Source organism: Mixophyes fleayi, chromosome 8 (genome assembly GCF_038048845.1).
Source record: "Mixophyes fleayi isolate aMixFle1 chromosome 8, aMixFle1.hap1, whole genome shotgun sequence".
NCBI lineage: Eukaryota > Metazoa > Chordata > Amphibia > Anura > Limnodynastidae > Mixophyes > Mixophyes fleayi.
Window position 1 is genome coordinate 118,022,165 of NC_134409.1, and position 60,948 is coordinate 118,083,112.

The 60,948-nt window shown below is 40.6% G+C and overlaps 4 protein-coding genes and 1 non-coding gene across 7 annotated transcripts in view; 3 read left to right on the forward strand and 2 right to left on the reverse strand.

Moving 5' to 3' along the window:
• Positions 1 to 12,702, forward strand: part of ABHD6 (abhydrolase domain containing 6, acylglycerol lipase) — a 20,516-nt gene extending 7,814 nt beyond the window's left edge. For both annotated transcript variants that reach the window (XM_075183286.1, XM_075183284.1), the window contains exons 4-9: positions 3,363 to 3,476; positions 7,492 to 7,624; positions 8,090 to 8,247; positions 10,780 to 10,834; positions 11,443 to 11,543; positions 12,520 to 12,702. In XM_075183286.1, the coding sequence (XP_075039387.1) occupies positions 3,363 to 3,476; positions 7,492 to 7,624; positions 8,090 to 8,247; positions 10,780 to 10,834; positions 11,443 to 11,543; positions 12,520 to 12,696 (738 nt within the window). In that variant the 3' untranslated portion in view covers positions 12,697 to 12,702. The remainder of the gene's footprint in view (positions 1 to 3,362; positions 3,477 to 7,491; positions 7,625 to 8,089; positions 8,248 to 10,779; positions 10,835 to 11,442; positions 11,544 to 12,519) is intronic.
• A 21,499-nt stretch (positions 12,703 to 34,201) lies between these two features.
• RPL23 (ribosomal protein L23) lies at positions 34,202 to 39,083 on the reverse strand. Its single transcript, XM_075183287.1, has 5 exons — positions 38,977 to 39,083; positions 38,294 to 38,377; positions 37,051 to 37,179; positions 36,484 to 36,597; positions 34,202 to 34,327 (listed from the first exon to the last, which is right to left on the reverse strand). The coding sequence occupies exons 1-5, from the start codon at positions 38,987 to 38,989 to the stop codon at positions 34,245 to 34,247; spliced, it is 423 nt and encodes a 140-aa protein (XP_075039388.1). The 5' UTR covers positions 38,990 to 39,083; the 3' UTR covers positions 34,202 to 34,244.
• Positions 35,953 to 36,086, reverse strand: LOC142100554 (small nucleolar RNA SNORA21). The gene has a single exon (XR_012678852.1). It is a non-coding gene; the product is annotated as a small nucleolar RNA SNORA21 (small nucleolar RNA).
• Positions 39,084 to 48,929: 9,846 nt separating the features above from the next.
• On the forward strand, positions 48,930 to 57,464 carry RPP14 (ribonuclease P/MRP subunit p14). 2 transcript variants are annotated; one of them, XM_075183290.1, is made up of 6 exons: positions 48,930 to 49,032; positions 51,481 to 51,590; positions 51,671 to 51,755; positions 53,655 to 53,731; positions 55,173 to 55,251; positions 57,347 to 57,464. In XM_075183290.1, exons 2-6 carry the CDS (start codon positions 51,499 to 51,501, stop codon positions 57,401 to 57,403), a joined length of 390 nt encoding a protein of 129 aa, XP_075039391.1. In that variant the 5' UTR covers positions 48,930 to 49,032; positions 51,481 to 51,498; the 3' UTR covers positions 57,404 to 57,464. The 2 variants fall into 2 exon arrangements, with proteins under 2 accessions (XP_075039391.1, XP_075039392.1); XM_075183291.1 differs by having other exon boundaries at positions 48,955 to 49,032; positions 51,478 to 51,590.
• On the forward strand, positions 57,416 to 58,119 carry HTD2 (hydroxyacyl-thioester dehydratase type 2). Its single transcript, XM_075183288.1, has one exon. The coding sequence runs from the start codon at positions 57,416 to 57,418 to the stop codon at positions 57,902 to 57,904; it is 489 nt and encodes a 162-aa protein (XP_075039389.1). The 3' UTR covers positions 57,905 to 58,119.
• The last annotated feature ends 2,829 nt before the right edge of the window (positions 58,120 to 60,948 follow it).

The window sequence follows — 60,948 nt, forward strand, 5'->3', positions numbered from 1 at the left end:
CCACCAGGGGGCACTGCTTTGTTGCTGCCTATATAAATGTAATGTAACAGGGCAACCAATAGAACAGCTTGAATTTCTTGTGATAAACACGTGAATAATTCATGTTTTATGTGCAATGTTACCGGAGTCTTTGCAAGTCATGGGGGTTTGTAGGAAACCCCTAATTTTTGGTGCCCTAGGCTACTGCCTAGGTTCGCCTAATGTTAGAGCAGGCCCTAGTGTTACTGATTTCTGAGCATTTGCAACTGAATAAAAGTGAAAGCAAATGATATATATTATATACTGTATACGCAGATAATATAGCAATGGTATATTATGTGTTTAAATTAGAATATAAGCTTTCAATCAGCCTATCTCATTTACTTAAGCCAATTAATCAGTGCCTGCTGTCTACTATCTCTGAATATATTGCCACTTTAGCGGCCAGTCTTATCTGACAGCTTCTGGGCACCAACGTTGAGCGGCCTAATTGTTGGCCAGGTCATGTGACTCTCCCACAGTCGCACATGGAATGATGGAGAAGTTCATAAGTCTAAGTATTGGCCAAAGATACGGTGCGTGGACTGTTATGTGTAATGTATGCCATGATAATTAGTTAATGAAATCCTTAGCAGATAACCGTTTCATTTTATTTTACCTTTTAATATTCACTGTACATTAAGAAGCGGTATTAGTATTATTTCAGATGTGCCAACTTTCCATGTTGATTGTTTAGTGCACTGTGGCAAAAATGAGCATTGTTTAACTGGTTTGGGGGTGTCCTAAATAGAAGACGTGTGTCCAGTGTACAAAGCAGTATCTGTTCCTTATGGTCAGTGCACAATACAAAATCTATAGCCTGGTGGCCAGTGTACCTTAAAGAGTCTGTTCCCTGCATGCCATTGTACAATACAGAGCACATACCACATTGTCAACGTGCAGTACACAGCTCAGTACCAAGTGGGTAAGTGTACAGAATTTTCCCAGTTCCTGGAAGCCTGGTGAACAATATATTGCCCATTCCCTGGTGGCACAGTTTGCAGTACATTGCCCAGTCCCTGCTGGCCTAGTAAACAGTATATTGCCCATTCCCTGGTGGCACAGCTTGCAGTACATTGCCCGGTCCCTGGTGGCCTAGTGAACAATATATTGCCCATTCCCTGGTGGCACAGTTTTCAGTACATTGCCCAGTCCCTGGTGGCCTAGTGAACAATATATTGCCCATTCCCTGGTGGCACAGCTTGCAGTACATTGCCCGGTCCCTGGTGGCCTAGTGAACAATATATTGCCCATTCCCTGGTGGCACAGTTTTCAGTACATTGCCCAGTCCCTGGTGGATTAGTGAACAATATATTACCCATTCCCTGGTGGCATAGTTTGCAGTACATTGACGGTCCCTGGTGGATTAGTGAACAATATATTGCCCATTCCCTGGTGGCACAGTTTGCAGTACATTGCCCGGTCCCTGGTGGCCTAGTGAACAATATATTGCCCATTCCCTGGTGGAACAGTTTGCAGTACATTGCCCGGTCCCTGGTGGCCTAGTGAACAATATATTGCCCATTCCCTGGTGGCACAGTTTGCAGTACATTGCCCGGTCTCTGGTGGCCTAGTGAACAATATATTGCCCATTCCCTGGTGGCACAGTTTGCAGTACATTGCCCGGTCTCTGGTGGCCTAGTGAACAATATATTGCCTATTCCCTGGTGGCACAGTTTTCAGTACATTGCCCCGTCCCTGGTGGCCTAGTCAACAATATATTGCCCACTCCCTGGTGGCACAGTTTGCAGTACTTTGCTCCGTCCCTGGTGGCCTAGTGAACAATATATTGCCCATTCCCTGGTGGCACAGCTTGCAGTACATTGCCCCGTCCCTGGCAGCTCTGTGTACAGTACAGTTCCCATTCCCTGGTGGCACAGTTCGCAGTACATTGCCCAGTCCCTGGTGGCCTAATGAACAATATATTGCCCATTCCCTGGTGGCACAGTTCGCAGTACATTGCCCCGTCCCTGGCAGCTCTGTGTACAGTGCAGTTCCCATTTCCTGGTGGCTAATTGTATTATTTACCTCTCTTCTGTCGGGTTCAATTTCCAGTATGAACAAAGCCAGTAATAGAACAGGCTCAGAGCATCCAGCTTCCTGTCCAGTTATTTCTGCTTTCACAGTTCAGTATCGGGGATAAGAAGCTCCATGACTTGGCAGTATCTGGATTACTAAGCGCTTCTACCAGGTCAGCTATAGCCAAGAGGATGGGGGGAGCTAAAGGAGCCCCCATCACTTCTGCCCCAAATGGGAAATTGAAGATGCTGACATGAAATAGGGGGCAAAATGCGTGAGTCTCCTGCGCAGATCGGGAGGGTTGACATGTAATATTGTACTTGTTTGTGTAGACCCAGGTAATTTACCTGGTCCTTAATGCAACAGTCTGTGAATCAGGAGCTAGATACTAACAGGGCTGGATTCAGTATTCGACACAGTAGGCCAGTACCTAAAGTCTGCAGAGGCTGAAGTGAAAATGAATTATATACAGTCCCTACATGATATTTTGTTTTATAAAATAGCCATTAAAGCTTAATGACGTTATTCACATTGGAAAAACCTTCCATTATGACCTTCTTCTTGTGTTGCATACAGTGGTGGGTTACATGATCCTGGGCAGCACGGTGGCTCAGTGGTTAGCACTTCTGCCTCACAGCACTGGGGTCATGAGGTCAATTCCCAAAGAGGGCCTTATCTGTGTGGAGTTTGTATGTTTTCCCCATGTTTGCCTGGGTTCTCTTCCCACACTCCAAAAACATAATAGTCGGTTAATTGGCTGCTGACAAAATTATCTTTAGACTGTGTGTGTGTGTGTGTTAGGAAATTTAGACTGTAAGCCCCAATGGGGCAGGGACTGATGTGAGTGAGATCTCTGTACAGCGCTGCGGAATTAGTTGCGCTATATAAATAAATGGTGATGTTGATGATGGGAACCAAACAATATATTTTTCACTGGGTCATCAGGTACAGAGAGGTGTATTGTACCCTGACCATCTGTTTATGTGAAGGCAATCACTGTAGCTCACAGTACAGGAAGACATAACCCTCCAACTCCGAGAAGCAATGTTCTATTTTGCTACATGGAATGTAACCGGATGGACTAATCCTCGGTGCGCTGTAAGTCTTGGATGCTGCTGTCCTGTAAACAGCACGGTCCGACTCATGGCGTTAGGTAAAGTTATGGTTCTGAAGTTGCCACCAACTCCCCACCCATATTTTCTACATAGTGAGATCTAAAAAGTGATTCGTCCAAAAGTGCTCTCCACCTACCAGACTATCCTGTTTAGTGGCTATTGTACATCTACCTTGTATATGGACAATATATTGATGCTTTTTCCTTACAGTTCCTTCCTAAGAACTTACACCTGATTTGTGTGGACATGCCCGGCCACGAGGGAACCACACGCTCAGCATTAGATGACTACTCATTCAGCGGTCAGGTCAAAAGGATACACCAGGTATTTACTGTGTATAATGTTGTGTGTCAGGGAAAGGTTGGACATCCCCTATGACTGCTTTCAATTGAATTATAAAAAAAATATTTCTGTCTGCAAGTGGTGGATGATGGGAAATACAAGAATCAATAACTCCAAATAATGAAATAAGTGAAAAAAAGTAACCAGACAGATTAATGTACAGTACACAGTCAGTGGTGATAAAGAGCCTAATTCATACCCGAACGCAACTTGCTGTTAAAAATAGCGCGCAGAACTTCCGCCGGTATTCAAGTCCGCGCAGATCTCAAGATGTGTTTCGATTTGAATCTAGGTATAATTAGGCTCTGCTTAAATGTTACTTGTCGTATGTAGACAGACACAACGGAGTTCAGGATACGCACTTGTATATTTGGAATGTTAAGTCACATCAGTACACATAATGCTGTAATCATTAATATAAATATGTGCTTTAAAAATATATTTGTTTTTTTACATTACATACATAATTTAAGATGTTCTTTATGTGTTCTGTACATACACCCTCTTACTTGCATACACATGTGTGCTATCCATACGCGTAGTTTTTAATACAAACACTCTGCCACGTCAGTCATCACTATCAGTTGGCACTTACACTGCCCTGTAGCTGGTGCACATGATATGGCTAAAACAGCAGATACCCAGGGCTTGAATCAAGCCCCAAGTGTACAATATATTACACTTGGGCCCAATATAAAATATATTGCTCAGTCCCTGGTGGGCGAGTGTGTCCTGGAAGCCCCAGTATGCAGTATATTGCCTAGTGCCTGCTGGCCAACTGCGCCCTATAGCGCCCAATCCCAGGTAGCGGAATCTACAATGCAGATCTTATTTCCTGGTGGCTAATGCTGTTTCTTACACACTCCCCTATTGGGATACCTTGTAATTGAAAATTTATGATACAGAAAGTTACATTTGTTCCTTAGCCCACTTCTGTCTCACAGTTTTATAGAATAAAATCTGTGTCTCTTTCTGTAGAAAATGCCTGCGTTGGGGTTGGGTACGCTTGACCGATGAGGAGAAATCCGACATCGTCAAGCCCTCGGTTTTGCAGAAATTCGTATTTTAGTTGTAGAGCTTGTCGATGTCGGATTAGTGGTAATTGTGAAAACGATTACCACCGGTGTGTTTATGAACGCACCGGTGGTAATTGTTATATTATTACGTTATATTATATATTATTACTTTATATTATATAAAGTATACATTTTTCAAAATGAAATAAGTTTTCCATGTAAGCACTATTTCCATTTAAGATATTTTAGATCTTCATGCTGTTTTTACCACTACTAAGTAAACCAAGATCCATTCCCTTTAGTGATATATTTTCTGTCATGTAAGCTGTAAGTCACTATGTACATTGTGTCGTGCCGTATAAATAAGCTTGCTTACATTACCCTGTCTGTAGGCAGTGACTACAATATAACATGTACCGGTAAATGTGCAATAAAGTAAAGTTCCAGCCGGGCTGTATTCTCAGCAGTCATTTATTTAGATTGTTGTCTTCTAGGAATTTTACACCACGGTTCCTGGCCATAATATCACTGTTATATGGTCACAGGAGTCGTTGGTACCTTCTAATACCCATGAACAGTTACAGCCTTATTCCAGAATGGAATAAATTCCTTTTTCCCCTCAAAATTCTGCACACAATACCCCATAAAGACAACGTGAAAAAAGTTTTTGGGAGATTTCTGTAAATTTATTAAAAATAAAAATATAAATAAAAATATAAAATACTGCTCAGTAAGTATGGAGGGCCGTAGTGCGCTGATAGTATGGAGGGCCGTAGTGCGCGGGTAGCGTGGAGGGCCGTAGTGCGCTGATAGTATGGAGGGCCGTAGTGCGCGGGTAGCGTGGAGGGCCGTAGTGCGCGGGTAGCATGGAGGGCCGTAGTGCGCGGATAGCGTGGAGGGCCGTAGTGCGCGGGTAGCGTGGAGGGCCATAGTGCGCGGGTAGCGTGGAGGGCCGTAGTGCGTGGGTAGCGTGGCGGGCCATAGTGCGCGGGTAGCGTGGCGGGCCGTAGTGCGCGGGTAGCGTGGCGGGCCATAGTGCGCGGGTAGCGTGGAGGGCCATAGTGCGCGGGTAGCGTGGAGGGCCATAGTGCGCGGGGAGCGCGGGCCATAGTGCGCGGGTAGCGTGGAGGGCCATAGTGCCCGGGTAGCGTGGAGGGCCATAGTGCGTGGGTAGCGTGGCGGGCCATAGTGCGCGGGGAGGGCGGCGGGCCATAGTGCGTGGGTAGCGCGGAGGGCCGTAGTGCGTGGGTAGCGCGGAGGGCTGTAGTGCATGGATTTGATCAGATTGCAATGATCCAATACAATTGGGAGGCAATAAAAATTGGTGACACACACTATTCTACTAAGTGTGGGTTGGTACGTTGACAGAACACACATGCAGATGGGAGTCATTAGGCATCCCGATTGTCCATAATGCCTAATGGATTTTGATTGTTTATCATGAGGTCACATTGGTCAGCAATATAGTTAAATTATCCAAACCAACCAAGTAATATATTACTGTGTGAGGACAGCATTACATTGTATATTAGTCAATATAAAGTCACACATCAGCCAGTCCTATTGTTTCAGAGGAAGCGTTAAGCAGCAGGCTAGTTTCAGTTTGGCCAAGTGCTCGGATCACATGGGGTATAACAATTTCAATCAAATAGTTCTCCTCTATGTTGATCGTTTTCGGGACAGACGTGCCAATATTGGTCCAATTTGCCACAACAGCAATTACAGTGCATTTACCTCTAAATTTACCAAAACAACTTTTATTTTGGGTTTATCTTAAACAAATACAGTCTTGTTTTATTGTTTAAGTATCATTTCCAATCATATCTATTTATTGTCAGGCAAATAAAGGACATTTGAACCCCTAAAATTCAATCGACCTTGGCAGCCATTGTGATACTAGACAATTCTGCAACATGTTCTATATACGTATATTGGGGACGTAAATATGAAACGAGAAGCCTGAACACAATCACACTAATAGCACTTTAATAGATTGCTCTTGTGGATAAACACATGTCACACTCTCTGCCACTGCTCCCTAATTCTTTAGAGATTAAAATCTCCTCTGCCATGCTGTGCGTAACATGATTAAATTCCATCTGGTTCATCTTTTGACTTAATAGAAGGAATCAAAAAAGCTTAGACAAAATCGTGACGAGGTAAAGAAAAAAAATAATCCCTTTTCAATATCTATTTTAATTGTTGTTTTTAAAGTGGTCGAATTCACTTTTTTGGTATTTAATTTTGCAGAAATATATATACATCAGACCTAATTATCTATATGAAATAAAAACACAAAAATGACACCGTAGTCTTTTAACAGGTAAATGTTGCTTTCTTTAAGTTTAAAGGTAGCAGCATTAAAAATATATCTGACTGCTTTCTCTAAACAGGAGTAAGAAAAAAATGGTTTTTTTAATGTACAAATCAAAGTAAATAATTCTAGCCTCAAATTATAAAAAATATGGTTCAGTATTTGGATAATAAAACCATATTTCTGAAGTGAATTTACAATAAAGCATATCTTTTAAGAATTAACGTTTGTATGAGTATAATGGAATGTATGTGTATGTATGTTAGGGAATTTAGACTGTAAGCTCCAATGGGGCAGGGACTGATGTGAGTGAGTTCTCTGTACAGTGCTGCGGAATTTGTGGCGCTATATAACTAAATGATGATGATAGTGGAAACGAGTAATCAACTGAGATAGGATAGGGCACAGAGGATATTGGATGGGCCTGCTCGCCAGTTGTAAATTATCATTTTTTTTACACACAAATAGCAATATGTACTTTGGATTTAAGTCTACTTCTATGTTATTATGAACCAGTTTTACCTCTATTTCACTTTTGAGAATAAAGCCACCAATTAGCTGAGGAAAAGAAATTAACAACTTCCTCAGTGATTAGTCTGATACCTTAACAACACAATTTAATCGTCATAGTGTATGTAACACACAATGTTCTTGTTTTTCTTGACAGTTTGTTGAAAGTATACATTTGAACAAGAATCCCTTCCATCTTGTTGGTACGTCAATGGGGGGATGTGTAGCAGGGGTCTATGCTGCCCAGTACCCCTCGGACATCTGCAGCTTGTCTCTCATATGCCCTGCAGGTAAATCCATTTATTTTATATTGCTTTCTCCATCAAAGACCAGGGGGTAGATGTAATAAACCTTCGAAAAAGGGAAAGTGGAGGGGTTGCCCAGAGCAACCAATCAGATTCTAGTTATCATTTATTTAGTACATTCCAGAAAATGATAGCTAGAATCTGATTGGTTGGCCCTTTATAAATGGCCCATTGATAAGAAGGGGTTAAATTCACTTATACCTTATTAATCTTAGTATGCATCTTGACGTGACATAGGTAGATTTACTGCTGAAGGAGAAAATGTGCTCTATGAGGACAGATCCACTTTATTAAGTGAAAAGCATTTTACTGGGCAGTAACAGTTCATCTTATTAGTGCATATTACACTTCCTGCCATGTTGGTACACAATGTAAAATATACAAGACTTTTGTTATCTGTTTTGTTCAAGAATCTTTTTTTTTTTTTTTGGCTCCCCTCACGATTACCAGGCTTGCAGTATCCAGCCGAGAGTAAGTTCTTGAAAAAACTGAAAGACTTGGAGGAATCTGGCAATGACGAGAAAATTCCCCTCATCCCGTCCACCGCAGAAGAGATGGAGCAGATGCTGAAACTCTGCTCGTACGTCCGCTTCAAGATTCCACAGCAGGTAGGTGTTAAACATTCCAAGTGATACTCCCTCCTGATTGGATGAGACAGTGCATCCAGAAATATCCATTGTTTTCCACTGACAAAAGGAGCCAGCCACTGGCTGCTTCCTCATAATTATTAGTTCACCCTACAAGATGGCTGCCTCCATGTGTGCAGACTAGACATGGGGCTATTTACCAAGTCACAGCTTAAAAAATATGTTACACCAAGGCTGTGTTAGGGTTATGCACCCGACAGAGAATAAATGAATGGAAATTCAAAAGCCACATGATATAATATGCAGGTGTGGCTCTAAATGCAACTTGTTGCTTCATAATTATAGCATAGATATGTATTATTGCAGTTAAGTGAAATATTTTACCTGTGAGAAAATAATTGCATAGTCCCATGGTTTTCTCAAATTAAAATGTGGAATGACATAAATATTTGAAGTCCTACTTGCGTTACTTTTTGAGTGGTTTATAAACCTATAATAATGGATTCTGTATAGCAAAATGATACGTTTCTCAACTGCATTAATAATATTACAAATGGGAAAGAGAGATGAGTCGTTGTTATACAACCCTATGTCCAGCACACAGAGTACAACCTGCCTTAAGAACCCTGACAATTGCTGACACAGTATGAGTGTGTAGAAAATCCGACACCAGCAGCTGCGTAGTCAGAAATCTAAAGGATGGTGATGTCATTTCTGCAGAGTCTCTTCTAGTATAGTGAAACGCGTCAAGTCACAGTGATAGCAAGAAGGAACTCAGGTGATTAGTGTATCACAGCGCGGTTCTTTGTGCAATTAGTTAATGCAGGACTGCAAGAACTGGGGAGAAAGCAGGTTGTGGGCCAGGAGTGACAATCTCTGCCACAATACGGACTATGTCGTCTGAGACAAGGTTCACACTTCACCTGATGTCATTGGTTTATTCATTGTTAATGGTTTATTAATATATCTACGGTTGGAGCTACAGTTAGTCAAACCAAGGCAGTCGCCTAGAGCGCCAACATTTTGGGGGAGCCTAAAAATGCTAAGTAAGTGGCATCATGTCACCGGTCTTCGTTTAGTGTTTTTATTTTTCCTGGCACCCCCACTCTGAGTGTTAGCGCACCCTGCGGCTTCCTGCCGCTGCTGCTGCTCTATGCCAGTGATAGGCTGGGAGTTTGGCGCCCTGATGTCACAGCGCGGCCCCACACTCTCAGTTAGTCATCGATACTGAGGAGCAGCCGGCAGATTCACAGGCAGCACTGACTCTGATATCCCCCTCCAAGTGTGCAGCTCCTGAGGGAGGGTAACCTTAAGGTGAGGGGCACCAGATTGGTAAGAGGTGTTTAAGGTGCCCAGTACTCTTCCACCAACCATGAGTTTATCCCAAACGGGTTTAAATAATTTCTGCCAACTTGGGCAAGATGATTCCCGGGAGGTCTGGGGTGCAGGTGGGTGTGTGGAGGCGGGGCTCGAAGAATCTAGTCATTAGCCCCACCCCCAAAACGGACATCACTACTCTGGACCAATAAAAACAGGGGGCGGGACCACGATGACGCATCCATGACGTTACTAGGCCGCACCCTCTCCGTTTAGTTTACACAGTTGGCCAAGATCAGGGAGAATTGCCTGCTCTCCCGGGAGTCCGGGAAGACTCACATAAATTCGGGAGTCTCCCGGACATTCCGGGAGAGTAGGTAACTATGGTTTAAATTCCTTTAATTTTGTTGTTAGATTGTAAACTTGCGAGCAGGGGCTTCTCACCTCTTTGTCTGTTTAACCCAGTTTGTTTATTAGTTTACTATGTTTGTCCCCAATTGTAAAGCGCTACGGAATATGTTGGCGCTATATAAATAAATGATGATGTGTGTTACCAATTATTTTGCATTGACCTATGCTTATGTGTTGTCTTATCCATGTGTAGTAAAAATAAACATTTCTGCCTAAGAGGTGGAATTCTCTGAAGGTGGAGTTCCCCTTTAAAATTCTGTTTTCCACTAGACAGATCCATGATGTTTGGGGAAAAAAAAACTATCCCAGAATTAAGTTACAAAGTTCACCAAGAGATAGTGATGGATCTCTAATCATTGACCGGTCCCAGCTCAATGATCAGTGCCGATCATTGTGCTGCAATGAGTCTCTGCAATGAGTCCGTTAAACAAATCAAAACTTAATTTAAAGAGTTACCCAACATGTTTTCACCAAAGTTCCCCCCCCCCCAAATAATAAAGTCACCGGGTCCCTTCACTGAAGCCCTGCAATTATCAAGTTAATCACTGCAACATAGCTCTGCTCAGCCTGTTCTGGCCGGGTGTGAGACATTGCGGACTGCATGAGTCACCGGATTTGCCTCACCTGCACTCCTGGGGTTCTGCTTGTTGGGGAAGATTTGTTAAAAACGTGTTTGGTGACCGGTGCTCTTCTCTATCTCTAATTAGATTGTAATCACTGAGGGTCAGTGACTCTCTGTTCCTTTGTATAAAACTAGCTTTATACACTGTACAAATCATATTCTTTATATTTAATCGGTAATATACTGTATATCTTTGTTCCCAGGTCTTACAAGGACTTGTTGATGTTCGCATTCCTCACAATGAGTTTTACCGGAAATGTAAGTTGCAATAGGGATGTAATCACTACTCTTCTGGGTAATACCGCCCGGCACAGACCTTTCTATTACTAATGTATAATAAACATGGCTGTAAGTGGATGGATATATATAACAGTCGGACATATGGAGAATGGAAATGAAATCTGTGATATTTTGTGCTATAGTGTGTCTGTTAAGGTGGAAAACGTCAGAATGTGTTGAATTGATGGCACCTTTCTGGGAGTATTATACATTGTCACTATTTAACAAACAATGGTCCACATAGTGCAGATTAAATTTTCATCACCATTTATTTATATAGCGCCACTAATTCCGCAGCGCTGTACAGAGAACTCACATCAGTCCCTGCCCCATTGGGGCTTACAGTCTAAATTCCATAACACACACACAAACACACACTGGCAATATGGCTGACCAGTGACCACAACCGCATGCCAACGTGGACATTGGCCACTTACATTTATCAACAAGTAAAAAAAAATAATCTGAATGTAAAGATATTTTTTTTTCTAATGGGTTTCTGATAGGAGGGTGGTGATCATTGCTTGTTGTAGAGTATATGGCCCATGGGCGATGTTATGTCCTCTAATACACATTGTTCTATTCAGTATTTATAGATATGGTGGGCGAGAAATCACGTCATATGCTACATGAAAACATGGGCAGAATTACTGCTCCTACTCAAATAATCTGGGGCCGACAGGACCAAGTAAGTGTCTTTCTTATTTCATCTACAGTAAGAATCCTTAAGGGGCAATCACTATAAAACATGATTTTAAAATGGCATATAAAACCTCGATAATTCGACTTTCTTTTTTAATGAAAGAGACTGTACACCAATCATTCTCCTGAATAATGTACAGGGTGGTCCATATGTCTGGAAACACCCTTTTAAAACGGAAATGAGTGAGAAAATAGTAATCCATTGTCTACACATATGACCTGGGTGTGGTGGAAAACTTTTTAGGGTATGTGGCCAGTATGGCGGCCATCTTGAATTCGGCCATCTTGGATGCAACTCTAATTTTTTTATATTTTTAAAAGAATGTTTCCACACTTATGGACTACCTTGTATATTGAAAAAAAAAACCTTCCCATAAACAGTTTTAAGCATGTCGGCTATCTGCGGCAAAACAATGAAGTAAACATTACGCTGGAGAGATATATATCAGTTACGTAACTTAGGCCAGTAATTTACATGCTTTGGTTTATATTATTGTTCAATAGACAGCAATCTTTCTTGATCTATATTAAATGTATACTCAGGGGCAAATTCAGGATTTGCAGAGGGGGGTTTCCACACCACGCCGCCAGTGGGTGTGACCAGCATGCATGGGGACGTAGCTATAATTTTAGACAGTGCTTGACTGCTCTCCAACTCTTCCTATCCCCATAATATACATGCTGCGTGCACTACTGTTAGGTGCACGCAGCTCTCCCTTTTCAAGCAGAGCCGTGTGAAGCAGAAGCAGGGTCCAGCCACCTAAATTTTACAGTGCCCCAGGCTTAGAGGGGGGTTTCCAGGCACTAGGAAACCCCACCCCTTCCTCAGTTTGCCTACGATACTGTACAATTTTCCTCCCTCCAGCAATGGATGAATGCAAAACATCTTGTGTATAAGCCCTCTAGTACATATACATACATGTGACGCTCCCAGTAAGATGCCCTCTGTTCCTGTATCTCAGGTGCTCGATGTGTCTGGTGCGGACGTCTTGGCCGGTGCGATTCCCGGCAGCCAGGTGGAGATACTGGAAAACTGCGGCCACTCTGTAGTGATGGAGCGACCCAGAAAATCAGCTAAACTCATGGTGGACTTTTTATCCTCTCTGCAAAACACAGAGAACAATAAAAAGCATGATTAAAATTCAGGAACGCCCGGACACTCTCTATACTGTATGACTCTGAGCTGCTCAGGGGATCTCGTAGAACTCGTAGGAAAGTAGATTAGTTCCTTGTGAACACAAGACCAGAACTGATCATGTTTGTGTGTGAATAACGCATAGAGCGGAGCAGAGGCTCCAGAGCATTGCACGTCATGGACACTGATTAATGCTGCTGCCGTTCTTAGAGGGTCATTCAGAGGTGTACGGCTGCACCGGGTACCTGGTGGTATTGTAACTTTTAAAGCCTGCATTCCGGTTGCCAACCACAATAATCCTGATGCACCAAACTCAACACCTTAAACCACTCTATTGTAAATGCGATGATTCCGCCTGTTTGCTATACAATGTGAGGTGCTGTAGCAAAAATATGTGTTGTAAGTAGGGGAACCCCTCTGATCTTGATGCCTGGTAAGACATTTTCATTGTGCAGTATGAATCTTCTACATGGCTGGGTGATGATGCAGAGTGTTGTCGCACTGTCTGGTATGCGAGTAGTGTACGAGTATTTAGGTATTGTGCCTTGAAAGCAGTGTAAGCAGATATCATTATATACAAGTCAGCTTTGAAGGAGATGTAGCCTATAGCAACCAATCAGATTCTAGCTGTCACTTTGTAGAATGCACTAAATAAATGAGAGCTAGAATCTGATTGGTTGCTACAGGCTACATCTCCACTTTTTTAAACCCGTAGTTTAGTAAATATACCTCCAAGACTCTCATATTTATTGAAATCCCGATAATTAGGGTTAATAACGAAGTAAAAAATGTGCAGTATTGCATATACACTAATCAGAAATGTTCTTTCATGGTGTCATTTGCACTAGAGACCAGTGTTGGCTAACCTGTGACACTCCAGCTGTTGTGAAACTACAAGTCCCAGCATACCCTTCCAGCAATAAGCTGCTATATATTGGCAAAGTATGCTGGGACTTGTAGTTTCACAACACCTGGAGTGTCACAGGTTAGCCAACACTGCACTAGACCGAAGACCGATCAAAGCTGATTGGTTACTATGCTCTGCTGTACATTGGCTCTTTGTAAATAACCCTGAATATTGTTAATCACAATGTAAACATTATTTATTTAAAAAGCAATGCAAGAAGGTATTCTAACATTTTGCACAGTAATTTGCCCCCAGTGATCATTGTTTCATTGGAGTCTTTTACCTGATATTTCATTTACTTAATTTACCCTTGAACCAATGTGAAGCTCCCAATCATGTGTAAATCCATATCCATATTTTATACTTTATTTTTCGTTCTATCGATCTTTGAAGTGTCTACGGGAGCAGCTAATAGCAACATTGAAAAGTTATGATTTCTGCAATCCCCCCATGTAGCAAATTTGGAGGTTCTCTCTGCGGGAACCCCTTTAGCTGAAGCCACTGATTCCATGTTGCTCTGTGAACTCGCAGGGTTGGAGGAGGCAGTCCGTCCTTGCCTCTCCCATAAAGCTGGACAATAGTGTACTATAGAACTGTATGGCGTAGTCCTATAGCAAGCAGTGGGAGTTTTAGAGAATGGAACTTCCCCTTTAAATGAACACTACATGCAAACACTGGACATAAGTATATTAAAGAGCACACTTGGAAGTGCTTCCTAACCTTATCATATACACCTCATCTCCGACACACACACAGTACAGAAGATATATTTACCATAGTGATCAGTGATTTCCAAAATAAAAAGCGGTCAAGCTGCATCTACTGTTCTGTGCTGCCTGAACTTTGTCACATGACTGATTTTTTTCTATTATTAGCCAATCCCAGAGGTTTATTTTAACCGTAATCTACACAGAGCCGAACCTTACCACAGTACCTATATTTATGCAGCCACAAGAAAACAAAACAACGGTGTTTGTAAAAGATTTAATTTACTTTTCTGGACTGAAGTTCCCATGAACTATAAACATTAAAGTGCCACAAATTGATGTTCTTTAGTAATAATTAGTACATTGTGTGCATGTTCTGAGACACACTGGCCGGGAATCTCTTCTCACTAGAGGATATCACACCAGTACTGTTGACGATGGGACCTCACAGTGAAATTTCTACAATTATATGCAGTTTCGTAGGCTGTATTTTGGCTAAAATTTATTGAAGATAAAAGCTCACAAGAAAGCAATGTCAAATTGTTATTGATGCATATGGTGCTAAAATAGTGCTCATGTCATAGCCTATACGGTACGTGCCCTAATCTCTACAAAAGGATAATGATTACCAGCGCTTGTATGTTAAAGAGCATGTATAATAAATGCAACTAATGCTGACAAAGGTTAGAAAGGACTTCTAAGTTGTAATAATAAAGTACTGTAATTATTCATAGTAACTTATGATAAATAACTTCTATTCTTTTATATCCCTCCCTGTTTCTTTTTTTATCTTCAATAACAAAGATCCCAGAGAGTGGTGGAACTATAGGGGGCGCAGCTGCGACAGGGGCCCCTGAGGCTCCCGCTCTGCTCGCAAAAGAGCTGAGGCCTCTTCTGAGCAGGCGCCAACCCAGTGCAGGCGCTGGACAGCGCTTGCTCAGAAGAGGCACCCGCTCTAACTCAGGGGGTAGCTGAGGGGGAGGGAGGAATGAACAACATCGCCGGCTCTAGCCACACTTGACTATGTGGCCTGGCGATTCACTGTTCCGCCCCCCCCCCCCCCCTTATGCCAGTGATGAAGGATAGGACGCGCTCAGAAAACGGACAATAAGGGGTGAGATCTGGCACAACCAGGGGCTGGGTGCCAGTGTGAAATTTGTCCCCCAGGCCGCTCCCATAGTGGACTACCTTGGACTACATCATTGGGGCCATCTGCATTTTTGTTCTCCTGTAAGATGTTCTTGATAGGCTGCTGAGCTGAATCTTGCCCACCGGACTAAAATTTGCCAGCCAGCCCCTGGGCACAGTTGAGGGAATTGATTGAAAACTAGTGCACCAGTAAAAGGATTCTGTGACCCCCACCGGCCCGTCAGATAGTCACTTTCAATTTCTAAACTGAAGAAAGGATGCATTGTAGTATCTGACAGGGATTATAAATAAATAAATGATGATGATGATGATGGGTTACAGATCGTGTTGAGGACAAGAATTTTCAAAAATGTCCCCCAATAATTCTTCACTCCGGGATATTCAGGTATCAGTGTTGATTAACCTAATACAAGTTAGACAATGAAAGCAAATGTTTGCTTGGTTGTTTACGGCACATTTATACATTATTGAATGTACCCCTATATTTGTATACGTTTACCAAGAACTCAGTGGCCTGTGTCATTAAGGAGAGCAAAGCAAAAAAAAAAAAGGAGTAAATTTGCACCTTGGCAAAACCATGTTGAATTGGAGGGGGAGGTAAATTTGACAGATTTATAGTTGGGATAGGGCATGTCCTAGATCAAGTTTAAATTGTGTAAAAATAAAGCTATCAAGTATTTGTGTGCTACAGGAAAAACAGCCATTATTTTCCTTATGTGCAAAATAATAAACTCACTTGCACCCCTTGGTTTGTCCAGTAGCAAATTTACTCCTTTTTATTTTGCTTGCTTTGCTCTCCTGAATGACTTGGGCCCATTGATGATACTAATGTAGAAGATTATTTTTGAATGTGGCTTATGTTTCCGGTGGTACATTTGACGGAGAAACCCTGTACTATTTAGTTTCAATACAAGTGAAGTATAGAAGTTATACTCTCTACAAAATGTATCAGCCTGGATAGTTAGTGCACTTTGATGACATCATGTGACATTATTTTTTGGTTTACTCTGTTATTAAGTTATAAAACCAGTACCACTCTCTCCACATGAATTATAATAAACTCCCTCAAGTGTAGTACAGTATAGATTAAAGGTATAATTTGGCAAAAACAAGAATTACACTTTAGATTACCGTTGTACTACGATAAGTAAGAGCTGATAGGAATAAAACATACAAAAGAAAATAATATATTTCTTTATGTTTTTTTTTTATTCCTTAGAAATAATTATACTTTTTGTTCTTCTCCAACCATTTTGCTTGAGATTTTTTTTAATTAAAAGTTGAGAGATAACGGTGTTAGTGTGTGTTTTGTTAGTAGAGATTATTTATACTGGGTACTGGAAGCAGTTTACAGTGACAGTATTGATAATACAGTGAAGGTTATTTACCCATAATGACCAGAAGGAGCAATATCTTCTTTGCGCCTTTATTTGCACAGACGCAGCTAAAGCCCATGGTATTGCTGTTCCAGATGGCGGTGCTGGTGAGGGAGTAGCACGTTCACCTAGTTTTTCAAAGAAGTGCAAAAACTAGATTTCAATTATTGAAAATAAAGAGATTATTAAAATAATATACAGTAGCGCAGAGGAAGAGTTTTTGCAGGCTTCCACCACTAAAGGACTTGAATTTTTTTTTTTTAACAGCAGCCAGTTAGCGTAAAATGTGCATTTTCATTGTAGAAACCTCTGAGAAAGTGACATCCCCATCAGGGGTTTCCAATAGAGGACAATAAGCTTTAAGTGATAAATATTTCTACTGGGGAGAATAACGAGTGTCCAGTGAATCATGGGGATAATGCATGAACACAACCCTTTTACCAGCTGTAATGTTTTATGAATACTCCTAATCATCATCTATTTATATAGCGCCACTAATTCTGCAGCGCTGTACAGAGAACTCACTCACATCAGTCCCTGCCCCATTGGGGCTTACAGTCTAAATTCCCTAACACACACACACACACACACACACCAATTTAATAGCAGTCATTAACCTACTAGTGGCTGCAGTTTGTCTCTGCACTGTATAATATTTAATCTACCTGCAGTACACCAGTGCTTCTTTGTCAGACATCCACTATACAGCAACCACTGCTAATGGCTTTATACATATAAATTAAGGGAGCTGTAGAGACTCAAATACCCAACTAGAGTTTGCAGTCTACAGAAGCTGAGGAGGGACAAAATTATCAACAAAACATAACAATAATGAGATATGCTGCAATATACTACACTAGAGTAAAAGTGAAGGACACTCAGCTTGATTGTTATAATATTATGCAGGTCCTTGTTCCCTGTACTCTGTCCTGTTGTCTTATCTGTGTTCAAGGGCTGGCATGAGGCCACAGATTGTGGTACTGAGCACAGCTCAGCACCATAAATCTCATGTAATCCTAACCTCCCACACATTTCATACCTCAGAAGCCTCTTCACCAGCAGGAGGGGAGGGAAGCCTACATCACTCTATATCTAGAGCAATGTCAGGAGGTCTGACATGTAGGTGACCTGTGGCACAACGGTACCATTCCTTGGTGATAATTACTGGCTACAACAGGATAGGCGGCAACTTGACGAGCCGGCAGCCATGTTGTAATGTGAAGTAATAATGAAACTGGAATAAAAAAAATTGTGACAAAAATGTATCAAGTTTTTTTGCTGTTGTTGAAAACAGTAAAATCTCTGTATATCAAAGCTAATAAAATTCCTGGGAGATGCTTGAAACAACTGTGGTCAAAAAAATGGTTAAAAAGCTATTTTTTCTAACTCCTCTCTCACAAATGTCTTATGTATCAGTTTTGTATGCAGGAAACAAATCATCCTCCAACACACATATTTACTTAACATGCACTCCATGGGGTATATTTACCAAACTGCGAGTTTGAAAAAGTGGATATGTTGCCTATAGCAACCAATCAGATTGGTGGCTACAGGCAACATCTCCACTTTCCCAAACCCGCAGTTTAGTAAATCTAGCCCCAAGAGTGCAGTGCAAATGCCGTTATGTGATGTCACACATCTTCCTTCTTACAGGTAAGCTCATACAGTTGTGGGCAAAGATGCTGCTGTCTCCCAGAGTGAAAAAATGGTGCACTTTGTCATGGAAGGAGAAGAGTGTGGGGGTTGCTTTTGCACCCACGTGAAAAAATTAGATTTTGGTATGCAGTATGAGATTATGTGAATTAGATAATAGAGGGTAGAAGGTGCATTTAGAGCATACTTGCCAACTTCTCCTCGTTGGCTTCAGGGAGATCCCAGGTGAGGTGGATGTGCGGGGGTGGGGCTTGCTGAATCGCATCATTTTGGCCCCCGCTAAGATGACACGATATTTGCGTCAGTAAGTCCTGCCACTTATCTATTGCGGGAAAGAGAACCGGGAGGTTGCTCTGCTCTCCCGGGAGGTCTCCCAGAAGTGCGGGAGTCTCTTGGACATACCATGAGAGCAGGCAACTATGCGTTAAAGAAAAGCAGCTAATGAATCTCTAGAGACTGAAATGTCTTTTACATTTCTGTCTCCATTATTGAAGTCATGTTGTCTTACCTGTCAGTCTTTGATTAAATCTTGGTCTCCATGAAAATGGCCACCTCCATAGGCATCGATACATGGACATAGGACACAATTTCTGCAGCCAACCACATCTGGTACTGGCTCAGCATCAGGGAGAATGCCAGACTCTTCAGGGAGTGAGGGAGATGACCCCTATTTCAGGGAGTCTCCCTGACATTCAGAGAGAGTTGGCAAGTATGATTTAGAGGGGGTGCTCCCTGTTTTTCTCCCGGAAAAAGGACTTGATTCTTCCATGTCTTCTGAGGAGGCGGAGAACTGCTCCTTACCCTATACCTTCACTGGGTGCCTATAGCAGTGTCAGGTGCACTTTTACAGTTAAGATCCTTTCTAGATGCACTTTGACCAATGTAATATAAACATTCAGAAAATGGACACATGTTATAAAGACAGTCCTGATGACCTCTCACAATCCAGATTAATTTAAAACATAAATTAGGCTATATCGAGCAGTGTTTTAGAAGAAAAATGCAAAAGTTGTAATAAATGAGGATGGTGGTCCGCAAGTGGTTGTAGACTGGAAGTCACGATTGTACTGGGGCCACTATGTGCATTTTAAGGTGGAGCCACAAAAGTAGGAATGTCCCTCTTTTCAGTTTGAGATGCTCTTGGTGGACAAATAACCATATCTGCTCAAATAAAAAGAGGCAGAATGGGTCAGGATATAAAATAAAGCTATAAGGTAAATACATTCTTCCTATGAAATCACTTGATTAACCTGGATTAAACAGTAAAAATTGTCCAAAGCTCTATCCAGATTGACCACACCTGTAGTGCCACCCCCAAATCCATTCCCCCATACCTCCCCCTCATCAGTCACCGTGCTCACTGATTGCTGGTCAGAGTGCCCTGTTACACCCACCGTGGTTTTTAGAGAATTACATTATTTAAGAGAATATGAGAAGAGGACATGATATCCCCAAGTCTATCTCTCTCTAAAAACCGGAGCACATCCTTAATTGGAACAAGATTATTAACATTATCTATTATTTCTAAAGTGATGACATGTTATACCACGTTGTACATTGAGGGAATCATGATACAATCAAATGATATAAAAGATGGGTCTTCAATACTATCCATACTATAGTATATTTAGTATATATCCCATAGTTTATTCCCCACATCAACTCTATATCTAAATCATGTTACATACACCTAAAGAACATTTCCAGAATACGCACATATCTGACACAAGACACCTCAAAAACATTAATTCATGCACTCATCATCCCCCGCATCGACTATTGCAATTCCCTTCTTACTGGTCTTCCCAAAGTCAGACTTGAACCCCTACAATCTATTTTGCGCGCAGCGGCTAGACTGATTTTCCTTACAAACAGTTATTCCTCTGCTGAGCCACTCTGTCAGTCTCTACATTGGCTGCCTGTATTTCAACGAATCCAATATAAAATTGTTCTACTAACATACAAGGCCATCAACAAAATTGCACCAACATACATCTCCTCAGTTGTCTCAAAATATCTCCCAACTCGACACCTCCGTTCTGCACAAGATCTGCGTCTCTCTTCCCCTCTCATCACATCCTCCCACTCTTGGTTACAGGACTTTTTTCGGGCTGCACCCACTTTGTGGAATTCGCTCCCTCGCACAGTAAGACTTTCCTCTAGTCTTCAAACCTTCAAGCGTTCACTGAAAACCCACCTCTTCAGACACGCTTATAATATTCCTCAACCACCATCTTAATTTCCCTAGATTACTATATTACCATCCTCTACACAGCTAACGCAAGACAACAACCCTCTGACCAACATTGCCACACACACAGCCCACTCAATAATTTTACCTCTACGTTCTAGCTGGTCCATTGTGCAATATGATGTAGCACATGCCCTTGTGTTTCTAACTCCCATTGTCCTATAGATTGTAAGCTTGCGAGCAGGGTTCTCTTACCTCTCTGTCTGTATGTATTACCCAGTATTGTCTTATCAATGTTTGTTCCCAATTGTAAAGCGCTACGGAATTTGCTGGCGCTATATAAATAAATGATGATGATGATGATGATGATAGTTTGCACCAGTCTAGCACTCTATAGTAATAATATTGGTAAACCTCTGTCTCCTGCCAATCAGGCTTCTTGCCCTCCATCCCAAATTGTGAAATTTGTGATTGTAAACTGGTCTTCATCTTATCACTCTATTCAACAGGGATATCCTTTAGGGGTGGCAGTGTCTCTTTTTTTTTTTGTATAGTAATGACTGAAAGAGACTTAGGGCTAGATTTACTAAACTGTGGATTTGAAGAAGTGGAGATGTTGCCTATAGCAACCAATCAGATTCTAATTATCATTTTGTAGAATGCACTAAATAAATGATAGCTAGAATCTGATTGCTTGCTATAGGCAACATCTCCACTTTTTCAAACCCGCCGTTTAGTAAATATACCATTTAGTTCTAATAGTTCAAGTTGCTGAGCTGCTATATTGGTAGATAATGTCAAGGACTTGGTATGTTGCCAACATTGAAGTTTTAATGGATTTAGGATCTTATGTTAGTTTGGTTACAATTGTAGAACGTAGCAGTGGGCGGCTACAAACTAAATCTTTGTCCTATACGAATAGACCATTATCTCCACATTCTCCTCCTCAGTCATCTTACACCAGCCCTAAAACATAATCGCTGAAGATTAATTCATTCCGGTTAAGATTTGCTGTGAAAATAATCTGCAGAAATGAAATAGCGACAGGAATCGAGAAGTCTTCTTGGGAGCCATTGACACAGGCTGCAAACATGGGCTGTGGACCATCTGTTGACACAGGTAAAAGAGACACTTACACATTTGCATAAATAAATTAATTTCCCTGGTCAGTTAACTCTTGAGGTTCCAGAGAGTTGATTTACCTGTGTGCTCCTTGTGTCGTTTTATATAGCTCTTGTCAAATATGTGCTCAGTTATTGAAAGAGTAGTAGATGTTTGGGACAATCTTTTAGCAGATATACTAAGATCTTTACTTAACAATATAATTAGTGATTGTGTTGTGTTTCTTCATATGATGATAAATGTAATGATAATTATATGGTATTTTTTTTTCTCCTTTAGCTCCACGAGGATGCAGAGAGTGGTAAGATGGTTTTATATGATATTACATATATGATACTACCACCATGTGGATAGGTGTAGAAGAGAAGGCAGAGAATACTTTATAGTAAAATAAATACCCAGTATATATACCAATATCCCATTAAACAGGTTTGTGTACAGATTGTTAGCTCATCGGCCTAGCAGTTGAGCATTGAAAGCTATAAAATGCAAATTTTGCCATTTAAACCTTATTGGATCTACTAAAGCTAGCTACACACTACAGAATTTACCACCAACTTTTTATGCCAATCGATTTTACATGCGATCGATGTTCCGATCGCTCGGTCCATGGACTGCATACACACTAGCCTTGTTTAGGACGATAAAGGGAAGAGCAGATGTCCCTTTAGCGACTTTTTACAGCCATGTTGTCGTGAGCAATGACTGTAATTTCGTACTCACTGTTGTGGATCAGTCGGAAGTGTATACACACTGCACAACGGAAATGAGATTGGAACGAAAACATTAAACGGTACGACCAACCAAATGAGGCGACAATCGTCCATTTGGGCAGACTTTCGACCATCGTGTCACTGCACACACTGACCCGACTTTTGAACAAGCGGTCGTATGTCGGCTGATTGAGCCGATTATTGGACTAAAACCGTGTAGTGTGTACCCAGTTTAAGATAGCATTTCCGAGCATCAAAGTGCCACTGAATATGCTGGCCCTATATAAATAAATAGCAATAAATACAATTGTGCATTGCCTAAAAATCCTTCTTCCTGATCATCTGATCACTTTGTCTCACTATAGGCACAACCAGATTATTATAATATTTTACTCCCAATCATAGCCGGACATTGGGAAAATATCAGTATATACAGAAGATAAGAATACAATTATAAGATACAATTATATTTTCTGCATTCAACAGTTTTAGTGGATGTGCTTATTGAAGAGCGCAAGTATAAATACTTTTATGTACATTATTCACAGCAATAAAAAGCATGTATTTTAAGTAATTAAACATTGTTTCGGACCCTCCCCCATTCCATAAAACCGCCACAAATTATTGTGACATTTTTTTAATTGTGTTTTTACGTATTATTAGACTTTTTTATATTGTATTATTTTTCCCCATTATATTTAGGAATGAAAGTGAAGGCAGGTAAGATTATTTATTTGTGTGTCATTAACTCTGAAATGTACTATCATACAAGTCTTAACCCTTTATATCTGTAATATGGAGTGTATTATATATAATTTGAGGAAGATATTATATACACTATGACATTACATACTCACACCAAACGTCGGTGTTTGCTCTTGACAGCACTCAATCCTTGTCTATTTTCTTTCTAATTGTTTGATTAATTCCTTTGCAAAGTTTGGAGGAAATATTTAACAAACACCATACCAAATAAATACAAGCATGCAGTAGCGGCAATGACAAATCAAAATGACATTTTAATACACATAGCGCCACCTAGTGGCTATTTTGTATATAGCGATATATCATACTGTATTCCTTATTATTCATTAAGCTATATTATTTCATAGAAGCAAAAAGAGAGAACGTACAGTCTGCATTTGAGGGATTATGAAAAATTATTATATATGCAGATTCATGTCTAGATAAGAAACCTAGTGTACAAGCAAGAGACCTGCAATTTAAAATGATGATAACCACAAAATCTAATTGTCAATTTAAATTTCCCCAAATGACACAGACCCCCAACCCAGACCACTCACGTAGCCCATGAATCGGAAGCAGATGATATGCAGGAAGAAGTGAACAGGTGGGTTCCTTGCAATTAGTTTATCGGGTGCAGTACCATTTAACGATACTGACTACCCCGACAGCGACTACAACGACATGAGAATTCCAAAGACTACAACCCTGACACGAAAAATAAAAGGACTTACCATGAAACAGGTGAAGTGATGTGACGACACGATGTGTTTCCAACTGAGGAAAATGACGTTACTTCAAAACGCGACTCCTCTTAAAGCGCCGATGGACGGACCCGGTTGCCATTCATCCAATGTAAGTATTATTTTAGGGGTTACTGCTTGGAGTTAAGGTTAGGGTTAGGAGTTGGGGTTAGGAGTTAGGGGTTATGGTTAGGGTTAGGATTAGGAGCAGAGCCGCAACTTAGAATTCTAGCGCCTGGGGCGAGAAAGACAAATGCCGCCCCCCTAGCCCTCAATTTTAACCAAATGCACCTAAAATATTCCTAAATTGCGCCCCCATTCAGCATTGCGCCCTGGGCGGTCGCCCCTGACGCACAGCCCTAGTTACGGCCCTGTTTGGGAGTTAGGGGTTAGGGGTTAAGGTTAGGAGTTAGGGTTAACCTTACCTTTACAAGCCGGACACGGCGCTTTACGCGGTGTCGCGTTTTGGCGTGACTTCATTTTCCTCAGTCGGCAACACATCGGATCGTCACATCACTTCATCTGTTTCGTGGTAAGTCATTTTTATTTTTCAGGTCTGGGTAGTAGTCTTCAGAATTGCCATGTCGTTGTAGTCGCTGTCAGGGTAGTCAGTATCGTTAAACTGACTACCACCGAATTTATCAACCTATAAACCTATTTAGGTAATAATGGTGCACGCTGAATAGGGAAGACAGAAGGCTTCTAATAAAACAAATTAAGCTTTTAATGATTACATAGGTTGGAAAAGATAGACCTGAGCTTCCCTATGTTGATGTTAATGTCCTAGGCTGCCTTAACAGATTACCATATAGAGATAAATGGTTAAACAAATCCTATAGGTGATAATGTATAGGTAGAGCAGTTATCCAAGCTGCTCCGTAATCTATAAAGTGTACTTCAACGAATTCTCTGGTGCCACATTTGATGTCAGTATCTGGTTCTAAAAACCACTGTTAGTAGGTGATAAAAACAGAATATCTTGTATAATAATCAGTTTAGTAATATAATTTACTGAAAACAAAACCCCTTAAATGAGTGTATTCAATGTTTGTCTATAATATGTTCAAGACATTGCCTCATACAAAATGGTATTTTACTGTGGTACATTGCTGTTCTATGTACTAATTCTGATAATGTATTAATCGGACACTCGCTACACACCCTGATATCTGACTAAAACAGAATTACTCAGATAACCGTGTCTAAATGACATATCCTTTGTATTCATTAATAACTTGCTCTTATATTTATTACCCATGCTAACCAAAGGACCAGTGGTAAGAAAAATTGTTATACTGGCGCACTCTGGGAAAAAGGAAAAAATATTTTTAACAATTATTTTTTTTATTGATGTTTATAGTATCAAGAGTTGTTCATTTATTTTATCACTTTTTTTGTGTGCATGCGTTCTGATGTGCCTTTATGTTGTACCTATGCATGTGGATATTCTGCAGTGTGTTCTGTCTACATACAGCAAGTAACATTTAGCCAGAGTGCACTTATACCCAGATAAAAATGGAAACGTATATTGAGATCCGCTTGTATTTGAATACGGTCGGAATTATCCTCAAGTTCCGTGCTCGTTTTTTAAATGCAAGTTGCGTCCCTTGATGAATCAGGTCCTGTGTGTTTATGATCTCACATTGAGTGCTGCATGACGTAGTTAATGTATGTCTGTGTCTGCTTATATAACACCTAAATATTCTTATTAAAAGACTGGGGGGTATAATTACTATGTGGCGGTTCCGTAGAGCCGCCATTTCCTGGCGCTTTGAAGTCATTTTTTTAAAACAACACTTTTATTAAAGACAAAGCCTATCAGGTTTTGTCTTTAAGAAAATTGCCATTTGAAGAAAATGACGTCAAAGCGCCGGGAATCGTCGGTTCAACGGAACTGCCATATAGTAATTATACCCCTGGGCAGGGCCGCCATCAGGGGGGTACAGCCAGTACTGCTGTGAGGGGTCCAGACAGACCTCTTCGTCTGTCCGGGCTCCCTGGGCTGTCTGGACCCCTCATTCCTACAGACCGTGCTCTATTTCTTCTTCTTACCTTCATCTCCGCCATGCTGCAGCTCCGCCTCCCAGGCTCTGATAGGTTGGGAGTGTGGCGTGGTGACGTCATCACTGTGGAGGGGGGCAGGAGAGAGGGGAACTTTAACTGTGGAGGGGGGGTGGAGAGAGGGGGACATTTACTGTGATTGGGAGGGGGAGAGGGGAACATTTACTGTGATGAGGGAGTGGGGGGGGCGCAAGTATGGCGGAGAGGAAGGGGGGCACATGTATGGGAGGGGGGGCCCTGCCAGATTAATTAATACTAGGCCCCACAGTTTCTGATGGTAGCCCTGCCCCTGGGTGTCAGAAAACTTCTTTATAGAGATCAGAGCACTTGGGCTATTGATTCCTGTCTTGGAGCTTACACTATAATTTGGGTAAGTGAGGTAAAATTGATTGGATCATTATTAGACTAGTTGGTAAATGAGGGATTGCTATTGGTCTATGCATGAGGCCATCTTCTGACACCATTAACAAGCGCCAGTGTGAACACACTCATTGGGCCCAAGTACCCAAATATTGTCCAATTTGGCCACTTAATCCTGTGAAAAATGATGCTCTCGTTCAATATCAAATGAAGTTTTTTGAATTTTTTGTATTTTGCAGAGACAAATGACACTTAGAAGAAGATTCAAGACTATTTGAAGATTTGCAAATGGACGAAACCAATATTTTGAAAGTCACAAACAAAATGGGGAATTTTACTGTGTATTTCTAATGTCACATTTTTATGTATCATATATATCATCAATAATAAACTTTGATATTTCTTAAGTACCGGTATATTGCTGTATTAATTGGAGTTATCCTCATAAATTATAAGGTCCAGCTTTTATGAGTCCATCAGGTGGCAGTCACCTGCTAGTTATTAGGTAAACTGAAGTGATTCATGCGTATCAGTCTATAAAGCACCATCAATTGTGTTTTTCATGATTTGGCAGAAATCAGTTAAAAATTCAAATCATAGAAATAAGAGAAGTGACAGAGAAGCACATTTGCATGCACAGTCCCCACCTGTAATGAAACAGTCCCAGTGCACTGCGTTAAATAAATTTTAAAAAAATAGCAGCTTGTCCTCCACTTGCAAACAAACCCCCAAAATACTCAACAAGCCCTGAATTCCGCTGTAACAGGGACAGCAGTATAATTGACTGCATTGATCTTGTTAATGACACAGTAGGTCATGAACGATTCATGTACAATAGCAGGTTATCTAGTCAGGGCCGGATTAAGGGAATGGAGGCCCCAGGGCTAGGGATACTGTGAGACCCCCCATTGTGAGCTTGTATAATCTTATGACACTGCTAGCCTAGTACCCCTGCGTGGGTTCAGTTTTATTGTTGTAGCCCATTATTCTGGGCTTTTTTGTTAAGGGGAAAAAAAAAACCATTCTAAAAATTTCTCTGATGAAAAAAAATATTTTAATTTGAAAAAAAAAAAAGCAGTAATTAAACAGCAAAACAATAAGAGCCTGATTCATTAAGGATCAGAAATCCAGATACGTGCCGTATTTCGGGTAAAATTGCACTAAGCATGCTCAGACATGGACTATGCCCCAGTGAGCGCCAGCGCATGCAATTCATGTTTGAACGCAAATGACACTTCCAACTGCCTGCGATTTGATTTGAAAGGCGGAACGGGGAAGAGAAGGGACGTATGCACGTAGGCGATATACAGTAAGGACGTGGCAAGGTTGAGCCCACACACATCCGTCCGGGCATCTCTCAGGTACGTGATTTTTAGTTTTATCACTTGCTCCAGCTACAGGTCGGGTATAAGTGCTGATTACTAGTGATGACGGAGGCATATGTATGTATGTATGTATGTATGTATGTCTGTATGTATGTATGTATGTATGTATGTATGCCAAAACATGTGATTGCAATTAAGAGCAACTGTAAAAATACATTTTATGTACAGTAGGCATTAAAGCCAACCTGATATATGTATTTCATATAAAAAGAAAGCAAACTTTTTTCCAATATATTTTTATGAAGGATTATATTATTAACAGATGTTAATGTATTTAATATTTTTTTTTATCTGTGCTTTCTCATCGGACTTTATATATACATATGCACTATGCGTATCCTGTGTCTGTCTGCATACGGCATGTGCCGTATAGGCAGAATGTACTTATACCTGTATTCATCTAGAAACGTTTCTTCAGATCCGCTTGTACTTGAATACGGGAGTACTGTCCTGCAATCATCATCATCATCACTATTTATTTATATAGCGCTACTAATTCTGCAGCGCAGTACAGAGAACTCACTCACATCAGTCTCTGCCCCTTTGGAGCTTACAGTCTAAATTCCCTAACATACACACACACACAGACAGACAGACTAGGGTCAATTTTGAAAGCAGCCAATTAACCTACTAGTGTGTTTTTGGAGTGTGGGAGGAAACCGGAGCACCCGGAGGAAACCCAATTTCCGGCTGATTTAAAAAGCACAAATTACGTTCACTTTGCATTGCATAATGAATCAGACCCTAAATGTACAGCAACGTGGAACTATGCTTTGACAGTGCAATTTTATTTTGTTATCAATTTTGTTATCAATGATATCTGGGCACTAACACACCAAATATGGAATTAATGTTGACATTACAACAATAGGAGAATTTCAATATTCAAAGAGTGATAAACTTTAATTAACAATATTATTCCATCAAACAAGCAGCAATGTCACAATTAATAGACAATACAATAAACACATCTAAACTGGTTGGATTATTTAAGTGATTTAATCATCTCCTACCTTATACATATATACCGATTGATTTTTAGATCCATATTTTATTGGTCAATAAAATCTTGAGCTAAAAATCATTCTGCATATATGTATAGCTTTTATTTTATTATTTTTAAAGATCTGTTTATTGACAACATCAATGAAGTACAATAGATGTATAAACAAACATCCTGCCCAGTGAGTAATCGTAAATTTAAATACAATGTAATGTTTGCAGGCGAGTGTAAATGTGCAATAAAAGAAAGAAAACGGTGCCTGTTATTTTTATTGTGTTTGTAAATACAAGAAAGGGAAGGGATAATAGATGGGAAGGGGAAGAAAGTGAGGTGAAGGAGAAAAAAATAAACATAAGAGGAAAGTGGCTAAGTGGTTAGCACTTCTGCCTTACAGCACATGGGTCATGAGTTCAATTCCCAACGGGTTTCCTCCCACACTCCAAAAACATTCTGGTAAGTAAATTGGCTGATAACAAATTGACCCTAGTCTCTGTCTGTCTGTGTGTGTATGTTAGGGAATTTAGACTGTGAACTCCAACGGGGCAGGTACTGATGTGAGTGAGTTCTCTGTACAGCGCTCCGGAATTAGTGGCACTATATAAATAAATGGTAACAATAATAATAATAATAATGGCAATAGAGGATCCTCTATGTGTTCGTTAAACTGTAGAATAAAAGTTAGAATGTCCTTGAGTGGTAAATGAATAAGGCTGGGTACACACTACAGAAACTTTCTCCTGATGCGATATCATTAACGATTTTACCAATTACTAAAAGTCCTGATCATCATGCTGATTCATATGTACACACTATAAATGTTTTACAAGATTTACCTTCAGGTCTGTACCCTTCATCTGTCATAACCATTGGCTGAAAAGATTGTGACTCTGCACACTCCATAGAGCTCTATGGTCACTGCCAGTTCTGAATGCTTACACACTGCAGAATTGGAACGACATTGTTCCATCATTGAACGAGATTTTTACTCCGTTTATAAAATCAAATGAAACGATACGATAAGCTTTAGAATGATAATCGTTCATCGTTGCAGTGTACACACTAATACGATATTGAGTCGAGCGGTCATTCATCGTGTGATTGGCTCGATAATCGGGTGAAAAACCAGTAGTGTGTACCCAGCCTTAATAGAGTCCAAGTAGACCAGGTTTTTTTAGAAGGAAGCAGGGTATCAAATTGCTCCTTAGTCTATCTTACTCTCTGTCTGTGTGTGTATATTAGAGAATTTAGCCAATGGGGCAGGGACTGATGTGAGTGAGTTCTCTGTACAGCGCTGCGGAATCAGTGGCGCTATATAAATAAATGATGATAATGATGATGGAAGACGTGCGGTCGCACCTCTTAGGAAGGAGTCAGTAAATCAATACATAGCAAGTATGTGCTTGCAAGTAAAGTTAATATTGTAGTGTCCTCCCAAATATGATTATCCCAGCATGGGAAATTGCGCAATTCATTTCGAATTTCAAATGTACTCACTGTCGTAGCGTCAGCTCAGTACAGACGGGTAGCTGGCGTGGGATCGAAATTTTCTTGCAGAGGATTCATTCTAATTAGCGTCCCCATCACTGCTGTATGTGGAGACTGCTGACTGCAATAATGCAGCATAACCTCAATACATGCTAGCAGCCCAGAGACCCTAGCCCTCAATTTTAACAAAATGAACCTTAAATATTGATAAACCGAGTCCTCCATCAGCACTGCGCCCTGGGCGGTCACCCCTATCGCACAGCCCTCGTTACTGCCCTGTAGCAACCAGTATAAGATAAGGTGGGTTCTATAGCTGTCAACATCAGATGATCATAAATGCAATTCTAATAGCCACAAAAATGTATTTAATATTTGTTGGATGACTATTTATGATTTTTGACTTTTCTCCATCCCAGAATGATTTTTGAATAAATGGTTACGAAAACTCATCTGTCATCGTTGCAAAGGCAAAACCATTATAATTAATAAATGGGCTCCTAAGAGTTATACAGGAGTATTGCCCAGACAGGGCATTCTTTTATTGCATGCTAAGTCCTCCACTGAAATCACATCCAAACTAAACCTCTCCTCGATGGACTTGTCTTTCATGAGTGGAAAACTGGCTCCAATCTGTCATCTGCGACTTTAGGAGAGTAAAGGTCATTTGTTGTGGGCGCACTGCATGATAAAGCTACAGAAAGTATTGTGAGGTAGAAATAGTATAGAACTATGTGGGGTGGCTGGTCCCAGGGACAAAGTAATGCACAGATAGGCAGATTAATATATCAGTAAGAAAGTATGGAAGGAGCAGAATCCGCTACCAAAAAAACATTCAAACTTACTAGAGACTAAAACAGATTTTTCACGTATATATTTCTGTATATAGGGTCCATTACCAAATGCCAGGATGATGGACCCAGTATAGACCGATCAGCCACATTAATATCACTGACAAGTGAAGTGAATAACATTGATTATCTCGTTACATTGGCACCTGTCGAGGGGTGAGATATATTAGGCACCAATTAAACAGTCAGTTCTTGAAGTTGATGAGCTGAAAGCAGGAAAAATTGTTCAGGAATAGTTTGAGGAACAGAGTTGAAGGTGTTGATTTGGCCAATAAATTTCCCAGATCTCAATCTGATCGAGCATCTGAGATATGCTGGAAAAACAAGTCCGAGCCATGGAGGTCCCACCACCCAACTTACAGGACTTAAAGGATCTGGTGCTAACATCTTGTTGTCAGATACCACAGGACACCTCCAATTTTTTTTATTTTAACATTTTTTTTTATTAATGCCTTTATTATTAACTGATAACATGATTTCTAAGTTGGTTTTTTTCCTGTGCATTCTTGTGTAAATTTATGATCCACGTAGGTTTTGGACAACACAAGACGTTCGCAGTGTCTCTGTGTAGTAGGGCACAGCAGACCTACACCCGAATTCAATAGGGCACTTTTCTTGAGATCCGTTCCTTGATGAATCCTGGAGTGCATAGAGTTAATTTATGTGCATTTTTAAACAAATGCACTTAGTATGTGTGCCTTCATTATTCAGGCCCTTAATCTCTAACAAAGATGTGCTATTATAATAATCAATGTGACACCAACATAAACAAATGTTTTAGTTTTAAGAGTATAGGGCATTTTCTGCTAACAAATTTAACATGTTAACTTGAAAGTTTTATTCATTTTAAATCACTGTATGTACACAAGTCCACTGTGGCGTTGCCCACAAACTGACATACTGCACCAATCTGTGCCCAATTTAGCCATCCATGTGGTACCGATCCAGTTGTTTGTAATTGAGGTCTAATCCTGATAACCAAACTCTGGCAAGCTCACTTATAGTTATTGACTGAATTTCCCACCAGGATTATAAATTGTGCAGGGCACACGCATGCAGCAATTTGGGATCAATCAGGTAAACATTTACCAATTGCTGGATGTATGGACAGTCTAAAATTTAACAGCAATCTGGTCTAAACATTTCTTTGAGCCCAAGGAAGGTCACTGTAGGGAATTGAAATGGCCAATAACAGCATAAATTCATATCAGGTGTTACTAATATATTTCTTCCTTTCATAGTATATATTTTTACGTGGAAGTTTCATTTCAATGGACCAGAGTGCTTACCAAAATTGTAACTAATTTAGATAGTTGGAAAATGAAAGTGAGCCTCTCTCATTTAGATCCACTGTTGTGTGTTACTGAGCAGAGTAAGTCTCCGAGACACACGATTCCCTCTTCAATATTACTTTGAAAGAGGCCCTCATCGTCCTTCTAGTATCCACATCTCACTCTCGCATCCAAGACTTCTCACATGCTGTTCTCCGCTTATGGAACACCTTGCCCTGTCCAACCAGACTCTTCTCCAAGCACACTCTCAAAGTCCACCTCACTATAGACTATCCTACCCTCACCAGATACTACTCACTCTGCACACTACCAACTATAGGCCCATGGCCACTTAGTCCTGCTAGTTCCTATGGTCTTGGCATTGCCCGCTGTAGACTAAGCTCTGGCAAGCAGGGTACTCTACCCTTGATCTCAGATACACACCTACTTTATCAACCTAGGCCAGTGATTGGCAACAGGGCGGCTCTCTGAGCCTTCACCTGCAGCTGCTTCCTGCTTTATTGAAGGGTTTGTTAGAACATGCAAACCTCATTTAAAAAGTCTGCCGCTATGTTCTTACAGATACTTGTCTATTTCTTGAACTATATTATTTTAACGTATTACTGAGATTATGGATAATGTGTGGAGTCCTTGCCCATCACTGCCCTAGCCTGTACTTATTCTAGTTTATGTGCGTACTGGTCCTTTATGGGCTCAGACACATAGGCACCTCCCATGTATTACATAAGTAAATAAGCATTCACAGTGATGGTTGGACAAAACATGGACACAATAGAACAGGCTACTTTCCTGTCCATCTGCTGACATTACTATAGCAGCCCTCCTGCTTTATAGTCAGATTTGTTTATTACAGCTTGTAAAACTTGATTAAAATGCCTGCTGATGTTACTACAGATAGGTGTCTCTTTGATTACATGCATTGCTGTAACTTGTCAATTAGATTAACGTGTGGCCCTTTCTGACTATCTCACACAAAGATCAATTTCATCAGAAGTCAGTTACACAACCAGTGTTTTTTGGACAATGTCAGATTTCTCTGGTTGCTTTAGTTTCCTCCCAAAAGACAGAGGAACATACAAACCCCATACAGATCTGGGGGTAAATGTATCAATATGCGGGTTCTTCAACACCCACGTGTTCAGCCTCTTCAGCGATTAAATTTCAAGCAGCGCTGCATTGTAAAGGGTTAACTTCCCTTTACAATGCAGCGCCTCTTGAAGTTTAATCGCGGAAGAGGCTGAACACGCAGGTGTTGAAGAACCCGCATATTGATACATTTACCCCCTGGTCAGAAATTTTAACCACTGAGCCAGCACGTTCACTTTGTACACTTCATTAAAGGGTTTAATAAACCCTATTTGAAGTTCCACTTGAGTCCCATTCACCAAGTGATCACTATAGCACTAACTGAACACGCCTGGCTAATGAGATTAATATACTTCTCACCCAGCAGCAAAAACAAATTTAAACACAATGTTATCATGGTATGGGATACTGTTATTCATAGTAGTGACTCGTTAATATAAAACCAACTTTTACATACGAGCTGAACATTCAATATCAATTCAATAGGAACCAGTCCCCAGAATATTAGGTATCGTACTATTTCAGACATTTAAATTAACTGGTGGTGACAAGCTTACTTTAGGGTGAAGAATAATAAAACCCAAACATTTAATTTTGCCAATCTCTAACATTTCAGCAGCACAATTCCCCACACTTCTCAAATCAAAGTGCCCCCTCCTCAGTATAAAAAAAAACCCAAAACACTTTGGGTACAACCATATTTTATTTTACAAAGAGATAGGTATGTTTACGCAATGCTTCCTGCATTAGAGGCGATCCTAGGCCACAGGTCTGCACATTCCTTCGCCACAGGGCCTGTGATAGCTGAACCTGGAAGGGAAAGCAGAACAGTTTAAGGATCAAAACTGAAAAGGATATTGTCACAGCACAATAAGTCCAAGTTGAAACTTCCTAGCATTCCAAGAATTCTAACTGCACAAGACCTGAAATGAATGCTTAGGCTACACCAAGCACCAGCAGAGTCCTTTTTGTACAGTCTGACTGTTCACGAACTAACAGCAAGACAAACAGCATGCTCAGACATCTGACAGCGCAGGTTTAGTTTTGTGAGCTGCACTATTTTGAGTGCAACCATTTTATTATTGGCTCATAGGGATCAGCTGGCTGTTCTGGTCTGAACTCAGATTCAGTGATGGCGCCCAAATCAAGGTAAGTAATACCATTGGTGCATCAAAGCAGCACTATAAGCCTGAGTGTTTTTATGTGGTCCACCCCCAAATACCCTTATGATTGTCAGTAGGGGTACATCATCCAACACATTTATTAAAACGCTTGCACCTCCATAACCACACCAATTTATATATTTGTCGTGAATTATTTTCAGTTACTTGAAATTTGTTTATATGCCCACATTATTTCCATATAGTGTCATTAAAGAAGAGACTCTGCAACTATTTAAACAAAGTCACTATATGTGCACTATATTGAAAACATAAGGCTCTACTTATACTTCCATTTCTAGAAATACCAAATATGTACATATTCTAATTTGACACCATAAGGACACAAGTATACATTTTATAATTTCCCCTGATTACGTACTGTAATTACTGCTCAAATCTTTACATAAGGCCAACAGATGGAAATAGGGGTGGAATACTTCTTGGGACATCTGGGTCCACCACTAACACTGACATTCTAGATTACAGCAAAGCATGCAAAATTAATTAGTGCACACCATTTTTAAGTGCTGTACCTACATGTACATTTGTAATATTACATCTGCAAATAAGACATTTATAATACAATGGAGATGAGTATTTAGTGTTTTGCCATTACTGACAAAACTAAACACAGGTCAGAAGTCAAAACCTAATTGGACTTCTAGAACTGATTAGTTAAATAAACATTTTGTAGCCAGCTAATATACATGTTCCTTAAGCTGGCTACACTGGCCAATCCTGACACTTGGTCCAAGCAACAGAATCACTAATGTATTGAAATGTTTAGTGGCCAAACTGGATTAGGCTGAATTTACACTAGGGTCCACTAGGAGATAACCATACACACGCAGGTCGACAGCAGACAGACTACATTTTCCACCATGCCCAAGTACCTGGGATATTTTAAATCAGATTACTGGACTTCAAAGTAATATGGAGTCACAGTTCTATACCATGTGTGTGGCCAGCATTAGGGGGCATATTCAATTAGCTACAGAATGGTCACAAATCCACTCCGCGGCAATGTAACATTGCAGACTTCTATTTGCCCACACATAGTGGTGCGGGGAGAAGTCCATGATGTTGAGATACTCCAGTACCTGCAAATGTGATCAGCTGCAATGTTTGGAGGACTATGTCAGCTAATTGAATATCGCCCAATAAGTCTATAAATTATGGGTCCATAGTTAAAGCTCTGGTCAGCGCAATACAGTAACAAGTTCATTGTGACTCCATTGTTACACAAGTTCTTACAAGAAATATTTTGGGGAACATTGTCACACCACTGATTGAAGTAGTACAGCATATGTGGCTGCCTCTTCACCCAAAAGCAATGTCTTCATCTCCTCTTCCACGACAACTCACAGTGCCACGGTACAGACACAACAAGTGCTTTAAAGAAGAGGCATATCCTGCATACATTATCCCCCACATCCCTGAGAAACTATCTGGCAAATGTGTGTTAAACCTTGTTATTCTATCCTGTTTCCATGTAAAAAGCATTCGGTTAAGATACATATGGAGAACACAGCATGAAGCCACTGATGTAAGACAGCAGTACAGAGGTGTACATAACTCTCAGCACTGCTAGGCCACCATATACTCACCCTAGTAAGTTACGTGCAACTTTAGCTGCACCAGGTGACCAAGCAGTGAACCCATGGGAAATAAACCAAAGTAAGGTTACATCCAGACTTTTTTCTTCCTAAAGCTTTAGTCACAACTGAGCACTGTACAAACCATAATAAAACAACAGCCATGACACATTAACAGCATTTTCTTAAGGTGCACCTTTTTACTTACCTTTCATCTCCCCTTTATTGTTCACTATCACCCCCGCATTATCCTCAAAATACAAGAACACCCCGTCTTTTCTCCGGTACGATTTTCGTTGTCGTATTACCACTGCCGGATGCACTGTAAGGAGAAACAGGGTTATTTAACATAGAAATGTGAGGCATGGAAGCTGGTTAGAGTAGGAGGCCCAAATGCATGCTACAAACAGAGGCTGTGGCTTCTGATCGGGCCTATGGCTCACATATCAACCTCCGCAGCCATTTAACGGTGGAAAACTTAGAGATTTGCAGGGTTAAGTTGTAATGTTGCATACAAAAAAAAAACAAACAGAACATGTACTATAATAACCCATAGCAACCAAATTTATTCCATTGGTAGAATTACACTAGGCTGCTTAAAATAAATCATATATGACCGGTTACTATGGGTTATAGCACATATCTGTTCTTTGCACTATATTAAATAATACACATAAATTGAGCCATGTGGATTTAAAGATCCTCTAGATCTTTCAGGTATTACTGACGCGTTATACAAGACTTATGCAAAAACTACTAAGGAGACGTTACTTACCCTTTTTTCTTAATTCAGGCTTTCCTTTTTTAACTGTGGCCATCACCATGTCGCCCACACCAGCAGCTGGCAGTCTGTTCAGCCGACCCTTAATCCCCTTTACAGAGATGATGTACAGGTTCTTGGCACCTAGTATAAAAAAGGCATAGATTCTTAAACATTAAGTAGCACAGATTCAACCATACCATTGCCAGAGAACCAAATATTAGCATACTCATAAACAGTCGCACAACCAACATTTAAGACACTGTGACCAGTTTCTTTAAATTAGTGTTTTTCCCTTTGTACAAACAGTGGAGGAAGGCATTTTGTGGGCCTATGAATGCACTAGGAACGACCGACATCACTGCAGGACGAACACACTGATGTCAACAGTTTAGACCAGTGGATCCCAAACATTCTCAGTTCGAGGCACCCCTAAGCCAAAATAATTACCAAGTAGTCCCCGCCTTGCTTACCACCGGCCACGGCACCCCAGGGAGCCGTGGCACACAGTTTGGGAACCACTGGTTTAGACAATTCACCAGTTGCAGTCTCAAATACTGATTGAAGCCACAAGATGCTGTCCCCACTATGTGTAGATGATTAATCCAATTCAGAGGGCCACTAAATACAATACACATGCCCCCAATATGAAAATGCACCTTGAGGTTAACTACTATATTCAATACAATTCAGGTATTTAACTTCTCATTATCTGACACTAGATATAGGCAACATGTTATGCTATTGCTGTCCATTAGTAGTCATTTTAGGTAGGCTGACGAAGTGGCCGTCAATGGTCTTACTGACAAAGTCTGGGGTACACAGAAACCATTCCCACAACAAAGCATAAAGCATTATTAGAAATCTTACGATCTGACAAACCTATGTACTTGTTTCTGGATTGTAGGAGTTATTTTACACTTATAGAAAGAATCCTGAATTTTAGGTTTACTTGTCCTTCAAAGTTCAACTAAGTAACATTGTTACACCACTGATTGAAGTCGTACAGCACATGTGGCTGCCTCTTCACCCAAAGCAATGTCTTTATCTTCTCTTCCACGACAACTCATAGTGCCACGGTACAGACACAACAAGTGCTTTAAGGAGAGGTATTATACTACCAACAATAACAGTACAAACACTCACAGGTTCAACACTGAGCTGCATACACTTTTAAAACATGGAGGCTTGTATGTCAAGGCACCAGATCCTGTCTGTGATCCACAACACTACAAAACCTTACCAGTACTTTCCTTACCTGTATTATCTGCACAGTTGATGACAGCTCCCACGGGGAGACCCAGGGAGATGCGAAACTTCGCACCGGAAGAACCTCCGCGTCCTGGGGGAAAAATAATGTAAATAAAAAAATCTCTTTTTATATCTCTCCAACAACATTTTATTTCTGTCATTACACAATGTTTCTGTGCATTCTGTGCAACATTGATAATATACACTAAGTATTCATTAGACCAATTTTCTTTTACATACCATGCACAAAATTAACATATAAATTACAAGTCAGCAACAGGATGGAACCTACATAAGGTGAAGGTATGATAACTATCCATTCAGCATGTGATGCCATATAGGGACTAATACTACATACAATCTAGATGTTCTACATCACAGCATATGCATAGAACACAAACACACACATTGCACCTGAATATACCTCAGCGGGTCACATGACTTACACGCCAGGTCTATCATACCCCGGGACCACAGACATGGCTCAGTAGGCCATCCGTATTACTCTACACTCCAAGCGGACATTTCAATGCCTCTCGACACGTCCCCCCCTGACCTCCGACACAGGGAATATCCACGGAAGATCACACGGGGTAGTGCGAGGACATCACCAGGGCAGATCCCGGGGAGCGACATGAGTCCCTAATAGAGGATGGCTGCAGATTACGTTACACGATTCGCGGCCCTCACCTCTCTTAGACATCTTGGTTCCCGGAAAGAGAGAGCAGGCCGCGGAGGATGCCGGGATATAACTTCGGCTGCAAAACGAGAGGGGAGGGAGTGTCACGTGATCCCTGGTTGGCGACGCGCACTACGCATTGCCAATCTTCCTCTTACGTCATATCGTACGGCGTGTTGTTAGTTGGATTAAAGCAAAATGTTTTGTACACCGAGGGGCTAAGATGAATCAAGGGTGTAGTACAAATAAAAAGTTATAATTGTTATCACATATAAACGTTTCTTAATGAAATGTGACTATAGGAGAAATAGTTGTCCTATAACAAAGCAAAACACAAAATAAAATACCAGTGAATGATGTAGTCCAGTGGTCAGGGAACAGGGGTAAATTACCCCAAATGGGGTAAAAATGAAATTCCTGGGGGTAATGCTGCCGATTCACATGCTGTCAGTTGGATTGTAGACCCCTTTAAATGTGAAATTGTTGTTGTACCAGAAGAGCCTCAAGGATTGGCAGAGCCACTTTTTGAGCTTTGATGCAATAATGAAGCACGTATTGCATTTAAAAAGAAAGCAGATCTGTCATATTTTTGGATGTCAACAGCTGCAAAGGCATTCAAAATTGCACATGAGGAGGCAGTCAAAAAGCTGCTGCCTTTTGCAACAACCTACCTTTGCGAACAATGATTTTCCACTCTAAGAAACATAAAAACAAAGCAGAGAAATCGATTGGATGCCGAAGACATCAAAATGCCCCAATATTGATGCTCTGGTATCAAAAAATGAAGCAACATCATTTCTCCAAAACCTAAAGTTTTGAAGTTGAAGCTTTCAAAGAAATTTTGAATAGATTCAATGAAATTTTGAATTCCAATAATTAATAATATATGATTTCCTTCCTTTCAAATCAAGGGGGTAACGTCGGCATATCTAAATATATTTTGGGGTAAAAGGTAAAAAAGTTCCCCGACCCCTGATGTAGTCCAACAAAAGTATAGAAGACAAAAAAATGAGGATCTAGGAAAGGATCATCTTACATTCATAATATGAAGGTGTGGAAGGTATAGTTTGTGTAGTAAAAAATAACAACAATCTCTTGTCTATTGTACTTGATAATTATCCAAAACATGAAAAAATAATCAGCAAAGCTCAAGAACATGAGTATGATGGGATAGTCAATTAAAGTATTGTCCAAGGGTTATTTTCGTAGGGCATAGTGGAGTAAATAGGAAAACCAAAACTTAAGCACCACAATCTGAATGAAGAGTAGTCTTTCAACAGCAGGGTTTTGCTTACCTTTTACCCCCACATATATTTAGATACACCGACATTACCCCCTTGATTTGAAAGTAAGGAAATCATATATTATTAATTATTGTAATTAAAAATTTTGTTGAATCTATTAAAAATTTCTTTAAAAGCTTCAACTTCAAAACTTCAGGTTGTGGAGAAAAGATGTTGCTTCATTTTTGATACATGAGCATCGATATTGATGCATTTTGATGTCAGAGCAATTTGGATACAGTCTTCAGCGTCCAATCGATTTCTCTGCTTTGTTTTTATGTTCGTTAGAGTGGAAAATCCTTGTGCGCAAAGGTAGGTTGTTGCAAAAGGCAGCAACTTTTTGACTGCCTCTTCATGTGCAATTTTGAATGCCTTTGCAGCTGTTGACATCCAAAAATATGACAGATCTGCTTTGTCTTCAAATGCAATATTTGCTTCATTATTGCATTGAAGCTCAAGAAGTGCCTCTGCCAACCCTTGAGGCTCTTCTGGTACAACAGCAATTTCACATTTAAAGAGGTCTACAATCCAACAGACAGCATGTGAATCAGCAGCATTACCCCCAGGAATTTCATTTTTACCCCATTTGGGGTAATTTACCCATGTTCCCTGACCACTGTTCTACAGGAACTTATGTTAAATCTTTAAGACGAGAGGCGATGTCTCTTTGGTCCCCAAAGTACTTCTCATTCCAATGTGTGTAGCTGGAGGTAAAATACAGTGCTAGCTGCTGTTCAGACAGGTGTCCTATTGCCGTTTGATTGAGGTGCTCCTGTATGTCACAGCGGCCGCTGCTGCAGTTTTTTTGCAGTAGTAGTGCTTATAAAAAGCACATATGGAGTCAAAGAACACAAAGAATCTGTCTCCTATGATGAAAACTTGGGAGCCGCAGCGGTGATTAATGCCGCTCTTTAGGTATAATGATCCAGATGTCAGCGTGAGAATTATTGTCTGCAGACCAGGCGATCAGTCGTCTGAGTCTTGCGGCTTAGCAGCGCTGGTAGTTGCTGCTGAATGTCTCTATGTCTGGATTAAATTAAAATATAGATGGAGGGAATATTTGTAATACTACCAACTCTTTTCAGCCGTTGATAAAGTCTACCAAGGCACACTCATGGATAGAGATCCTTTACTGATCCCTAACAAGAAAAACAAAACTAAGCTACATAATGTAGCCATCCTCACACAGTACAGCGATAACCCAAAACAGTTTGCAAAAATCAAGACACACTGATCCATCCTTCTTAAAGACACCTATTTTACCTGACAAAACGAAATGTATAGACAAGAAAGCACCTAACCTCAAAAACAAGCTTGTTTCCAGTTTTTGTGCCACACAAAATAAAAGGAAAACCAGAGACGTGGGAAGGCGAAAAAAAAGAGGGTTTCTTCTGTAACGACTGCAATGCATGTAATACCACAGAGCAGAGCACTAACAAACCCATTAAGACCTTCAAATCCAATTTCACTGATAGAGAATTCAAGATGAATTAAAAGATCACGTGATACTGTGGGCGTAATTTATCTTCTGGTACGTCCCCATGGACTCCTATATGTAGGACGCATAATACGTAGCCTACATATAAGAATCCCTGAACACGTGAGAAATGTTAGAAAACACCTAGAAACTCACTGTGTCTCCAACCATTATTCTAAATTTCATGGGCATGATCCAATTACCCTGAATTTTATAGGCATTATGAAAGCCTTTAAACACTGGAGAGGGGGGGTTACATTAAAAATACATCCAGAGAGGAGGCCCATTATGATCTACACCCCCTCACAGGGGCAAACGCAAGATTTAGAAGGGGGGGCTCCTGAACCCCCCGAAAAAAAAAAAAAGAGCGAGATAGAGCATGCGCAGCAGCTCCATTTCAGCAAGTCTGAATTCTACAGCAGCCGCGGCGCTGTCAAGAAGCATCCGCGGCAGTGCTGTATTATACTACAATACAGCACTGCCGCGGACGCTTCTTTGACAGCGCCGCGGCTGCTGTACAGTACTGTTGGTTCCCGGAGGAGAGGGGTTTCTGGAGAACCAGAAACCCCCCTTGCGTGCGCCACTGCCCTCACTCCCAAGGGCCTTAATCTGGATTTTGATTTGGGCACTTTTCTGGAAAATAACTAACTTAATGGTATCAATATTTATTTATCTTGCAGTAGTATCTATATTAGTTAATTTCACCTGATATTCATCTTATATTATATACAGGTGCTCCTATATATATTGACCTATTGCAATTATGTTGATTACTATTTAGGATATGTTTTCCTGCTGCATCAGATATATTACATTTATGTGGATTACAATGTATTCTTTTCTTGCTGCACCTGACTTATAATAATTGTGCGGATAACAATTTAGTCAATTTTATACCACATTTGTATTTCTGCTTCTCTATGATTGGATCTGTTCCTACCCACAATCTTCACAAGCTTAGCAATAGGATGGCACATTAACACTTATGATCGCAACTGCCCTACTTTCCTAGCTATCTAAGTTTTGTGTTATTTACCACTGCTACTGTAGGCATATCCGCACGGAATATACGATTTTATGCTGTAATTTATTATGCCTTGCTTGTAATTAACTTTTCATAGCAACCCTTTGATCAAGTTTATTGCCTTGTATTGCTATCACATCAGACTAATGAAAATGCGTTGTATGCATTACAGACCTTCTCTCCTTCATTCATGGTTTATTCCTAACACAGAGACAATCACCTATAACCACTTGCGCTGTTAAGCCACAAGACTCAGACCGCTGATCACCTGGTCTGCAGACAATTATTCTCCCACTGACATCTGGTTCATTCTACCTAAAGAGGGGCATTAATCACCGCTGCTGCTCCCACGTTTTGATCATAGGACACAGATTCTTTGTCATCTGCAACGGACTCCACATAACGCAGCAGCCACCGCTGTAGCATACAGGAGCACTTCTAACGAATGGGCAATATAAGAGCAGTACCAACCAGACGGCAATGGGACAACTGCCTGAACAGCAGCCAGCACTGTATTTTACCTCCAGCTACACACACTGGACTGAGGAGTACTTTGGGGACCTATCGTCTTAAGGGGTAACATAAGTTCCTGTAGAAAGACTACCGTTCATTCACAGATTGTGCTACTTATGTAAATTTTGGTTTTCCTATTATTACCACCATGCCCTGCACAAAATAGCCTTTTGGTTGCTGTCTGCTGTTACCGTAGATATCTGTATTTATACATGGAAGTATTACCGAGGACCATTAGAGTCAACCCAGATATCTCAGGACTGCAGATAGGTGATAAAGAATTTAAATTGGCCCCTTTTGCAGACGACCTCCTGACCTTGCTGATGAATCCCATTGTCTCGATTCCCAACTTGGGGCTAGATTTACTAAGCTGGGGGTTTGAAAAAGTGGGGATGTTGCCTATAGCAACCAATCAGATTCTAGCTGTCATTTTGTAGAAAGTACTAAATAAATGAAAGCTAGAATCTGATTGGTTGCTATAGGCAACATCCCCACTTTTTCAAACCCGCAGCTTAGTAAATCTAGCCCTTGATGTCTGAATTTTGGAGATTAGGAGATCTAAAAATGAATTATACAAATTCTGTTGTTCTCAACATCTCTGACTTTTCGGGTGTAGTTGAAGATCTGTAGCATTCCTTTCGTTTTTGCCTGGCATCCAACCGGGTTAAAGTACCTGGGGGTCATTATTAATAGGGATGTGTCCGAAACATTTGCACACAATTTCCTGCCCATTTCTACAACAATCTGCAAAGACTTGAGAAACTGACATCCTAAGGGTTTTTTCCTGGATAGGAAAAGTTAATGTAGTTAAAATTAATCTACTCCCAAGAATCTTGTGTCTTCTACACACTCTTCCTGTACATATCCCCAACCTCTGGTTCAATGACTTACATCTGGAGATGCAATTGCCACACTTAACCACATATCACGACGCCGTAATGTTAAACAGAATTTTAGATTGGACGAGAGGTGGTAATGTTAAACAGTGGGTGTGGATGAGGGATTCATGCTGAAGGCTTCGATCCAAAACATTCCTAGGCTCTCCATGCTTCCCTCTATACACCATCCGACGATAACCTCTACCTTAAAATGTTGGTCTAGGCTTCGAACCCTAGACAGCGTATCCTCCCTGACCTCCCTCCTGACACCATTAATTAATAACTCGGACTTTACCCCAGGCAAACCGGTGACAGCTTTTATCCACTGGTCACGGGCGGGGGTCTCGCCGTAATACTATTTGCAGATATCCAAACAAAATGGGATTTGCCCAACTCTGACGTGTCCAGATACCTGCAGCTAAAACATTTTATGTACACCCCGGATGTTCGTAAGATAGCAGGGAGAGAGCTCACCCCATTCGAGACCCTGTGTACAACCTCACAATAACCAAGGCACACTCTCTCATCCAAATATAAAATTTTGATTGAGCACTTCTTTGACTCTTTGCCAAAATTTACTGGAAATGAGACCTGGGAGCTGTCATCCCAGGCCATAATTGTCTTAACATTTCTCAAACAACACATATTAGTTCGGTCAATGTTAGAGTTATAGAAACTCAGAACAAAGTCCTATTCAGGTGGTACTGGTGTCCCAGCCTGTTAGCTAAGATGTACCCAGGCCTCACAGTTTTATGTTGGAGGTGCAATTTAGCACCTGGCTCACCACTGCACATGTGGTAGGAATGCCTCACACTCCGTCCTTTCTGGGAGAATGTGATACTCATTTCCAAGGCAATGACAGGGGTTGAGGTCTCAAATTGTTCAAGGTTTTGGCTCTGCTTAATGTTACAGAAATGCCCATTTCTTAGTACAAGAAATCCATTCTGAAATATCTTAATTGTACCGAGAATGCTGTGATACTGGTCCGCTGGAGATCTCCAACGCCACCACAGTCCATAAAGGAATGATTGCGAGACTGGACTTTTACATGTCCATGGACGACTTGATTTTATCCTCTGCAGACAAGTTCCGCAAATATCGTGCCTTGTGGTATGAGTGGATAGAACTCAAAGACACCTCACTGTTTGCTCTTTGGAATAACTGAGTTATGGACCCTGCCCACATCGCTTATCCATCATTTGGCTACAGGTATCTGTTCTATGACCCTTTGAAAAATATGTTCCCAGTTTAATTTTCCTGCTTTCCTAATTCCCCTCCTCCCCCACTACTATCCCGCTATTCTGCCTAAGTGTTTTATTGACTACGGTTTACTATCTGAACACATGCATTCCATTAATGTTTCCTACAGTTGAACCAATGTGAGATATCTTCATGGTAATACTGTTTTGTTAGGGGATGTATATACCGTGCACTTGTATCACCTGGTTTCTGTAAATTATCAAAACTGTATCACTTGCAATAAAAACAGACTGTACAAAAAAATAGCCCTTGGACATTATTTTAATTGTCTATCCCATCATACTTGTTCTTGAGCTTTGTGTATTATGTTTTTAGACAGTTATCAAGTACATTGCATAAGAAATTGTTATTTTTTATTGCACACCTTCATATTATGAATTTAGGATGATTCTTTGCTAGATCCTCATTTTTTTTGTCCTCTATATTTTTGTCGTACTACATTATTCACTGGTATTTTATTTTTATTTTACTTTATTTTTGTCTTGCTTTGGTTTGTGTCTTGCATTAACTTTGAAACTTACCTTCACTTGATTTTCTACAAATGTTTATACACTGTATCTAGACCATTTTGCTGTATTTTTTTATATGGTTCTAACCAGAACAATTGTCTTTACTTAATAATAACAAAGATATTTTGTTAATAAATGTTATTTAGATACCTTCTTCTGTGAACTCAAATAAGTCACTCTGTACACGTTCCTAACCCTACACCCTTGATTCATGTTAGTGCCTTGGAGTTCAGAATATTTTGCTTGTACCCTTTAGGAATAAGGGGTCTCCTCTGTGAATCTCCAATTGGCAGCTTACTTCATCCATTCCTACTCATAGGGAGCGCAGATAAAGTTACCCATTTTCTCTGTTAGGTGAACAATCTGCATGTGGGATCCTAAATAATACATTTACTGTTTTTCATGTTTTAATATATATTGTTGGGGTTGGATATTTTATGATAACAATTTCTCCTATAGTCATCATCAACATTTATTTATATAGCGCCAGCAGATTCTGTAGCTCTTTACAATTGGTGATGTGTCTAAGCCCCTATCAGTGTAGGTACCTGGTACATTCACTGCATGGGAAATATGATTTAGTCAGCTTTTAGCCACACATATACTGTATTATATTACTGAGGTTGTTTTTGGTGATGGTAGTATCAGTACAAAACATGAAAATGGATAATAAAATATGTGCATTTTGTCTTCCAAGTCACCCAAAAAATAAGAACATTTTTTAGCCATTTATCTTTTTTATTGATAAAATGTATATATTGGGACAATCTTTTAAGAGTTAATTTCTCTTGTGGTTGCTCATTAATGATTCATATGGATGTGTAGAGATCTAAAAAACAAGATAATCTTACAGTGAGAAATTGAAGATACATGGTCATAAATTGAAAGTAACAGCAAAAAATGCAAAGTGAAAGGTCAACTTAAAGTAAAGGATAATGTGTAGATATTAGCCCATGAGAAGTTATTTACAATTAATATTCTATGCTAGAACCTTAATGCACATTAGCATGCATTAGACATATATAAAGAGCCCCCTCTCCCTCTCTATTCACAGAACTTGTTTTCACTAGCAGACAATTATAGTTGCCAGCTCATTTGTTTGGTGTTACTTAGTTTTCTCTATGTCTGGTGCATGTAGATTTTCTTGCAGGAGCGGACTATAATACTTGTATGCTTTAGGTTATGTTTTAATCATACTTGCCTACTCTCCCGGATTGTCCGGGAGACTTCCTAATTCTGCATAGATCCCCCGGACCCCCGGGAGAGCAGTTGGTTTTCCCGCATCCTGCCATTTCCTAGTAAAGTGGGCAGGATGGGGACCTCCATGACGTGAGTCATGGCAAACCGCGTAATGTAGGCTTTGCCACCTGGGTCATATTGACGCGGCTGGGAAAATGCATCATTGGGGGCGGTACCAAAATGACACGATTCCCTGCCCTCCCCTCCGTCCTCACATTTAACAACCCCTCCAGGATATGTTCAGATTCTAGTGTTAATTAACATTTTAAGTTAAAAAGTATTTGGATATACCCATGCTGTATATTTTGCTCAATGGGTACTTTTGTGGCATTATTAACCACAATGGGTCTGGTGACTCCCCAGTCATTGTCTCCTGTCCATATACTAGGATACCTCATCCCTATCCTATTCACTAAAGTCGCAGATTTTGGAGACCACCCCAGTAATAAAAAACAATGCCCTGCCACGCTGGGCAATTAATATAAAATGAAGCCCTAATAGGAGAGGGTTATAGCGCAGGAGGATTGTCAGTGAATTTCTAGGATGTCTTAAATTGCCCTTTTGCCTGGTCCTAACACTATCCTCCAATCAATGATTTCTGGTGTCCCACAATGAATGCCTGAAAAACATCAAAATTTAAATGTTATGGATAAGTGAACAGGCTGAAGTATGCCACCTAAAAAAAGTGCGTAGAAAACTGGATGTATTGTTATTTTTGTGAGATAAGTCTTTTATGTACGGTATTGTGACAAAAGCAATTATATTCATGGCCTGTAATGGTAATATCATCTGAGTAAAGTGTGACTAGATACAGCATTTTTAAAAAACAAAACCACAACATCTATGGCAATAACAGTCTCAGTATTATTATCTCACTTGCTGGTAAGGCTTTACTCCTCTTTTCATATTAAAGTAAGAGAGGTGTCGTGATTGAGGCAGCGGGGCATGTGAGGGAAAAGTTAATGAGCACGTGTCATTGGGAATATCAGAGAAGGGGTGGCGAGTGTTGTCGGGGTATTGTTGGTTGAGGAGGGGTCGTGTGGGGGAAGAGGCTTCTCCCTCACATGCCCTTTGCCCACATTCTTTACTCACACATGCCTCCCCTCTGCCCACCTTCACACATGCACCTCCTCTGCCCAGCACCTTTAGCCACACATGCACCCTCTCTGCCCAGCACTTTCACATATGCCCCCTCTCTGCCCAGTACCTCCACACATGCCCCCTATACTCTGCAGCTTCAATCACACATGCCCCCCTTTGCCCTGTAGCTTCAATCACACATGCCCCCTATACCCTGCAGCTTCAATCACACATGCCCCCCTATGTCCTGCAGCTTTAAACACACATGCCCCCCTATGCCCTGCACCAACATATGCCCCCTCTCTGCCCTGCACCTTCAGCAACACATGCCCCCTCTCTGCCCTGCACCTTCAGCAACACATGCCCCCTCTCTGCCCACCACCTTCAGCAACACATGCTCCCTCTCTGCCCAGCACCTTTAACAACACATGCCCCCTCTCTGCCCAGCATCTTCAGGAACACATGCCCCCTCACTGCCCAGCACCTTCAGCAACACATGCCCCCTCTCTGCCCAGTACCTTCAGCCACACATGCCCCCTCTCTGCCCAGCACCTTCAGCCACACATGCTCCCCCTCTGCCCAGCATTACCCCTCCTCTTACCTTTTTCTACACCAGTGACTCCAGGAACAGACAGAAATGCTGCAGCTCCTGCACTGACACCCAGAGAACTCCAGCAGCTGCCTACACTGTGTACCATGTGACCACTGCGGTCACATGACCCTGTGATGTCAGAGTCACGTGGGGAGGTACCTAAGCTGGAGGATTTAGCCACTACCATGAGGGCTACAGACAGAGATCAGGTGGTGAGTTCTGTGGTCACTGATGTACATATATATGTGAATAACTAACTGCAGCATCTGCTTGTTGTAACTGATTATGTCCCAGCATGTTCTGCTGGACATATAATTATGTTTGGCAGGACATGCTTTGACTTGTAGTTCCACAACTGCTAGAGAGCCAGGATGTGCATGAATTAGATGTGTTAGACTGGGATCAACATAAATAATAGAAATACATTATTTTAACAGTTCTACTGCATGTTAGACCCAAAAGAAAGGCGTATGATTGTCCTTGTTTTCTTCAGTCTACTCTCAGTGCAGTCAGGCAACATGTCTGGTGTTAAACAGGTAATCTGGTGTTTACAGTAAACGTATTTAAATGGTATGTTACAAATAAATATTCTCAGTTTAAAGATATAGGTGGAGCAGACAAGACACAGGTAGGAATAGCCCCTATTCAGTGTTACCTTTTCCATATCACCACTTCTGTGTCTTTACTTTGACTTGTATAATATATATGTTTGCAGCATAATAGGGTACTTGGCAACACAATAAACTTGTGCATCACAACATACTAAATGAATAGGCTTCATATGTAAAAAAGTGAAAAGTGGGCTCTCTTGGGTGTTCTCTGTACTTAAACTCAGTAGCCCATGATACTGCTACACCTGTAAATGCCCACTTTTGTAGTATTTGATCATGTTAGGACTGGCCAGAAGGAGAAGACTTTGGTGTAGGTTGGTATGCTTAACATTCCATGTTTTTAATATAGAAGTAGTTAGAACAGCATTAATTATGTGTTTGGAAAGTGCAGAGTATTCATGTGTTTTGTCTATATAATGTTCGGCAACCCCTGTTTGTACATGAAGAGTGTAGAGGATCAATGCATTTTTTTGTGTGTTGGTGTGTATATATCTCTGTCTATCTCCAAGGCAAGGATGCACACTATATAAACAAATAATGACTGTATAGTTCAGCAGTGTTAAAAGGAACAGATCAGCACTAGTAACAAGAAAAAGAAAACCTTTATTTTAAAAAATAAGACATAAAATTACAAAGTAGGGCAGTACATTGTAAAAATGTATTTTCACTTCTTTTTTTAAATTAAATGGTTTCCTTTTTTTTTTTTAAATCACTGCTGAACATATACATATATCAGGGGTGCACCTGGGAGGGGTCCTAGTGCCTGGAAACCCCCCTCCCAGTCTGGAGCACTGTATGCTTGAGGTGACTGGACCCTGCCCCCAGGACCAGCCACTTTGCAACTTGTGTGCAGATCATTTCTGTCTGCACTGTCTCTCTCCCCTGCTGTGTTTCCCTGCCCCTTTCTCTCCCCTGCTGTGTGTCCCCGCCCCTTTCTCTCCCCTGCGGTGTGTCCCCGCCCCTTTCTTTCCCCTTCGGTGTGTCCCCGCCCCTTTCTCTCCCCTGCGGTGTGTCCCCGCCCCTTTCTCTCCCCTGCTGTGTGTCCCCGCCCCTTTCTCTCCCCTGCTGTGTGTCCCTGCCCCTTTCTCTCCCCTGTGTCCCCGCCCCTTTCTCTCCCCTGCTGTGTCCCGCCCCTTTCTTTCCACTTGTGTGTGTCCCCACCCACCTTCACACGGCTCTGCTCAAAAAGGGAGAGCTGCATGCACCTAACAGTAGTGCACGCAGCATTGCCGTGTATATGATGGGGATTGGAAGAGTTGGAGAGTAGCGAAGCACTGTCTAAATTTATAGCTACGCTCCCATTCATGCTGATCATGCCCACTGGCAGTGTGGTGTGGAAACCCCCCTCTACAAATCCTGCATTTGCCCATGTGTGTGTGTGTGTGTATATATATATATATATATATATATATATATATATATATATATATATATATATATATATATATACACATACACACACACACACACACACACACTGGTCAAAGTGGCGGTATGAAAAATGTAATGGAAATGTAAGTGAATGGAATTTGATAGATTTACAATGCAGGCAGTAGGAGAAGTGGCAGTATAGCGTACCACCGTATACCAGCTCACTTCATCACTGTATATTTAGACATATCTGGATTGAAGTTACTCCCTCCCCACATCAAAAGTGCTTGTGGCAAGAGTTTTTAGCTTGTAGTTGAAAACCCAAAATGTGCGTCATCATGCCATCTAGAATGGATTATTTTTATTCTTTTTGTAGACCTACTGTGTACTACAAACTAATTAACGCATATTTAACTGTATTTTAATACAACTCACAGATGTCCCCAATTTTCTAATATGATAATTCAAGTTTAGATGGTAGAAACCTCACCCTGTAGATACTGGTGCAGTTCCTGTTTTTTATTCTATGTGAAATGCTAGTTGCTGTAAGCTGGTTTGCATTTAACATTAACATACAGATGATTCCTCTTCCTAGTTTAGTAACTGGATTTCTACCTTGTGAATAGTTTTACATGTTCTTATCTTTTTCTTAACCCATTACCTGTCTATACACAGCAGTAAGGTTATCGTGTAAACATGAGAGTGCCATGCAAGGTGTTAGAGCCGATCTCCTATGAACGGATTGTACTGAAGAACACCTCTGACTATCATTACCTGAGGATTCAGTTGTGAGTAGCGATGCTTAATTACACTGATTATAATAGTGCTGAATAGATGCTGATATAATTGTGTTGTGTTTGGTCTGCAGAGTATTCCAGGACCAGGGTGTCAAGCTGACTGCGACTCAGTTCAAGTTATTGGTTGTTTCAGCTTTAAAGGAATTGCATGGAGAGGTATTTACTGATTTTTACTATATCATCATCAGCTATTTCCGCACCTCAGCGCTGTACAGAGAACTCACTCACATCAGTCCCTGCCCCATTGAAGCTTACAGTCTAAATTTTCTAACACACAGACTAGGGTCAATTTTGATAGCAGCCAATTACCCTACTAGTATGTTTTTGGAGTGTGGGAGGAAACCAGAGCACCCGGAGGAAACCCATGCAAACATGAGGAGAACATACAAACTCCACACAGATAAGGCCATGGTCAGGAATCGAACTCAGGAACTCAGAGCTGTGATGCAGAAGTGTTAACCACTAGGCCATATCCCTGCCCCGTTCTGATTTTCAGCACCCGTTTAACATGCCACACGGGCCAAGCTCAAAGCTACAGGATCACTGTCCAATTTGAACATAAAAAAAATTCTCAAAATATCCGCACAAGGTGGCTCCAAAATGGCCACAAGACACCTCACACGTATTTTATTTTTTTACAGAAGTAGCGCTTATTTTTGCTTGTGCCCCATTGAGGGAGACAGAGAGGGTGCAATACAGTTATACAGCCACACAACACAGTAACACAAATGTAAAGGTCTTATATAATTGAGTTAGAACAGCAATGTTAGCAGTTATCTCAGACATGTCAGTAGCAGTTGGAAGAGAGTGCCCAAGAACCCAAACACTTTCTGAAATTTATCAGGGCAGTTCCAAGTCCACGAGAAGGTAGTCCAGCATATATAGAGGTCGGAATGCCAATGGGATTTCTGTTTATGTAGTAGGAGATTTGTTGCGTGAAGAGAAGGATGGTCAACAGATTCTGGGTGGTCACCTTGGAAGCCATGTTTTCCATCATGACCAATAGGCAGTCACGTGGAGTATATATCTTTGGGATATTTTTGTTTTCAGTTTAGTGGCTCTGTAAATAAATAGCCTGCATTTTAGGCAACTCTTATTAAAAAAAAGTTTAACTTCATTTTTTCTCCCTCTCAACCTTCTTAAATTCCATTCTTCTCCATTATGGTATAATATTTCTACCGTCATACTCAGTGGCAGGCTGCCAGTCTGGTCCACACACTAACATTTGAAAATAGATGATGACTTCTGCAGTTGTTCTGACACAATTTATATTACCACTAAACTGTAAACACAAGTTGATCCTAAGTGAAAAGGCAACTTGTGGCATTCTGAAGCGCTTATGTAAAAGTTTGCGTTGTTGCATCTTGTTTTAATTGGGTGCAAATAGCAGCATGTGCAAGGACAAGAAGCCACCAATCTTGTTCAAAATGTGATTTCCAATATTCAGACATTGATGGGAATTTGTGTCAAATTGTGGTCTGATTATAACCACAATTGCTCCACGTATATATGGTCATCTTCTCACCACATGAGTTGTTATTTGTGGGACCTGGCCCTTTGGCGTGGCCACGATTGGCTGGATCTGTCCAAATTTGGGACGCAGTGCTCTGGTGGAGTGACAAGAACTCATCATCATCGTCCTTTATTTTGTAAAGAGCCACAAAAGTCAGAAGCGCCGGACAGTCAGAGTTACACATCCTATAAAATAAAATCACACACAAGGTTGACAAGGGGGCAAAGAGTTGCGGGTCCTGCTTGTTAGAGCATACAGTCTAGTGGGATCTGCCGATGTATGGGCACCATTAGACTCTGAAAGCCTTTCTGCAATGACCGTCTTGTTGAATATGCATATGAAAAATGCCTCCCTCATTATCAAGGCTTTACCTCAATACCACCTTATTGCAGTACAACTTGCCGTAACATTGTAGTCACTACAGAGGCCCCTGTGTAGCCTTGACCTTAAGTCAGTCTGACTCTGGACATAGAAAGCTGTGAGTGTTGAATCCACAGATAACTGTCTGAAATTATATCTGCGTTCTCAATGTTCTTTTCCAGGTGGCAGCCTCTTTCCCGTTGGACCTGCTGAAATTTGATGAAAAGACATTGTGTGCCACATTGAGAATCTGTAGCAGGTATGCAGCTATTATTAAGTCTATAGAAATAACATCATCACTAAGCTAAACAGTGTATCATTGACCTGACATCACTGCTGCCCTGGAGCACGTGTAACACAAGTACACAAGCTGTTGACCTTGAGTTAATCACGTGGTTGGGTTTGGAGTTTGGGGAGCGTTAGGTGGATCTTGTATGTATCTACCATGTGGAAGAGGAGCAGGTCTCCAGCCGTTACAGCTACACAAATCAGCAAGTTTTTCTAAATAAACTGCTTTATATTTAATGTAATGCAACATTTGAAAATGTATTTTGATAGTTTTCTTTATCTAGGATATTGGGACAGTCCTGGGGCATGCTGATCATAAACGCCGCTCTTTGTTAGCTCTTAGGTGCTAAAAGCAATAAAAATGATAAAGCACAGTATTATTGCAATTTCTATTAATCAAGATGCATCATTATTTTAGAGAAATTAATATTCAAAGTTCCAGCTTTCCAATGATTAAAAAAACAAGGCTCTCATTTTTAGCCTAGAGAAAAACCCAATGTGTCAGTCTCATTCTGATTTGTAATGAAAGCCACTGATAAACATGACCTATTAAGCTAGCATCAAGTTCCTATACATTGGCACTGAATCAACATTGATTTAAGGTCCATCCGGACGAGAGTTTCCTTTTATTGTATACCAAAATAATAATGTACATGTAATTTTCTCATGGTAACCTCTGTTCAGCACTTATATACATTGCTTGGCAGAGAGATCTGTCCTGCACTTTGCCCATAGAGGTTTTGACGTGTTGCGTTCTGTTTGCCATTAAGGTTAGTGGCAGAATTCTGTTTCTGATGCAAACCTGTGGCCACGTGGAGAGCTGTGAAACACGTGCAACAATAAATAATACTTTCATAGCGCTTTTATTTCATGCTTTCCAACATGCTTTCTAATACAAAGAGTAACTGAAAATGGATCTGGGCTACAAAAAAATAAAAAATATTGCTGACATTTTTACAAGGAGTTTATTTTAGTAGCTGTTGCCATGGTAACATCACTCACAACTAGAACAGGCCGCATATATTTTAAAGAGTATTTAATGTCGATCTGATTGGTTCAACCAAATCATTCTGAACAGTGATCAGTTCTGTTAGAAAATGTTGGGCGGCTAATGATTGTTCTTTGCACAATGTAAACAATGACAGTCTTAAAAATAAGCCCTTCTTTGCATGCAGTGAAGGCTCCTGGAACAGACATGTCCTGCCGCAGGAACAGAGCTGTAAATTAATTGGAATCGGGACGTTTATGGACTTGTCCCATTGTAGTAGCAGGAAAAGAGCTATAAATGAATTGGGTGCTTAGTGACTCAGTAATAAACGCTGTATATTCCAAGACACCAAGCTTGAATTATTCCTCTTTGGACCATGGTTTATTCCTGTTCATACATAACGTGAAATAACCTTTCTTTGCAGCGGTCTTGTGTCGTTGTGGACCTCTCTGACCCTGCTGGGACACTACCAAAGCCAGGAGTGCAGTATTCGTGTGATCCAGGTAAATCCACTTAGCTAGTTACACCAGAGGTGTTATCTCATTCCTACCAATGGGAGGGAGGGCGGATCCCCATTTTTCTTTTCTGCCACTGCTGTGTGCAAATGTGTCCTAGATGTGCTAGGAACTGCTGTGTGTTTGTGTCATTGCTCTGTCGCTTACCATCCAGCCAGGTCGCTGCAGTATTTGTCCCAAAGTGTATGAAAATAATATTGTGACCTGTGAGGTGGTCTAAATTGACTGCAAATGACTTGAAATTAGTGTTATTGGGGTAAATAATAATGTAGGAACGAAAAAAGAGCAAAATTATGTGATTTTACCATATTTTGGGTTTTTTTCTAAAAAAAACAAAACCAAAACACACGAGGGCGGTTTTGCAAAAACCAAAACACGAAGCTATTCCAGATCCAAAACCAAAACCAGTTCACGGGGTTAGTGAGCATCTCTAGTCTAAATGTTGGTTCAAATTGACATCATAAAGTATATTCTATTAAGAGATCGAATGCACACAGCGAGACGCCGACGCGCGTTTCACTGCAGTTGCTTTTTCCAGGTGAACAAGTTTCTATTTAGGTAGTTATCAAATCATCACCTACACCATAGTGAATACAGGGAGCCGTACAAAAAAACGGCCGTGATCCCTGCTAATGATTTAGGGAGGTAATATAAACCCAATACCTACTGTAAGTGAATATAATAAGGGATGGTTACAACATCCTAAAAGAAATTAGGTTTATTATAAGGGTAATTTGTTATGAAATATTATAATGTACCCTATATAAATCATAAGGGGCACAACTATAGTAAGTGATCAGTATAGAAAATAAATTATTTGGGGATCCAAAACGATGAGCGACTTAATTTTAGAAAGAGATCATGGGACACACACAGCAATTTTAAATCACAATTCACTTTCCCACATATTTCCCTGTTTTTTAAAATAAAGATAATTTTATCAAAAGTAAATAAAAGTTAATTTTTTATTTTTTTTTAAAGAATTGGGTCACATATAAAACAAAGACTGTTGTTCACCAGGTCCAAAGCCAGTTTTTTTCTTTTCTTCTCTCCATGATATTAATTTTAACTAGTTGGTAGCACCTTTATGTAATTTATTAGTAGAAATTACCAAGCATGCCTAGAAAAGAAAGAAAATGAATAACACAGGTAACCGATTATGTCTACAAGGTACAGTCTTGATGGACACTAGTGTGACAACAATATTTAAAAAGTACAGCTGCAGTTTTAGGCAACTAAAATTTCTGCAGCAATCTTACTAGTGTTAAATGAACCTGGCCCCACCCTCTCATTTGCATAAATTGCCACTGACATTGAGATGGTGTCGCTAACAAATTCCACAATCAAATGCGTGCCATGAGCTGTACATACTTTTAGACGTCATATTGAAAATGCAAATTCCTAGTTCCTGATCTACTTGAACCACAGCTAAGTAGGAGTGTTAAAGGACATTAATAGGGCAGCACGGTGGCCTAGTGGTTAGCACTTCTGCCTCACAGCACTGGGGTCATGAGTTCAATTCCCGGCCATGGCCTTATCTGTGAGGAGTTTGTATGTTCTCCCTGTGTTTGTTTGGGTTTCCTCCGGGTGCTCCGGTTTCCTCCCACACTCCAAAAACATACTAGTAGGTTAATTGGCTGCTATTAAAAATTTACCCTGGTCTCTCTCTTTCTCGGTCTGTCTGTGTGTATGTTAGGGAATTTAGATTGTAAGCTCCAGTGGGGCAGGGACTGATGTGAGTTCTCTGTACAGCGCTGCGGAATTAGTGGCGCTATATAAATAAATGGTGATGATGATTAATAGATTACATACAAGCAGTACTTTAAGTTTACATACATATATGTACTGTAAAGCACCACATTTTTTTTGGGGGGAAATTGTTGAATAATTGGGACATTTTTACCGCTTCCGGTATGGCAACACTCATAATACACTTATATTTGTATAAATAAAGGTATGTACAATATCCGTACTCCCCTATACATGCTTGGTTTATACAGACTTTATTTGTCTTAATGCTTTCTACAAGGTAAGGTTGTATTTTTACACAAAGGACTAAAGTTATCTATTTGTCTTTATTCAGGCATCCCCTTTCTTGCTGGCGCTGGCTGGTAACAGCAGAGAATTAGTTTTGGATTAGATATTGGTAAGGATGTTTCATCGTTTGCTCGCCCACAGGACAGTGTTTGGTATTTCCACCAATTTTCCATATTGGTTGAACAGACTTACATTGTTCCGGCTGCTACACCTCCAGGTTGGAGATAGTGCTGAGATTACTAGGACCTTCACTCAGAAGGATGTTAAGCTCTTCTCTGAACTGACCGGCGATACAAATCCATTGCACCTGGATGAGGCCTTTGCCAAGAACACAAGATTTGGGAAGACCGTTGTCCATGGTGTACTCCTCAATGGTTTGATATCTGCCGTACTGGGCACCAAACTACCAGGGGAGGGCTGTGTTCTCATCTCCCAGGACATTTGCTTTCCAGCTCCTCTCCATGCCGGGGAAGAAGTTGTGGCGAGAGCACAAGTGAAGACTTTAAAGAGATCGGTGGCCTTTATTAGTGTATCATGTATCGCAACAGAAAGTGGCCGGACTGTCATGGAAGGGATAGTTAAACTGCTAATTCCTAAGGACTGACTGACATATTGTAAGCAATGACATGCATTCAGTCTCTAAATAAATACACCAATTACTTGCTTCATGATTTCAGGAGGCTTTGGTATCTCACAAAACATGGCTGCTTCTATTATAGAATATTGTAATCGGAGATAAAACCATTGTCATTTCTTTTGTGGTTATGACTACCCGTTGTTCAGTTGTAAAAAGAATAAATGTTTATTTTATGTGCTCAATGGAAAGCATTTGATGGCAATTTCTTTTGTCCTTGAGTTTTACAGAACCAATCGAACTGCATTCCGTAGAAACCTTTGTACTGAGCTGTCATGACAAGACCCACTTGGGCACGCGCAATGTGAGTCTGAAAGGGTTACTTTAACACAAACCCACCTGATCTGGTAAAAATTACTAAAATAACCACAAATTACACCTCACATACACTCTTAAACACCAAGGACTACTAGCACGAAGATTTAGGTCAAGAGCTTGACACTCTTGGGTAGTCTTGAGTGGCTCCGTGAGTTGTCCGAAAAAAATGCAAATCTCTGTTAATTCCGAGATACTGTAACCAAATGTACCAAATGTAATGTTATATAAACCAAGGCAATCTGACGCATGATTTATTTAAGAGCACAAAGACAGAACTTCATTAAATGGATTTAATAAATGGCAATAAATTAACACACAGAAATATCAGTGCAGAACAGTTTTTTAAAATAAAACAGAAACAGAATAATTTTCATGCAACATGCCTGGGGAAGGCTAAAATGTAAGGACAATTCATCAGTAGAAGACTGATCCCAAAAACTGACTAAAATTAGTTCACTACTTTTTAAACTTTCTGCCATGCCCAACTGCCCCTCCTTTGCTTATCTTTTTTACCACTGATTTATTGCCCTTTGGTCCTAGAATAGTTTTAATAGATATATGTTAACCCTCTTCAGGATCATAGCAAAGATATTTCAGTACACAATTACTTTATACTGCTATGCGGAAAAGTATATGAAATTGACAGATATTCTCTGGCTTGTTCAAGTGGTTACAAATTTAAATAATCCATGCTTGAGTAGTTCTATAAAAGTATGTCTTTGATCTATTTTGTTTCCCATAAGGATTATACACTGAGCTTGTAGTGACCCAAATATGGTATTTTCTAGTTAAAGGAATTTAGCAAAATTTTATGCTACTAGGACTCTTAACTGGGCAATAAAAAGGGTTAATTGCTCTTTTTTGACAACAGGGCATCTCTCTGAGTAAACAATCAATACAAGATAAGTCTGTCTCCTTCATCAAAAAAACTATAGCCCCTTGTTTGCTTTCACATTGATTTGCTGGAGACCATGCTATCTAAAGCTAGTTTACAATTTTGCATATATTAATATATATTCTTAAGTAGGTTATAATTATGATGAGCTTGGAAAGCACTTGGGCAACTGTAATGCTGAAAAGAATGTACTTCTGTGCTTTATTGTACATTTAGGGCCTGAGTCATTAAGGAGAGCAAAGCAAAAAAAAGGAGTAAGTTTGCTCCTGGACAAACCATGTTACAATGCAAGGGGTGGAAATTAGTTTATTACTTTTCACATAAGTTAAATACTGGCTGTTTTTTTCATGTAGCACACAAATACTTGAGAGCTTTATTTTTACACTGAAATTAAAAGTTGATCTAGGACACGCCCTTCCCCAACTATAAATCTGTGCCCACATTTGAAATATACCCCCCCCCCCCCCCCCAATGCAACATGATTTTGCCCGGTTGCAAAGTTACTCCTCTTCTATGCTTTGCTCTCCTTAGTGACTCAGGCCCTTGCTAAGCACAGTGAAGTCAGCCATATTGTACTCTGAACAAATATTAATGAGAATGCAGCCTTATCATGTCATTATGAACTAGTGACAATCCGAGACAACAAATACCTTTGTGATGTCACCAGTTCCTTGCGAACAGTTTTTGTGCTTACATTAATGCCAGTGGAAGTTCGGAACTCTTCAGCTATGGATCGTTAGCGACTGTTACGTACCATGCGCCTTAGCAGTTGTTGACCCTGCTGTGTGATTTTACGTGGTCTTCCGCTTCGTGGCTGAGTTGCTGTTGTTACTAAACGCTTCCACTTTCTATTAATATCACTTACAGTTGATCATAGAATATCCAGTAGGGATGAAATTTCACAAACCATCTTATTGCAAAGGCAGCATCCTATTACAGTACCACACTTGAAGTCACTGAGCTCTTCAGAACGACCCATTTTGTATCACAAATGTTTGCAAATGTAGACGACATGGCTAGGTGCTTGATTTTATACACCTCTGGCAACGGGTCTGATTGAAATGCCTCAATTCAATAATTAACAGATGTGACCAAATACTTTTGTCCATATCAGGGGCGGATCCAGACTATTGCTATACCCCGGGCGATTTTAGGGGGGGGATTTAGGCCCCGCCCCCTTTCTGATGTCTAAGGCTGCCGGCGGCTGCACAGTATGTGCAGGTCTGCTCGGCAGTGACAGTGTGCTGCCCCGCTGCTCTGATTGTGTTTAAAACACAATCAGAGCAGCCGGGCAGTACACTGTCACTGCCGAGCGGACCTGCACAGTGTGCAGCCGCCGGCAGCAAGCCCCTGCTAGGGTGGGCGATCGCCCCCCCCCTGGATCCGCCACTGGTCCATATAGAGTACGTTGCTCTGTGTTTCCCAAAACGTGAATGCTGCGTGATCATTTGTCAAATGATCAATAGATAAGTGACAATTGCTTTTGCAATACTCATGGCATATTTAGCAAAAGCTGAACCAAACTAAAATGTAACAAGCTGTGTTTAAGACCTTATATTTTAGTTATACTTTCATGAGTACAGTGATTTTCTTTATCAGTCACTCCTGAAATGTCCAATGAGCACAGGGCAATGCACCATGGGTGTATGTTAAACCAGCCATAAGTGTGTACACTCCTTATTAATTACTATGCTGTTAAGGCTTTTTTGTTACACCCTCAGGCTGTCTAATTACCTATATAACTCAAGCAAATTTTGTCTATATCATTACATGCTAATATTTGCTAACGTATGATTATATT

Coding starts and splice junctions, on each gene's coding strand:
- RPL23 (XM_075183287.1), bottom strand. Junction 37,180..38,293: donor CAACTGTGCAGATAATACAG/GTAAGGAAAGTA, acceptor TTTTTATACTAG/GTGCCAAGAACCTGTACATC. Junction 36,598..37,050: donor GCCTGAATTAAGAAAAAAGG/GTAAGTAACGTC, acceptor TTCTCCTTACAG/TGCATCCGGCAGTGGTAATA.
- RPP14 (XM_075183290.1), top strand. CDS start 51,499: ATGAGAGTGCCATGCAAGGTGTTAGAGCCGATCTCCTATGAACGGATT. Junction 53,732..55,172: donor ACATTGAGAATCTGTAGCAG/GTATGCAGCTAT, acceptor CTTTCTTTGCAG/CGGTCTTGTGTCGTTGTGGA. Junction 55,252..57,346: donor GCAGTATTCGTGTGATCCAG/GTAAATCCACTT, acceptor GTCTTTATTCAG/GCATCCCCTTTCTTGCTGGC.
- HTD2 (XM_075183288.1), top strand. CDS start 57,416: ATGTTTCATCGTTTGCTCGCCCACAGGACAGTGTTTGGTATTTCCACC.